Consider the following 60,948-nt stretch of genomic DNA (forward strand, 5'->3'; position numbering starts at 1 on the left):
TAGTGCTACACCACTGTTTGTTCACCTATTTATTTCTAATTGAAAAAAGAACTCAAAACTAGGTTTTAGAAAACCGTAAAATATAATTTTAAGATTTTTAAGAACAAAAGGTCAGGGCTTTTCCCATCTTGGTACAGGCCTGATGCACCATTTCATAGCCATGCACTATAAAGGAGTTGCAGTACCCACTAATATTTGTAAATCTTTGCTTCTGCAAGATGCTCTCTCACTTGACATTGTTTCAGCATGAAAGGTCATGAGGACAGCAGGAAGCAGTTTGCTCACAGTCCTGAGCCCTAATTTTACCAGTGCTTGACCTTCCTCTGTTTCCAGCAACAGATGACAGCCAGGAAGCAGGTGATGAAGCGCAGGCAAAGCCTGACAGATCAACACCAGGAACTGAGCCCTTGACTTCAAGTCAACAGCACCACTCCCACTGATGGCAGTGGGGCAGGATTTCATTCCAGGACTTCAAAGTAGATCTGGGCTTGGATGAAGGCTGGCTTTGCTAATAGGACACTGATGTGATGAGCTCCTGGCTCTACCTTTTTGATGGCTGCACTTTCATAACAGTGAACAAAGTAACATCCCCTTACGCCCACACACACACGCGTGTGTGCGCGCAAAAAAAGAAACCCTTGAAGATACAAAAAAATTACATAATTGACACAATGTTTATCTTTACAGAGTAGTATTATGTTACCAGCACCCTTGCTAGTCTTGCAGTTGCCCTTCCTGCTTGATAGCTATCCAGCGGGGTAACGATAAACAATTCACAAACACCAAATTAGCTGTCTTGCTCCCACTGTCAATTCTGCCATCCCGCAAAACAACTGGATTAAGGCTTGAAAACCTGTTTACTTTGGAATGAAGTTGGGTCAGACTTGGTTCCTCAACAAGTCTTGTACCATAAAACTTCTGGACAAGAAGATTCTTCTAAACTTTTATTTTGAACAGGTGTATCACCTTGTCCACAGTGACTCATAGGAGACATTACTATTTCTTCTACAACTTCTATGCTACTACACGACATAGATGTAGAACAGATTGATGTCTGGAAACTGACTTTTTTTTTTGGTTTTTTTTTTTTTAAATTATGTGGTACATGCCACCACTGGACATGTGCCAAATAGCATTGGCTCATCTAGATCTGACTGAAAACACAAGAAGCAGCCACAGCTTCCCAAGGAGAACCCATGCTGAGGACCCAGAGGGGAAGCAGGAGGCAGCATCAGGAGCGCAGGTACACAACAGCTCTCTGCCCAAATAACAGCAGAGCCAGAACCGCCTTTCAGCAGCAAACAGTGCTCACCTGGCATCGTCACCTCGGGATGATTTCTTGTGTGCGGTTCCAGTACGACTTGGCACATCCTCAGCTTCTGCAATCCTAAAGGCATCGGATATCCCAAAGGTTACATATTTACTGGTGCACATTCCCCTCTCCTCCAATTCCAGTTGAGGACTAGTTTTCTGCTGCATGGGCCAAGATGACCTGTGCACACAGCATGCAATATACTATTTAATGCAGCAAATTACTCCTGCTGCTGCTCCCAGAGTGGGATCTTTCAGGATCCCAAGGGTAGTTTGCCCCCAAAACCCCTACATGACCCCGCTGGCGGCCATTCCCTGTCATGCTTCAGCTTAGCCCAGAGTTTCCCTCAGCTGGGGGGAAGAAAACAAACTCCACAGGGGCCGGCTTCGAAGGCTGCGGCGAAGACACGGGCCTGGACGAGCTTCAGATTCCGCCCCGCAGCCAGAGAGACGCGCCCCGAGAAAAGCCTCGGCGAGTGCGGCCTGCTCCCCGCCTGAGGGCCGGGCCCGCTCACCGCCCCGGCGGGGCTGGCCGCAGGCCGCAGCCCGCCATTTCGCGGCGCCGCCGGGGCGAGGCCGAGGGCGGGGCTCAGGGCCCGACCGGTGCGCCCCGGTTTAAAAAGCCAGAACCAAACCTGCATTTGTGTCCGTGCTAAACGCAGCAGTTCGAGAGTTGTAAGCGGGTCGTTCGGCTCGGAACACAGCAAAAGGTCGGTAATGCCCGCTGGCGGCACCACTCTGCCGTGAAGAAGAAACAACTTCACCAGAAAAACAACTCATTTCTTAGCATGAGCCATTTCTGACCCCACTCGGGACCCCTTAAACCCAGTCCAGCTCGCCACACATGCACAAGGGTGATGAACAACCTAAATTATTTGCTTGCTCATGAGGAAAGAGGAGTCTTCCTGAGCAGACAGGACACTTTGGAAGAAACAGCACTGTCCCAAAAAACAACAGAAAAATAGAAGCTACTGATCAGGCTCTAAACACTAAACCTAAAATAGGAGGAGAGAGCAGCCTCCAGGGCCAGGGCTAACTCCCACAAGCAAGCAAGGAAACCCACTCAAACTCCAGGTCAGACTCTGACAAAGATTTTTTTTTTTATTTTAATGTTTCTCACCCCTCATTTGAGGTTGTATAACTTCTCAGCAGTCATTTGCCAACAAACAAAGTCTTCCAAGAAGTTCATAAACATTTCACAGCTAAGTGCTGGTTTTTGTCAGCTTTGTTTTTAACCACACATATATTTCAGGGTTTTGTGTCCTAAACTTACCCATCCCTCTCTGTAATCACCATCTCAAAAAGCCATGAAAATCATTTATCCCCTGCCCCCCCCCCAAAAAAAATTACACCTGCTATCAATATTTTGTAGTTTTACGTACCTTTTTCTTTCTTTTCCAGAAAAAGTGGACACCTAACAGAGAAAAACAAAGCTGGCCTCACACACTGATGAAAACCACTGAAATTTGACCAGCAAAGGCACGGGTGAGTACTGCTTATAAAGACTTTAGTAACTACATTTGTACCTTACAGAAGCAGCGGTAAATAAAACTACCTGTTTTTGTATCCCTCAAAATTACATCTGCTTTCAAATGCCCAACACACCATCTCTTCAAAGCTCAATTTTGTCTAAGAGAAGAAAAATAAAAGGGGGGGGGGGGGGGGGGGGGGGAGGGAAGAGGGAAAGCAAAAAAAACAACAAAAAAAACAATCTGTACTGAAACACTGCTCTTAAAGCTCCCTCCAGAGTTTCTGTTGCTGCAGTCAACTTGGAAATCGTGCTGCAAATGCTAGCGGAGCTGTAACTCCCTCAACTTTTTACGGGGAAGCAGAAGGTTTTCCCGGCAATTCCCAGCTTTACTGATCCCTTACTCACTTTATTCACGCATTTAATTCTCAAAGCTTCTGGCTTCTTCCCCCACGTCACAAGAAGCAGAGCAAGGAGATGCATTTTGCAAAGGAACACCCACCTCAGCTTTCACCTGTGCACCATCCAAGCACCACAGAATTCCTCTGGTTGAATCCTAAAGAGGAATCCCCATGCTAAGGGCTTAAATAAAAACACCTTGCAAGCATTAATCACCCTGATGTTTCCAACTCTGTCCTGAAAGCCAACAGAAAACTGCATTTGTCACAAGATAAAAAGTAAATAGTGTGAACTAGAAAAGGAAATACTTTGCTTTACAGCTTTACTTTTGTGTTTTGCTGTTTCTCAGCAAAAACAAACACAGTAAAGACCTTGATGAGGCAGCTGGAATGTGAAGGGGAGATGGGCAGGATGTGGGAAGATCTCACCTTTGCCAGACAGCATACCTTTGTGCTAGGGCACTTTCTTATTTCAGCATTGCATTTCATGCATCATGGAGCTGCTGTCATGGTGAACGTGGACACTCCACTGTAACGTGTCCCCTACACAGACCTTGGCCAGAGAGGATGGCAGACCAGCAGCAGGGCATGTTCAGGCCCCCTGTAAACCAATGTAAGGGACCAAAGCAAAGAGAGGAACTTATTTCTCACTTTCCCACAGACTTCTGGCAACTTCTTCCCCATAGACTAATAAACCCCAAAGAGCCAACTGCAGTACCTGCCTAGTTGAGGGCTCTGGGGCTTTTAAAGGGTGGGGATTGTTGCTGGATGAGCCTTTTGCAGCTGGACCTGAAGCAGCTGTAGCCAATATTTCTGCCAAAATCAACTGAATCACCCTAATACAATTCGCTCAACCCAAAAGGAGCTGCCTCCCCCATCCCAGCTGGGAGAGCAGCTGGCACTGCATGCTCAGTGAAGGCAGCTCCTGCCTAACAGGTTATTCAGCTGCTCCCAGAATAGTCCCAGACATCAGTGCGTTGGTGTGCACAGAGCAGGAACAGGCTCTCCTGTCAGTGTGTCCTGGCACTGACACAAGGGTGCTCTGGAGAGTCTTTGTCCCTCCTCTGTTTAATAACAAGTAGGTGTGGTGGCTATTTCAGGAGCAGCCCGGAAAGAACGGTGGGAGGGAAAATAAGAGAAGATCAGGAAAGGAAAGGAAAGCAGAATGACTTTGAACAGTCTCATTTTTTCCACAAACAATTGTTCTACTTTGCACCCTTCTTAACGATCCTAAGTGCTGTGAAATGGCCAGAAGGCCTGCAGTTGCATTACTATTTTTCTTCCTTTTACAACCTTCTGGATTTCCTTAAAATACAAGCCTCTTTCCTTCCACAGTCAGGTGTTTGAGCAGCCTTGTGCCTGTGTAAGCAGACATGAGCTAGGGATGACCTGCCACAGAAACCTCCCAGGCACCTGCCTGGTGATGGGAGCAGGAAGTGCTGTATCCAGAGTCAGGACCCATCTCAAGAGATTAAAAAAAACCTCAAGCAGCATAATTTTAAACTCGGTGTACCTGTAGGTGAACTGGCTCAAAGCTCAGACTCTGCCCGGTCCAGAGGAGATGAGGATGGGCTTTACTGGCCACCTTACCTCTGCTGGTACAGCATCTTGTTGCTGTTACAAGCCACTCCTAAGTGCCTTGGGAGGAAAATGCCTTCTCCCCAAGTGGTAGTAGGGGTGGGAGGCTCCCTGTCAGCCCATCCATTGGGGGTGATGGAGACAAGGCCTCCAGTAAAGGGCAAAAAAGACAGAAATCCCCCCCAAAAAAACCTCACTCTGTCTTTCCAAACTTTGTCCTTTCTCAGGAGCTCTCTTGTAGCTAAAACTTGGTCTTTCCACACAAGCAAGAAGGCTTTGGTGGTACAAACCTCCAGCATATTGCATCCCCCATACAAGATGGCCAGGCAAGAGCTGCATGCTCTTGTACGCCCCTAACATCTGTGCTGCTACACAGCCATGCACCAGCATTAGGTCAGCATTGTCAGCTGAGAACATGCAAAGAGCTACAAGAGCAATTATTTTGTGAAATACGCTGTTCCTAACACAGTATGCAAACCATCTGGCAGAGAGTAAAGCCCAGAGCAACTCCCTAAATGAGCTGTCCTAGAACAAGAAGGAAAATGATTCCAAAGCTGCTTCCAAAAGTGGCCATGACCCAGACCGGGCTGCTATAAAGACAGAAAATAATCAATCCTGTTATTTCAACTTCCACTGACTCTTGCACTACTAAAGAGGGGGGGTTTGAAAAAACAGCATTCTCCTTCTTTTTCCATAAGTCAGCAGGTTAACATGATGCTGTCAGGCACTCGGGCAAGATTTCTGATTGAAGTCCCTCTGCATGGCCAGGCTGCTGTGCTTGCTGCTGGCAAAGATCACTTGCCACCATCCTCAGGGGCAAGAGAACACATCTCGGGGAGCAGCTGGTGCCCTGTTGCTCAGAACCCCCTCTCTCTTGACCCTAGCAGGGCTGCTGGTTACTAGCTCATCTCTAACCTACTTTTGAGGGCCCTTTTACTGAGAAAACTGTGATTAAGGAGTTTTAACTGTAGTGGTGAAAGGGTGAAGGCTTAACCATAGGCAAAATGTGGGATTTCTCCCACATCCTGGCTGCCAACCATGTCCCCCTCCCTCACCACTGTCCCCTCACTGCCTGACCCTTCATGATGCTGCACAGAGGATTTTGAGGTTTTATTCCCATCCTTTCCTTGGTCAAAGCCAGCAACCTTTCCTCCTGGAGGAACTGCCATTTCCCGTATACATACCTTTATCTTTCAGAGAGTCTCTTTTTTAGTTACGTTATTTTGCAAGGTAGCATAACCCTCACAGATTTTTTGTTTAAAAATACATATCTAATACAACCATGCAACTGAGGGAATCATAGACTGATGGCCTTAAAAACCACATTTTTAAGAAAACATCAATATTTGTCAGTAACACATTCCACTAAGTATATGCAACAGCTTCCCTTGGGAAGGTGCTCCTGCTTATTATTGGTAATTAATAATTAGTCCTAAGACTATTTACCACAACTCCACAGATACAAGAGCTCTGTTACTTCTCTGCATCTTGTGAAATAATCCCATTAATGTGTAGAATGGTTTCTCTAATACACATTTATAAAGCCAAGAGAAATGCAGTAGTAAACCTGTCTTGGTCAGGTTTAATGCACTTTATTGGGGCAGAGTAGCTCTCTTTATTGTTGGCAGTATCTCAGCTGCTACCGCCAGAGAAAATAGTTGCAGATCTCCAAACAGAGGAGAGAAATACAGGGAGGTTTTCAGCAGTCACACCCCCTCCACTCCCTGCACTGTGACTTGCCTCTGGCACAAGTCACAGAGCATCTCCAGCTCTGGTCCTCCACTAAATGCTCTCACTATTGACAGTCCAAAATTTTAGGCTTACTTAACTAACTCTCCACTTTAACCCAAATGCCGTGCACAGGCCTGACAATTGTTGCTCCCTCCCCAAGTAACTGGAACACTGACTCTGGGATATCTTACTTGGCTGCTGAAGAGATCACACAGCTCAAACACAAATACACAGTATTTTCCAGAGGCTCCTGAAGTTTGCAGAGCCCAGCTCACGCTGTCTGCATCTGAGTAAAAAAAGTAACAAAACCAACAGAGAATCCAGGCGTGAAACAAAAATCAAGTCTGATCAGCCTTTGATGATGAACAATGCCTTAAAGTTATTTTTAATTAATATAATTGCAGGTCAAAAGCTAAAAGCCCCATGGGGAGTAGCCATCTCTGCCATGATTTTCACAGGTCTTCATCCAGAACCATCCCAGGGTTTATCTCCCCATGCTGATGAGATATTGACACCCTTAGTGAGAACGGGGCCACATCAGTGCCAGAAATGTGGGGGGACCTGGGAGGCTCCAGGACCTCCCCACTGTGACCGGGGGATCTCTAGCCAGGGAAAATGCGAAAGATGCTATCTGCAAAAAACAAAAACAAAAACAAAAACAAAAACAAACAAAAACCCCAGTTGTTCTCCATGCATAAGAAAACTGTGTGGGATATTAGCAGAATTAGTTACATGCTTTAGAAAAAAGTGACAATGGTGGAGTTAAACAATGCCTGTCAGTGGTGGGTTCCACACTGGCTAAAGGAAAGTCAGGGAAAAAGTAAAAAAGGCTGAGGCAATGAAAGAGTCTCAGGAGGGTCAGTAGAAACTCTGGAACCAGATGAGTTGAGGGGCACAGTGCTGAAACAGGAATAGAATTTGGGACTCTCTCCACAAACAAACAGGAAACTCATGTTGAACTACAAAGACTTTAGCTGTGAGGAATAGGAAGGGTGTGTGCAAAGCGGAGCTGTAGCCTATGGAAAGCAACAGTGACACTATCACAGTCCCATGAACCAGCCTCCCCTGTTCACGCCCACCCTGCTCACAGGAGCCCCAAGGTCCCCACGGGGGAGGGGGGGAAACCCAAAGGCTCATTTCCCTTGGCCTGACCCCCTGCAAAGTCCTAACGGGAGGTAGGAGGCAGAGAGAGAATAACTCAGCAGTGTGGCCGAACGCCAGTGTCCCTGCCGGGTAGAAGGGGCACATCCCCACCTAGCTCCTAGCATCACCCAGAGAAGTAGCTGTTTTTGGAGAACGCTGCAGACTGTTGTATCAGCCTTCAAATTCTCAGGATGCTTGGCAGTACTCTGTCGTCAGGGGTGCAGTGTGCAGCTGGAAATGGCACTGAACTCGGCTGGAGGAACAAAAGGGTCCAATTTTCCACTTTATCAAGAGTCACGTGGAATATGCCTAGTGGCCCCTGTGGGGAGAATCCATATTAGCGTTTGAAGAGAACACAGATGAGATTAAGGGAGCCTTCTGCAATTCCCAGGCGCTGTTTGAGTGTCGATAAATCAATGATTTTTATTAGTAGTCCATTACGCTCATATGCTTCACAAGCAACAAACTCTGATTTTTGTTAAACTTCTTTCATTTCAATGCACTTTTCTTTAAGGGAAAACTCCCAGTTCCCTGCAAATGCGTTCCTCCTGTTCTGCCTGGTTCTTCCCCCACCCCCATCCTTTCTTTAATTGATTGTCCATTCTGTTTTGATTTCTATACCCTGGGAGCTACTTTCATTTAGACAAAGTTACCATAATTGAGGACTAAAAGTGGCACCTTCCTTTCCTGCTGACAAAAAAAAGTTTTGCATTATAAAGACCTTCTGATTGACTTCTCAGACTTCCCACACAGGCTGCCCTGCTGACTGCTCTGACACACAGTGCAGTTGCTTTTGTATTGGCAAGTTCCAGGTGAGATGAAAGCTTTGAAAATGAAAAAGGGTCAATGAAGAAGTATAAATCAAGGACGTACTCAGGACTTCAAGGTCTTTTCTATTTTCCTAGAGGCACACAGGCTTTTAAAAATCAAGTGATTTATCATTTTACTTCTCTGGACTGCTGCAGGTGTCAAAGATGAGCCGTGACAGAGCCTGACTGGTTATCAGCCCCTCAGGAGAGAGACCTGGAGCCTCCTTGCTCCAGCTGCTGTGGTACCAATGCTGAAAATGAACCCACAAAGCTACCAGGTGGGGAAGAAGAAGAAAATTCAAGGTAATGAAATGCCAACATATGGTTACATTTAGCGGGCTGAATTCTGTAAAAGCCCTCGCTGAGGAAGGATGCAGGGGGGAAGAACTAAAGACTCTCCTTTGTCTTCTACTGTTTTCCTTTTTTACAGTCATCTTTCCCTCTGTACAACTAATTTTAAAAAGGCCACTGAGCAAAATGTTGCCAGCCCTGGACAGGAGCATGTTTTACATTCTCCAAGGACACCTCTCCTCCCATGGCTGCACAAACGTCTAATAAAGGCTTCGCAGTTGTATTAGTCTCAGCCGTGAGTAAGCAAACGCTAATCTTAGGTCAAACTTAGGGACTGCCATTTATACTAAAATTACTTGTCAAATGCAAAATTTCAGAGAGCTCAATGTATGCTGCTGAAAACTTTCAACTGGTTTCAGAAGCACCTCCCACAAACCTGTGTGAGCTGCTGGGCTTCAGTTAGATAAAAAAATCCAGTTACTTGCATTTTGATTAGCTTTAAGAATAACTGTAATTTAATGAAAAGGATGTGTACGGGCCATGATTTTAGTTTAATTTGTTTGACAACACAAAGCAAAGAGAAGCACTTATGTGAACTGCCCAGCTCTCAAGTCTCTTTAGAATGCAGTACAGTTTTCTAATTTGCAATGACAATTACAAACTCATAAAAATGCATCTGTTGACCCAGACAGATTGTAACTGTTGCTTTGATGCCTGGATTGCTCCTTTTCCATTTTATTGCTTCCATTTTGCTCATACAGACCACAAAAAAAATGTTTAACTGATAAAAGCAATGATACGTCTCTTAGTTCATGTTACAATGATGGGTTTAATACTCAAGTTAAGCAAAAACCAGATTTAAAAGAGAAGTAAGCAGGCAGGTTAAGGCCATGCTGTCTATTAAAGAACATTTTTCTTTACAAAGAAGGTTGCACAACACAGCATTAATAATTATTACTAAAGCCTGTGGCAACAACTGTAGTTTAATGGGTTATTCTGGACTTTTGCAACGTGCTAAGGAGAGCAATGTACTGCTGGAAGAGGGCTCTGATAACCAACCCACCTGCCTATGATCCAGAGCTTCAAATGGCACTTTACAGATTAAAAATACTGGGGGTTTTGTGTTTGTTTGGTTTTGTTTTGTTTTTTTTTCCCCAGATGGATTTTAGCAGGAACATCAAAACAAACAAAACAGAACTAAAACCAGTAAAGAACCTGGAGTAGAACCTGGAAAGAGGATGGGCTGTCCCTGAGCTTGGTGTCTCAGGGCAGAGGCAGAAGGAGAAATGAGTAAGATGCTCTGACCACCGGAGCTGGAGGAGACATGCTCTGGGTGACCTGATCGGGGTCCCGGAGATGCATCGTCCCCAGCTGAGTGAGGCCACAGTGACTTTAAAAAGGTTAAGACCTAAGAACAGGGCGTGGTTCTGCAGGAGGGTCCATCCAGCTCTGCTTTCCATCAATAATCTGAAAACCAGAGTCAAGCTATAGCAGGACCATCACTTTTATGGACTTATATAGTAGCATAACCCTGTTTTCTGCTTGAATCAAGTAGAGATCCAATACAAATTCCCAATGGTTTCTGACTGCTACTGAACATGGTATTTTTCTGGAATTACCCCTCCTACCCACAAACTTACTGGAACAGGTAGTGGAGAAGCCTGAGGCCCTGGGGATGGCTTTTTGTGTGTGAAAAGGATGTCAACACATCCTAGAGAAGACACTACTCTAGTATTTGAGAACAAATGGTTTGTGTTGACTGAAGTCCAAGAAGTCTGTGGGCTTTTTGTAGCTGTTCCTGGTTTGTTTCTGGCTTTTCCTTTAAAAATTAATTTTGCAAAATTGGCACTTTGGCACGGTATCTGTTTGATAGCTTCCCATCTGTGTGCCCAATTTATATCCACTGAATTTGCTAACAAAATCAAGTTTTTATTGCTAGCCACATTGCAAAGCTTATATAGCTGTGAGAAAATGGGCTGCACACCATTTCTCCTTACGCTTCATCAACCAAACCGTGTGCTGATGCCGACGCCTCAGGGCCAGCAGTGGGGACACATACAGTGCAGCAGGCTAGAGGTTGCCCTTCAGATGCGCATAGGTAGATTGATTTGCTCTGCCGAGGGTCAAATACACATAGGGGTGACCAGAGGAAAACGTGCATTGACTGCAGGTATTTTACAGTTCATATTCTAGATTACTTTTATCCTCAGATCTTGTGGTGACCTCATCCACAAACTAAAATAAGTTACATTTAGTGGAAGTCTACATCTGGGGATGGCAAGAGGGACGAAAAGTAAAAGCAAAGAGAGCAGAGCAGCCACAGATGTAGAGAAATGTCCAATATTAAAGGTAAGCCTCGGTAATGGCTCTCTAGCAATCCCATTCCCTTCCCACAGCCACATTCTTCCACCGCTTCCACTGCACCTAGAAGAGGCACTTGTCTCTCCCCAAATGAACCAAATCAAGGAAGTCAGGACAGCAGGAAATTAGTAATTTGTGTGTCAGATGGGTTTCCAGTGAAACCCCCTGGCTGCAGAAAGCCTCAGCTGAGATGGAGAGGGCGTGGGAACAGATGGCCCAGGGTGAGGTGAGAGTGGGACTGTAACGTTCAGCATCCCTCAGCCCTTTGTCACACTTTGTGCAGCAGAGGTAGGGGAAAACGAACCCAGGGGCTGGGCTGGCAAAGACTCACGAGTAGGTCTTTAGGGCAGGAGTAGTAGGTTCAGTCCTCATACAGGGCTGTATCAAAACAGCCCAAACCACCGCCATCCTGGGTGGGATTTCCTTATGGGAGGCTCTGTGCAATTCCCCAGCTCACTGCTGCGCCTCCCCACCTGTTATTTTCTTTTTCTGAGTCAGTTTGGAGCCACATCAGCTCCTGGCATGTTCCACCATGCAGCCGATCAAACACTCCCGTCAGTGCAAGGAAGGAGACAGCAGAGAGATGGGGTGACCCCGGCTGGGCGATACCCCACTGACAAGTGATTGGGGCAGGCAACAAAGGAGCAGGGCTCCTCCTTCACTTTAAAACAAGGACATGGCATTTTCTTTAGAGGATTCTTCAGTGCATTCAGGTTTTTGAAATTTAAAACCCAGTGAAAACTAGATCCTCAAGAAACTATGCTTCTGTTCTTCTCACCCCATTTTTAATCATTTCCTCAATTCTGGAGCATGGGAAGGAAGGCTACACAGACCCACAGGACAATACTGACACTACTGAACACATTTAGAAAGCTTTTGGTACACAAACAAGGTAATGCACTTAAAACAAAACCAAACCCAAACATATTCACAATGAAGCTGGAGGGCTCCTCCTGCAGGCTTTCTGAAGTAGGGACCTGATCACGGATGCAAAAGGGCTTGTGATCAACAACACACACAGCCTCTCGATGACCTGTTAAGTGTTTTCCAGGATGAGTTCAAGGGATTATGGAACTTTTAGGTACAGATGTCCTGCATAAACAATTTAATTAATTTACTTGAAGGTATAGCGTAAAAGACGACTGCTATGCTCTACCTTCCAAAGTAACCACAGGCATTGTGCACAAGTGTCCCTTAGCTGGAATCTACTATTAATTGGCATCAGCTGTTCTAATATAATTACAACCACGATGCCCATCAGTTGATTAATTTAGGTTTTGCATATGCAAAGCAATAACTCATGTCTACATTAGTACAGCAGTAAATTCTTCCATATACAGGTCAGACTATGTCCTCTTTGAGGACAACCCACAGGATCCTGCTTTACCACCCAGAGCACAAGGGAAAAGCATAGCTTTTCCCCATTTTCATCTCAGCCCTCCTTTCACTGCCCAACTACTCACCCTCTTCTGAAAGGACATGGAGAAAAATCAAGTCAGCTTTAACACCCTTAAGCTGTGATTCTCACAACTTCCAATCAAACATTAAGGTAGTCTTGAGGTTCTATTTTTCTGGAGTAAAATAGCCATTTCCTATTGCTCATCAAGGCCTGAACTGTCTCAAATTTATGAAAAAAGGAAAAAAAAAACCCTTTTTTTTTCCCCATCTCTCACTTAAGGGGATGCCTTTGTCTTTTCCAACCCTCTGTCCATTCAGCACAGCACTTCCTAGCAGGGAAGAAGGCTTTAGGAAAAAGACTAGTGGGCAGGTGTGGAGATTGAATACAATGCTGACCAGCAATTCACATGCAACACAGCAATGCAGACATTTGTTCAAAAAACAAGTTCTGTTTGGATTTTTTTTTCATTTGAGAGAGATGACTCTTGTATACCAAGGCAAGTATTCCCAACAAACAACAGCAATGGATGCCATGCCAAAAATATGGTGGTAAAGCAGAACTGGTAAATCCAAAGTAAACACCCATCACGTTGTGCACAGAAAAGAGGAGAAAGAAGAAGAGATTAATCAGTGCAGGTATATTCAAGAAGCCTTTTTCTAAGCAATCTTCCTGTATTAAAAAGAAACCAATTATACTTGCAAGTCACTTGCAGAGAATTTTAATAATTTGCCAAATACACAGCTATTAGAATTACCCTAAATATCACTTATAATTATGTTACAAAAGTTGGTGGATAGCATAGTACAATGTTCTATAAAATAAACACATGTAATATTAACAATACCACCCTGCAGTCCAATAATGGCAAAAAAACAGCAAATAAAATTACAAACACATACAAATTAGAGGAGATTGAGTGACGGCTCTAGACACTTGAATCAAAGAAACTGAGACCAGACTAGACTAGATACATTCATCCATCAAGCATAACTGATGTAGAATTTTAGATTTTAAAAACAATTAACAACACAACATCAGGTGCAATTTCACATGCTCTCATTTACCTTCCAGTACAGTTCCCAGAGTATTAAAGTGCCTTTGTGCACTCTAGTTTCATTTATAGTCAGGTGCAACACATAATATTCGGAAGTTACTTCATAGGTCACTTTTTTTTTTTTTTTAATTTTTGAATAGCTATTAGAACCAATGTACACGATTCAGACTAGGGTGGTTTTAAAGGACCTGCGTTCTAGTTGCTGTTGAATGTCATATAACAAACTCCAACCACAGGAGCGGGGCCCACCTCCACCAAACAAGACCGCAGTAGAAGATCCCTCCTGAAGTGCATTTTCTGCTGTACAATCCTCAGCTTCTCCTCCTTTCTCCCCTTTCAAACACTGCTCAGACAGTTACATTTGCCCTCTGGATGACAACCTTCTCCTCAGCTTTCCTTTCCAGGTTGCCGTGAGCACGGAAAACAGCCAGTGCTTGGCCGCTGCCTCGGGGGTGGGACGCACTTCCCCGGCAGCACCCTACAAGGGCGCGTTGTAGCTCGAGGATTGGGCACGGCCCCTTCTCGCGGCGCGATGCTCGAGGGCTCGCAGCCTTTGGGTTGCACCCGTGGCCACGTCCCATGGCGCAGGGCTGCCCAGGTGTCCTACTTGGGGCTCCTTATTAACCCCCACCGCTTCCCGCTATGCCACTTTCTTAAACCCCAGCCTCAGTATTAACTGCAGGAAGAAAAGGAAAACTGCACGCAGTTTGGCTGTCACTCACCTCGCCCCCAAAATGTCCTCTTCAGACCACAGATAAGGACGTTCTGTAAAACCTACGATCCAGTCTCCCATCGCAGCATGCTCTGCGCTAACATTCCACTCCTCCTCTTTCATGGGAAAGAGCGCAAAAGAGAAATTGCGTTTCCCAGAGTGTTGGAGGCATTTTGATGGTGTTTTCCAATACCTGCACTTTAAGAGCAGTTACACAGCATAGGTTTTTTTGGAAATAAAAATGGAAATAATTCCACAAAGGTGGTACAGAAGATTACCAGTGGCAAGGGCCGAAGAAGGCACTCGGGAGGAAAGCTCACTTGGGGAAGAAAAAAAAAAAAAGTTAGGAGGGAGGATGAACTACTAATCGTAACTGTAAAGAGTAGATGTGTATGTGAGTGTCTGTCCTTCCACTGTCTTCCTATACGTGATAGTACTTCATGTCAAGAGCTAAAAGGCTTTGTAGGATCAGGCTGTAGCCGCCCTGCCTGATGGCCAGCGTGGGCAGTGCCCCCCCTTGGCCCCCCCTGCCCTTAGGTGGGAAAAGGCCCCTTTTAAACTCCGCGTAACCCAGACTCAGATCAGCAGAAGCTCTCTACGGGTGAGGGAGCTTTACTAGGGCTCTAGATGTATGACACACTAACATGACTTCAAAATACCATGTGCACTGAAGTATTTCAAGAACGGATGAATTCTATTAATTAAACTAAAAGGAATTAGTGATTTCCTGATCTACTGAGTACTTTAAAACTTCTCCATGAAACTGTAGGGTTATGCAAAAGAACGTTTTGACTATGTATTACAGCAGAAAACAACAGGAAATGGGACAGGTTTCATGTGAATCACAACTGTAAATGGAGTCTCCAGTTTAGTTCATAAAACAATTTGATTAAAATAGTTTAAACATTTCATAATGGTATAATAATTTCCAATGTAACTTATGCAACAAATTCTACCCATATCCAAAAATACCATGTATGTGAATGCTTTTTTATAAAACTTTATACAACTCAAGCTCTCGTTAGGTAAGCCTATACACAATTCTTACGATCACCTAGGTATAAAGTCTTTAGAAAAGTATATTCTGAGAGTACACAAATGACGTTTCCATCAATCTTCCCTTCTGACAATCAATTCCGCTACACCAAACTCTTATTGCTACCATCACACCAGGGAGATGTCACCCCCAGCAGCACCCCGACACCCCCCACCAGCCTGGGGAAGGGTCCTGCTTTCAGTCTGATGGGACAGAAGGACCCATCAGCCCTGTCCCTGCTGCCGGAAAGATTCCCACCCAACTGCCGCCTGCCCTGCACGCTTCGTGCGGGGCACACCGCGGGGCAGATGGGCAGCCATGCGTGCCTTCAGGGAGCAGTGTCTCCCTCTTCGTTGTCTCATTAGTTCTGCAATCTCTTTAATGGTTTCCATGAGTACATCTTCAACTACAGCTGGAAACAATCCGATCAGATACAAGACACGACAAAGACTGAATCTGAAATGTGCAAGAACAATGTGAATGGAACACCTTTGCGGGCTTAAATTCACAGTTGGTACTATGCCAAGACACCTCTACAGCAAGCTTTATTTACACAATTTCCAGTTAAAAATACTGTTATCTCTCAAGCTCCATTTTAAATTAACAGAAATATATCCATAGTAACTACTGGTAAAAAAAACATGATAAAATTATTTTATTTTTTTATTAAAAATATTCTGACAGATTAACAATATTCCAGGTGCATTACAAACACTGCCATCGTCAACACAAAAATCAATACTTAAGGAGCATTCAAACACTGAAGACACGTATCTTAAAGCAGAGACAGGAGAATGCGTTTCTATTAAGAGAATACAGATCATTTTCCAATAACTGATGTCTGAGGCAGATGTCCAATTTCTCCAGCACAAAATGGATTAAAGTCCAGAAGAGAGATGAATGACAGAGGACAAAAATTCAGCCATATAAATGTCTTCCCCCATATCTGCTATAAAACATTGTAAATTTATCATTCGAGGTCACTACCAGCCCAGACTACTCTAGCATTTACTATTTATAGGATAGAACCAAATCTTAACAGAGAAACCAGCGTGAGAGTAAACAAAACCACAAACTCTTCCTAGAATATGGCTTAAATTAGTTCACAGAGAGTTGCGAATATATTATCTCTATGGTGCAATGGAAACACCAGGGAGAAAAAAAATACTTTATCTTCCTGATAATTTTCCCTCAGCCTTCAGCATAATTTGCATAAAATTTTCAACAAAATGATACTGCCCCTCCTGCAAGCATTTTTTTTCCCATGCTTCAAAAATGCTGTTACTAACAGCCTGGTTTCATTCTTGATTGTATTGGCCAATATTAGCTCTAAAGTTTAAACAATGTCGTTCTAACACAGAATACCTCCTCTTCTTCCAATTAAGCCAGGTTCTCAAACAGAGCTAAAATTTCGGCTTCTTTTAAAACAGCATATTTGCTTGAAAAAGTATTTCTCTCTTTCTGATAGAGAAACCAGATGTCAAATTTAGGACTTGCAGAGAGATGTACACAAGTGAGTGCATAGTGCAGAACATCACACAGAGAGCTGCAAGGCCACAGCGTCACATTAAGTCCACACGTGAAAGATGTATGTGTCCAATGACCGAATCCATTCTGAAAAGTTTTACTTCTGGGGCTTGCTTAGATCATTAAAACCTTGCTCCACAGATGGCAAGACTCCTCCGTCCTGACTTTGTGTATAGCTGACTAGATATGCATGGTAGGACAGCCACGTACACAGCATACAGAAGAGACACACCAAACCACTTTGGATACATCATCCCAATCGCAAATATTCTGTGCGAAAGCTTGAATTTTCCCTGTGAAAAAGGAGGAAGTGGGACAACTTTTAAACTAAATTACACAGCTTGCCTGTGTGTCATCATCAACAACAACAAAAAAACCCCTAAACAGCAACAGAGCTAGCTTTAGCCCAGGGTAAGAGCGCCACAATTCCACTGCAACCGACGGAGGTACGTCCGGTGGCTCCGGGGCTGCGCGGGACGGATCCTCGCAGGAAGGGGTCCTGGTCCTTCACCTGTATGGCTCGTCGTTTCCAGTCGGTTCTCCCCAGCAGTGGAAATCTCTGTATGTTTACTCAAAATGCTTTGTTTCCCCATTCAAATTAGTTTGCTTTTAAAAGCCGTGTTTTTGGAGAAGGGCCATCAGATCAAAGGAGTGAGGCATTTGCCTTAGTCGCAACATCAGACACTCCATTAACAGGCTGACTGGATCTCCTACACCAAATTAGTTCCTGGAACATCTCGCGTTTGCATTCTTCCACTTTTTCTTAGGAACAAGCAGTTTCTCTAGCAGTTGTGCAGTTTAAGCTTATCAGGATATTTCACTCCAGCATTTTCTTAGCACCTCAACGCAAATCACGTTGCAGCTTGTCTGCGGTGAGCACTGGCCACGGACAGCCACCAAGCGGGGAAGCGCCCGCACCAGGGGTGAAACAACAGCACTACCGTCCCGTAACACTGACGAGCGCTTTTTGATACACTGGCTTCCAGGTTAGACTGCTGACTGGGAACGGGGCTTCTCTCCGGGTAGGGTTAACTCCAGTTATTGAGCTACAGTAAACACAAGAGGGCGGTACTGAGGACATCAGCCCCGCACCCGAAGAGTTTCCAGTCCATTTTCTAAACACCTGTCAATGGGGATACGGCTCAGTGTCGAGGCTAAGTGGGCAAATGTTATCTGTGCTAAAGTCGCTGTGGGAACTAACATAACCCCTGCTTATTGTACAACTGTACTCCTTGGATTTCAGCCAACCATATACATGTCATTCTACTGATTTACCTATCCTGCTTAATCTCAAGTATCTTCTTCCTTTCACACTCCCTAATTAGCTATCAATTATTTTCCTGAGTGAGATTATAAAAAGTTAAACCCTTCTACCAAAAGTACAAAGACAAATAAAATATAGAACAATACAAACCCAGTTATAGAGCATTACAAGTGCAGAAATTCTTCATGTTGTTGCTCTTCTTTATCATTGGCCCCCAGTAAAAAAACCATAGCAAAGAATTTAGTTGTCCAAAATATTTTGAAGTACTGTAATTAAATTCTTCAGACCATAAATGTAGCCCTCATCCCTTGTGTTGCTCGGAAACACATGAGCAAAATCTATCATTCGGACTTCTACGTTTGCGCTTTCCTTGATCTCTGCTGGCATGTGACAGAAAACTTTTTCCAGTTGGGGTATAACGTTCCCATTCAGATGCTCCTGGGTAATGCACGTGCTGCTTTTCCACACGCTGCCTTGCTCCAAGTTTTCAACTTTTAATGAGAGTTGGCTGTGGTGCCTCTTCGAGTATGCCTTTTTGTGAAGTGCATAAAATTTGGACAAGCCTTTACTTACAGAGGCCTCAATTTTTCCATTCTCTGTCGAATTTATTACACGAATATTATTATTATACTCCAGTATGTCTCCACTTGATAACAGTCCTTTGGGCACTCCTCTCTTCTCTGCCAAGGTGACATCACTCAACCGCACAGTAGTTGCCTGACATGAACCTTCATAAACAAACAGTAAAGAGCTCGCGTAAAAGTTGAGTTGCTTCTGGCCCTCAAACCACTCCAAAATTTTTTCAATCTTCTGAATGCTGGCAGCTATCGCGTCTTTTCTCAAGCAGTACCCATTGTGGAAAAACTCTGAGATGCCTGCAAGACAGAGACACATTTCAGGATTATTTTCACCTCGGAAAAAAAAATAAATGTTTTTAGTTTCTTTTGGGATGACAATAGTTCTTGATTTGAGGAAACATACAGCATTCACGTAGTATCCTTTGAGGCGATTATTAACCAAATCAAAAGTGAACCAAGGAACTCGGATGCCTTCAGTCACCTCAGCTGTGTCTGTGTAATACTACAGATTGGCTTTGGATTGTAAATAAAACGAACTAATCAACTTATCGATCAAACAGGAGGTAAACATGGTTCCTGGTCCCCAGGTCATTTTAGCAAGCACCTGGGAAGTTTTGGACAGGCACCCATTAAATTCTCCAGGATAAACAAGCATAAGCAGCTTTTTATAATGAGTGACAGAGCTGACAAGTTAATGCCAGCTCTGGCGAGGGGTGTATTCCTGCGTGTGTCCTCCTGCCCCTCGGTGGGGGACAGGTGAACAGATGTCAGCGAGTAACTAGTTTGAAACAGTTATCACCAAACAGCCATATGATGGTAACTTGGGTATTTCTTTTCAGGGTAGAAAACATATCGATTGACTGACTTCAAGAAGGCCTCTTAAATTGAAAGTGGCATTTACGGTAGCTTTTTAATATAAAAGACAGGATATATTCACAAAAGACCACTGGAGATAAATATACATAGACAGATATATATAAAATAAAATAAAAACATTTAATACCTCTAAAAGTTTTCCATTCTGTTTTCCATTCATTTTCTGTTTCCACTAGTCTCAAATCTGCAAAGTAATTGAATTCTACCACTATCACCCCCTTATTAGTAGTAAAAAACACATGATGAGGAAGTTTCTATAGACTACGCCGCCGGTAAAGCCAACTGCAAACTTAATTTAGGATTGACAGGTAGTTCAAATGCTACAAGAAACAGCTGAAGACCCATCCGGCAAGAGGAGAAAAAAGGACTTTTGAAATGGGAACACACGGACGAATTTATAGAACTGTATGGAAAAAGAAGTAAATAAATGAAAACTATCCAAGAGCACCAAATTCTGACACACAAATTCCCTTACCATCCTTCACTGTTTCCTTTGTCAAGCTCCTTCCATAGTGCTGGTTTTGCGTCTCATAGCTGTCAGAAGAGACATGGTAAACCTGCAAGAAACAAGGTGGGAACTCTGTACTAATTGTGAGCAACCAGTATTTCTGCAGAGCTAGGAGACAACTCATGGACAGGCCACAAAACCGGTACCATGTAGCCCTCGCCTACTTTGAAGTTATTTGCAGCGGTCGGCACTGCCCTCTGGTGCTCTGATCTGCAAAAATCCTCCCCCTTCACATCTTGGGGATCTAAGCTACAGCTTTCCTGCAGCAGAAAAGATATCATTATGTTGGCAAAAAGCAACATACCAGTTACGGAAGGACATTTTATACAGCACCTGCCTTGCAAATCAATACTAAGACTTGAAGCGGTCATACTTGCACCCGTATGACCATGCACATTAAATGTCAGATGTAACAAGCTCAAAATTTCAGTGCAATTATTTTGCAGTTCTTAAAACTATAAAAATATTAAGCACAGCAGCAAAACAGTAAGAAATACTGATATGCAACCAGGAAGGCCCAGCTTCATGAGACCCATCTGAAACTGTAACTGTAGGCACAAATGAGGTTATACTAAATAAATGACAGCAGCCGAGTGAAAGCTCCGTTCCAGCACTGACAGTGGTACATCAGCTCTTGCCTGAAAGGGAGGCAACTCATATGGGTACAGTTTTGTCCATATCAGGAATTGTACAAGCTTAACAACTTAATTCAAAAATGTTTTACATAGAGACACATTTTCTCTCTAACTGAAATAATTTCCATAGCAGAAACGTGCCAGCCGGCCAGGCCCAAGTATAATTTGTTTATGAGAGCGTAGACAATTCTTATTTGCAGCCATACTGGTGTTACCAAGCAGGCAGCTGTCTCTGGCAGGAGCTCTGTGCTTGGCACTTGCTCAGCCCACCCAGCCCTGCGGCACCCACCCCAGCTGCAGCGCTCTGCCCTCCCCTCACCCGCCGGGAAGAGAGAGGATCCCACGGAAAGCGCGTCCGGGCACCCCGATCCCGCCTTTGGGGTCTTTTTTCTTGCTGTGGCCCACAGAGAAAGTCCAGGACGGTGAAAGATCATCACATAAGAAGGAGTGGTACCGGAGCAATAATTAAAAAAGTAAGAAATCCCTGTTTCCATGGCAGCCCCCCCCCCCCAAGCCCACGAAACCTCTCTCCCTCGTCCAAACCCCGACGAGCACATTAGGAAAGCAGGTCCATCACTCCCGCTTCGCAAAGCAGCTGGGAAGAAAAGTCTCACAGAGCTTGTATTTTGACAAAAAGTAATTAAATTCAGCCTTCCCTAGAAATTTACATCAGTTTCCACACACTATGATTTAAGTCATCAACCGTGAATCGAAGGGGCAGTAAATAATTCTGGTTATTCTGAAGAAGTAACAGCTGTAAGCCTGATTGTTTCAACTCACTTGGTGGCAGAGACACTTCTCACTGCTGTGATTCCTATTTCCACTGGTACGATACTTACAGAAACCAAGGCCCTGGTACCTACAAATTGCAGAAAGGCGTAGCAGAGGTGAGCTATTCTAAAACAGCATCTGGCAAGTGTGATTATGGTTTCCTAAAACCAGTAATTTTTCACACCCCCCCTTTTTTTTTTTTCTCCCCCAAAGCCCATAAAAGAGGTACAGCACACCATGTATGAACCCAGAGATTGCTTATGGAAATAAGCAGGTACCAGAGTTCCTTTCAAAAGCATACAAAAAGTTTCAAAAACTTTTTAAAGACCCACAAAGCAAAGATAATTACATTAAGCAAGAATTAAAAAAATAGATTGCTTAGGAAGAGGATCAAGAGTCTGACAACCACATCTAAGTTTTCACTAGCTGGGTCTTGATTTTAAGAACATTAAATGTTCTCCTTTAGTCGGTCTAGGGGCAGCTTCCTCCGTACACCAGCACTGCAGCATACTCCTTGATGAATTATCTTTTTTACCAGAACCTTATCTCTTCCCTGTAGGAGCTAAGAGTTTTTGTGACATGGGCACTTGCTCAAAAATGCTGATTAAGATCTGCAAGCTCATTTTGTTTTCCAAAGAAATGCTGGAGCAGCACATAAGCTCCCTGCACTTCTGAGCTGGGTTTCCCAGGAAGCCACCCTACCTCTTCTCATCATTTGCACAAAACCATTCCCCCTCAAATGGCTTTCTATATAGTTTAAAAATACCCAGGAAGATGTGTTTGTTTTGCATTAACAATGCATTTTGAACCATGTAAAACGGTCGATGATAAACTACCAAGTCCCACACACATATCAACAGTGTAATGTATATATTTATCTTGTGGACAAGCAAAGACTCAGAACACTGTTTGCTGCAGACAACAGCATTAAAGGGCAACATATATAGGTAATCACAAAAGTATTCCCTGTGTCAGCCAAAGAGCTGTCTCTCAATGCTGCTTCAAGCCTTCTCCTCAACTGCAAGGAGGTGACTATGTGAAACATTCCCAGAAAACCTCAACCAAATCCAAACACGTTAAGCCCCATACTGAAAGCAGAGGAACAGAGAACCAAGCTCAAACAGAAACAATCTTTCACCAGTTCCTGCTTCACCCTCAGCTACCCCCCTAATACACAGGGATGGCTGTGCTGTAGTAGCAGAAAACTAAAATCAACTTCCTAGTCTACGGAGCTCTTGCTTCACCGTGCTTTTGTCCTTGCTGTCACCACTGCTAATCTGCCACTAACCCTTCCCAAAAGGATATTTGCCTTTGAACCAACCTTTTTCTGTATCTCTGTTGTTGCAGCTGTCTGTACTAGCCCTTTTCTGTCAAAACGATGACAAGTCAACTAAGTCAAATCTGTGACCTTAACTACAGCCAAGAAATTATTAGAGAAGAAAATCTCATTTCTTGTCCACCTGCCACAGCTCATTATGTATTTGCTCTGTATTCACAAAGAGTTTCACTGTATAGTGCAAGACAAAGACAACTCCTTCTATGATCTACAAAACATTGCCTTTGAGAAAACGCCTGCTTCATCAGTGAGTTTTACAGATTCTTACTACACAAGATCCTAGCTGTTTTGGCTGACAGTGCAGAGGCTCCTCTCTGTGCCTACAAGCAGCTCCTGTTCAGTGAGGTTTCTGCACAAACAGAACAGGAATCCAGCACCCTAACAGGTTCAGTTTTTTAATTAGTAGTAGTAGTAGTGACTACGTACAGGCAGCACATCGAAAAAAGCAGATGATTAACTGTCGAGGGAAATGATCTTTGGATTTTCTCAACATGCACTTGGCTTTTGCTTCCCCACGAGGTGTTAAATTACTGCTGCTTGCATACACACACGTATTTTTGTACCCTTTTTTTCAATTATGGTTAGTGCATGTGACCTTCCTGAACTTAGGGAAACCTTGAGCTAAAATAAAAAGTTGGTCCAGTGTGGTCTTTAAAAAAGCACAATCCTTGCAAGACCTTAACAGCAAGGTACAGAGTTTGGAAATCTGCAGCTTTAGGACATTAAGCAGAAGAATGTATTGAGGAAAACAAATATCAAATGTTATGTAATATTATTTACGGTAATTCAGTACTGATTTCCATGGTGAGGCAGAAAAACACACACGCTGTTCAAATACTTATCTGTGGCAACTCCCTAGCTTCCAGAAAGTATAATCTAAATAGATATTAATTAAGAGTAGCCTGTTTGGTGGAGATACTGCTAGCACAAATAAAATTCTCTATTAAATAACTTGCAGAGCTCTTTCCCATCTGCAAAAAAACATTAACTAACCCACATCGCTGAAACTGGAAAAAAAAAAAAAAATATATATTTTGAGCAGGCTTGTACGGTACTCCAGAGGGGTACCGGCAGAGCGAAGGCTAGCTGGACTGTATGTGTGACAGGGGCGCTGATGCTGAGCCGTCCTGATGTCAGAGGGCTGAGCTGCCCACCCCTCGTGCTTTTTCCATCAATACACTTAACCGCCACCCCTCGCTTCCACTCACACAGGCAAGAGCGCTCAGCATGACGCGGGGTTTTCTGTTCACAGCGAGGCACCACTGCGCTCCCACCTGGCACCTGAAGGGCTGCCAAAAGCGGGGGCTAAGCAGGCGGCACCCCAGCTAAGCCCGGGACATCCAGCCTCAGCATCAGCCCCCCAACTTCCCCGGGGGCAAGGCCGGCACCGGGCCGAGACCCACCCCCACACCCGGGTACCTTCTGGTGGGACCTCACCGCTCTCTCGCTGTAAATACCCAGGTTCCCTTCCCGCCTGAAGGACCCAGGTTTCTCCGCAGTCCTGGGATCTCTCAGGGACTGATCCTGCTGCAGTGGAGGACTTAAACACTGTATTTTAACAAGCCTTACTTACTTTTTCCTTTTCCAAAAGAAACTAAACCAAGGATTGGAAGAAAAAAATAATTGAGGCATTTTTAAAAATACATTCTCTTATTTGATACTACTGCTTTATAGTAATGCCATAACACTATCACTGCTCTTGAGTGTTACCTTGCCCATTTATCTAAACATACACACCCTTTTTAAAAAAAAACAAAACAAAACAAAAACACAAAAAAAACCCCAAAACACCAAAAAACCCCCCCAAAATCCTACCTTATGTTGTTGTTGTTGCTAGACCACACGTGATGAAAGAACACACATCCCTGCTTGCTGCTGGCTTGAAAGTTCAGCACAGGAAGGATGCATCCCTGCTCCCCTGCTTCTAAGACTATACTTACATTTTATTCTATCTGCTTTGTTTCTTGGTTCTTCTGGTATTTGAGAATGTTTTATATAAGGAAATATACCACCAAATGCTCTGACAGTCAATATAAAGTTCTGGTAAGGTCCTTACATAAATAAATTGTAAAATGAAATTATGTTGAAATTAATTCAGTGAAAAAGCAGACTAATAATCTCCTAAATAAAAGAAACAATAACACAGCAGTTAAACCATGAACCATTTTAAAAACAGCTTAATACATAATTTTGGACTCCCAGAACTTCCATATATAAATAGAAAAGTATAAATTTCTTTCAGGTCTCCTTTTTATATAATAGAGGGAAGGAAAAAAAAAAAAAAAAAAAAGAGGCCATCTCATCTCACCCCTCAGCAGCTTTTTCCTAACATGCAGGAAGCCGCCTCAGCCACGAGGACACCAGTGGACCAGCTGTCATACACACGACGGGCCCTTTGTGTAAGGAGAAATAGATGGAAAAAACCCAGCCCGAGCACCCACCTGCCAGAACTTGCTCAAGAGGCTGACGGCTGAGTGTCCTGACCTCTACCAGCACACCACTTCGGAAGCAGACCCCTCCCCTGGGTCCGGCAGGGGACCCCAGGGAACTGCTGCAGAGGCGTGGGTGAGCCCAACCCAGCCGCCACCATCAGCGAGCCAAAGCGCCGAGAGGAAAAAGCAGAGGCGGCAGCGACGCCAGCACGGAGAATCCAACCAGAGCCTTGGCCTGCTGCTCATGTCAACCACGGCACGCACCTGCTTCCAGACTTCGGGGGGAAATACGGCTGGTGTGGAGTTTTGGTTTGTGTTCCACCCCCCCCCAGGCTTTTGGTTTCTTTCCTTGGTTTGCTGTGGGTTTGGTTTTTTTTTTTGTTTAAGTTTCATGGAGGTTTTTCCAGTTTTTGTTTTGTCTTCCTGTTTTCTTAAACATCAAAGCTTGACTTACACTCACAAATGTAAAAACCCCCAGTTCTGGTCATTTTTTACTGTGGAAGAACATGAACACTAGACACAGCATTTAATGGCTTTATAATTCCTCTCTTCCTAAATCTTATTATTAACACATCAGAGCTTTTGAAAATTACCACGATACTAGTAAGGGTTCAAAAAGAACTCATAAAACGGACTCAGCTACAATCAGTTTTTAAATATCTTCCCGGAACATGGGCTGTAGATTAGGAAATTCACTTGTAAAACCAGCTTTGATGAGGTATTCTGCATCACTGCATTGCAATAGTTCACAGGCACAAACAATAAAAGTAAATGATAAGATTATACTGGCAAAGTTATGTAACCGTCAGTTTGTGCTTTAAAAACACGTTTCAGAAATATTATGGACTACACGATATTGCAATCAAGATGTTCTGGAAGAAAAAAAAAATCAGGAATTGTGAATTCTGAACATATTGTGAATCCGAAAGGAGATCACAACCCACACATTCTTGCTTGCATTCTGCAGCATACAGAACACTCTATTTTTAATACTGCATGCACAGCAAAGATATTTCCTATATATTTATATGTCTACTACTGAAACCATACTGCAACTTGTATTTTTGCTATTGGAGCCATACCTTAGTTTTTCAACTTACATTTCAACTCTCACTTCTTTCAGAACAAACTGACGTGCTCGTCTGTTAAAGAAAGGAATCTCTCCACTGAACATGAAATTGCAGTTTGAACCAACATTATTAAAATGTCTGCATTTTCTAAATGTGTTTCCACGCATTTATTCGGTCTATTCGGTGCATTAAGATGAATATAGTTTAGCACATACCATATGCCAGACCTATGTACATAAATCAAAGCTCTGCCAGGTAGGAGACTCACTTCTTTTAAGGACAAACCATACATATTTTATATGTAAAACAGATGACTGCTTATTTATCATCGTGTAAAAAAAAAAAAAAAAAAAAAAAAGCTGTGTCAATGGCTTCTGGGGTAAAAACCCACTACAAATAAATTCTGGGGTAAAACCCCCTACCTATAACACATTTTTGCTTGTTATCTCCTTGTAACAGCTTAGATGATGTGTACTTTAAAACACAGGTAATTCCATTTTGTTTTTCCTGGTCCTCTCTTTCTTGCTCTTCTAAAATAGAAACTTACTAGGCAAGCCTACCTCCATGTCAAAAAGAACACTGAACGGAGAAATTAAAACCAAACCCCTCTACTTTCTGAAGCGTGTTATACCACGTTTTGTCCAGCAACCGCTAGCAACCTTTATCCAGAACATTAGCTGTTACAGGCAGCAAATGCCCAAACAGGGGAGTGTTTTATACTACGGGCAGAATCGTACAAAAATGAAAGCAAGCAGACAGGCAGACAGCACCTCATGATCAAGAGGCGGCAAGCTGAGCAGGGAAAATGCCGTGTGAATTTAGACTTTGCTAAGCATTGCGTGAGGGGAGGAGGAACCTTTTGATTTTTTTTTTTTTTTTTTGAAAATAACTTCCAACATGCAATTTGGTACAAAAGGCAGAAAACAAATCTCAAGAGTTAAACACTGGATGGGAAACTGCAAGGGCTTGGGGGAACCATCACTGTGCCTACAGTCTGAATTAGAGAATTGAAAGAATTTCTGCAACAGGATAAAGTTACCGATAAATGACAATGTTAGAAACAACAGTCACAAGCAAAACCACCATGGAAGCAGGCATTTGTTCCTTTTGCACTGTCATGAAACAAAGGATGTGAAGTACACCACGAGATAAGAAAGGTTATATAATGGCATAAGCCAAATCCAAAACTATAATCTCCAGCCTTCCTTCTCAATCTAAACTGTTTGACTGGTTTTTGACTCATCTCCTACATTCTCTCCCACAGGCTTACATAATTACTACTCATGACCACTATAATTTATAGCTGTAGAAGCTTATCTCAAGACAGAGTTAAGGCTGCGAGCCTAGGCAATTAAGTACAAAACATTACAGAGATATTAGAATTATTTCAAACAATGGTGCAATCTGTGTGCTGTTGCTATCTAACAGCAAAGGGGAAGCTTATCAAAGTCTTCAGCCATTTATGCTTGTTGATGTGGAGCTTGAGAAGCCCTGGCTCTGTGCATGTGAGAAGGAAAAGAAAAATCTCATAGCAAAAAGAAAACTTTTCCTGAGCCAATCATAGCAGAAAAAAGTACTTTAAATGCATCGCATCAGGAATCCCTTACTGACATTACACATTTATGTTACTGATCTACAACTATTCTGTACAGCTTTTCTGTACATTGACATTTTAGAGTAGCCAATACACAAATATTGAATCCTCAGCTTTCTCCTCATCCAAGATAAGGAAATATAATATAGTTAGCACAGACATTTGCAGGGCCTTATAAATCTCAAACTAACCTTCAACTGACAGTTGTTCCTCGAGCGTGTAAGTATCAAAGAGGTTTTCTACTAGTGGAAAGCTTATTTAAATGCAGAACACAATCAGCTATTTCTAGCTACATGCATCACCTCTTACTCTTCTCTAAATAGAAAAATTACACAAAACTTCCCAGAAGGGATATGGCCAAGTCAAACACTTCTTGTGAACAAGAGCAGTGTTTTGGAACTTATTTCACCCAACAGCTGATACCAGTACTACCAACACACTCAGGTAACACTTTATTTACGTCAAGCCAAGAGGATTGCCATTTGCTAGAAAAACTAGCTGCTGTATCTGGTGTGGGACAACCGGCCAGAGCATAAGCTGAATATGAAAACAAAACAAGTTCTTACCCTCATGCCCAGTACCAAAAAGCCAATCTCTTCCATCAGCGGGTATTTGCTGACCTGCTGCTGTATCTTCTCAGCTGAAGCATACGGATCATAACTTTTCTGACCTATTTTTACATCCATTATGCAAGGCTTATTAAACTTACGGGTCACATCTTCCAGTTTTAGATACGTATCTGTTAAAGAGATAAAACTTTCATAAACAGTGGGTCAAAGCAAAATAATTATATAGTTTCTGATGAGCTTCTGTGGAGGAAGGAGAATAGTTTAAGGCTTAACATCACGTGAGTTCTTTACGAGTCAAATTTGTCTCAACTCAGACTAAATCCTGGTCATCGACACCCACAAATTCTGTTGGCATTACATTCTAAATGCCTTATTGTTTAGAAAATTGTATACAATTAAGTGTGCTAACCTAGCATTCAAATTCAAATTATTGCCCAGATGAAATTAATTAGTAGCTTTTATTAAGCCATTAACTTACTTCAAATAACATTAATAATGCAGGTTACTACATGGCTGGTTTTACAATGGAGACGGTGTTTTCTTTCTCTGTGTGAAAGGGCTAGAGTCAAAACAACAATTTTTCTTTGTGTCATTTTAAAAATTAAATTAACATTTCAGAGTCCTACCCTACAGTGGCCAAAATACATCTATTTTTTCTTCTTTTTATCCCACTCCCATCCATACTCATTTCTCATGGCACACCTTTTGGGGAAAACATTCCTCAAATCCTAGGCTGCCTTTCATCCATCTCCAAAAGTCGCTTTGGGAGGGTGGGTGGAGCAAAAAACCCCCAAGCCCTTGTTGTGCCTGAAGACTTAAAGGAATATCTAAAACCTGGTCGAACTGGTTTATGCTTTTCTCCAGTGCAGGTAAGAGACTATAACCAACACGAACTACAGCACGGATTGCCAGAACACATGAAGAAAACAAGCTTCAGTAACCACCTGACTGGTGGAAGCTTGCACAGCTCTCCAGCCCTTGCCAGGGCACAAAATGAACCCAGGCACCAGCTTCTGCAAATCCACTTGCTATCAGTCACAAACTTCACATTAAAGCCTGTTTTTTCTTTCCAGTACAGCCTATTCCAAGAGTGTATTTCTTTGGATTTAATGCAATCTGAATATACAAAAACATTGTATTATTCCCCATTCTTGCAGCATGATCTAAAATGGGATTGCCAAAGAAAGCAAAACCAGTTCAAGTTTAAAGAGAGAAAAGGGACAAAGTGCCTTGTTTTGGTAGCTGTACAGACAGGTTAAAAAAAAAAAAAAAATCAAGATGAACGGAATAAGCAATGTTCCATTTCTACTTAATAAGTAGAAGCACTTTCTTATGAATAAGAAATACAAGGGACTTACTTTAATAAGTCCTATTTAGAGCTTCAATTTTTACACCATCATGATTCAATGTTTCAGATCTCCAAATCATGTATGTATCAATCTGAAATAGGTTTGATTTAATCCTTACACGCCTGCTTTATGTATAAATGAGACTAAGCATATTGCTAATGTAAAGTCATTCTCAGGAAAGCATGTCAAACCAATACACTATTAAAAAAAAAAAAAAAAAATCCAGTCTTCTACTAACTCACTGTATCAGCTTACAGTACTTTTCCATGTCCTTTGGACTACAGAATCAATCTAGCTACAGCAAAAAGAATTCCATTATAGACTAGCTCACCAATAAACCGGGTTTTTTAACTGCACCTGTAGGGATATCCAAGCTAAAATAACTCATACTTTGCTTTGAGAAGCCACAGGCAGCAAACCTACTCTGTATGTGCACACTAGATATCCTATAACGAGAAGCAGGACAAATCCTTTCCCTACCAGGAAGAGTACTCTGTATCACCTGAACTGCAGGTGCTACCTTTTCTATTTAAAGTTTTTATACACGGGTCTAATTCAGTCAGATAAGAGCACAGCTTTTGTGGGGCTTTGGGGAACCACTACTGAACCCAGGGAAGTCCATATAATCTGTTAGCTATCTGTTATTAAAACAGAAACTGTAAAAATCAAAGCATCATCCTTCACACCTATCCTTTTTGCCTATTACAAAAGTCACTGTAATCAATAGATTCATGTCATCTCTCTAAAACAACCCAGAAAACAACAACTAAGTGAAATTCAAGGTTTTCAGTACTTAGCTCTTGAAAGCACTGAGCCAGAGGTATGCCATGGGAGGTGGGGAAAGAAAATAAATACAAAAACATCTCAGAAAATGGCTCCAGTCCTTCACCACTAACTCCAAAATGCTTTGGATTATGTTGTGAGCACCTCCAGACTCAAACTGTTACAAATACAAAATCATACAAATTAGAAGTTACCACAAATTATACAAACTGTTTAGATACAATGTTTCTATCAACCCTAAAATAAGACTGTATATAAGTTAGTTTAAAACATCTATTTCCATAATGCAACAAAAAGTGAACCCATAAAAATAACAGGCTTAAAAAGCAGAACTTAAATCTCTCAAAACCTAGCATGCTCCCCTTCAGACAACACGCAGGCAAGATAGTTGTGCTCTTTCCATCTAAGGCATTTGTCAAGCACCCATGGTTACCCGCTGTCCTCTCCTCCACTGGTCCAAATCCCCCTTCTTAAGCACACAGCACCAACATCCAGCAGCTCCTAAATATTTAAAAGTTCTAAGTATCTGTCATTTTTTAGTTGCCCATGCATTTCAGATCCGTTAAGCCAGAAATACCTCCCTTATTGACCTCCTAAAAAATGTAACAATTACTTTTTTTTTTTTTAAAAAAAAGGCATTAAAATAATTAAGAGCTAACACTAAACCTGAGAAATACTAATTACTAGGCAAAGCCTGTGAATTATCCAGAAATGACTCATCTCTCTCTCACTTCTTGGGATTAATATTTAAGTCTTCATCATCAGCTAACTGCTAGCTCAGAATTAAGACTGTTACATCTGTTCAATGCACACCCCCACTCTCAAAAAGATTTTTGTCCTTGTGGGGAGAGCAATGCCACCACAGATAAAGCGTTATACCAAGTTATTTTTTTTCTCATTACAGATTCAGAAAAATGCATCAAGTGTTCACACTTCGTTTTCTTCCTGGCACTGTTTGGTTCTTATTTGCGTTGTGCTCAAGATCTACAGTCTACTAAAACAGACCCCAGACCCACAGTGTCAGAAGATAGCACAGCTTTCAACAGGTACCCCTACAGCATCTCAAAGCATTCAGACCAAGGCAAATGCAGCTGGCATTCAGAATGGCATTCTGACATCGGTAGGTATTGCTGCTCCACCTTTTCAAGACAGGTGCTCTCATAGGCTTTTTGAGGATCTGACCCCAACTGCCCTTCTCAAGGTCACCAACGCAGCTGAGCCTACATAACAGGAGCACTCTCCTTCCTCTCCTTGCTTTGTTAAACAAAAAATTGCAGATTTTTCAAGCATTTTGGATTTTCTAAATTATTGTGCAGTACATTGCTAGCACAGTGTGCTTCTGAAAATCATGCATTTGCCGTCTAAAACCAGGCTAAATTAAAATCCCCTGCAGAGAAAAGAACTCATACGGATTTTTGTATCTTAGCTTTGGTAGATAATCCTGACTATGTATTTCAGGGTTTGATACAAATCAGTCCTCAGAGGCTTGCCCTCCCCCTTTCTATTTTCCAGTGGCAGGGAAGGAGGCAGGAAGATGTGGCTTGACATATTATTTACATATTTTATTACAGTCCTAAAGGAGACAAACCAAAAGATGACCAAAATGCAGCAAGTATGCATGGCACGAGCCGCTGCAGACTTCAACACGCACATACTGATGCATTCAGTCCTCACTGGAATCAGAAGTGACAAAATAACTTGAGGCATCTGACTTCTCACAACTTACAAGACATCTCTCAAAACATGAACAAGCAGGGAAAAGCCTCAGTTGCTCCCAGCAACAAGCGAAGAAAAGAAAGGTTTGAAGCTGGCTTATATTTATCTACTCTGTTCTCAGTTTAGGCAACAAAAATCAGCGCACAGTATGAAATGAGCAGCAGTAGAGTTACTTAAAAAAAAGTATGTAGGGGCAACAAGTAGGCAGTAAAAATCAGAACTCTCAGTAGGAGATATAAAAAGCTTAACATGGCTCTTACATCTTCATAACAACTTTTCCATTTCTTTATTAATAAACTCCAAATGCCCACAATGCCAGTCAACTCAAAGTTCAAATCAAATCGCCTCACTCCGATTTGATATTAGCTTGGGGAGATGGAATGTAACCCACCTCTAACTGCATCTTCTGTTCAGTAGTACTAGGTATGCAATTTCACTGTAACAGGGCAGTTATTTTACAAATTTTACTGATACTGTATCAGTCCATCTGACACGCTTCCTATGTTCTTTTACACTTAATATATTTCCCCACTTTTAGCTAGCAGTTTAATCCACTAATCTACATTTTCAGCACAGAAGACTGATGCTTCTCCCCAAATATTTCTCTAAGAAAATAAACACCTTGTGTTCTCCACCTTACCCACGGCACTTCCTGCTTACCTGTCACATGGAAACTCAAGAGATAGTCACTGAACAAGTTCAAAGGGGTCCTAAACTAAGTTACTCTGTTTTTTTTTTTCCTACCACAAGCCTACAATTCTCTTCATGTCTGCATGAACCTACTCAAACTCTCAACCCTCTACCCAAGATAACTATGACATTACACACACAAGACACCATTCACCAAAGAGTCCTCATTATCTCATAAATATAAAAACTTTATATTAAACAAGGTCACCAATGGCCATCCTCTCTCTGCCCTGGCAAGCTAGGCAAGTGTCCTGGGTTTGAGCGAGTGGTGGGGTTTTTGGTAGCAGGGGAGGGGGCTGTAGGGGCGACCCCCTGTGAGAAGCTTCTCGAAGCTCCCCCAGCTCCAAGTCAGCTCCACCTCTGCACCAAAACTGAGCCCATCAGCTGCGCCTCTGCGAGAACGTATTTAAGAAGGGACGTGGTGAGGAGCAGTGGGACTGGTGAGGAGGAGTTGGGGCAGCTGCGTGAACACCAAGGTCAGTGGGGAAACGGAGGAAGAAAGGAGGGGGGAGGTGTGCCAGAGCAGAGACCCCCCTGTATCCTGTGGGGAGACGGCAGGGCAGCCCCCCCTGCCACCCATGGAGATCTACGGTGGAGCAGACATGGATTTATGGCCTGTGGCTTCTGCTTTGTTGATCAAGGTGCTGTGCCCAAAGAAGGCCGGGGTCTCGTGGGAAAAGGCAGCCCCGCTGCTGTAATTCAGCACTGGGAGGATTGCAGCATGCGGGGGAGTCCCACGCCGGAGCAGCTCGGGAAGGGCTGCAGCCGTGGGAGAAAATCCAGTCGGAGGAAGTTAGTGACCCATGACAGAGCAGTGTGGGGAACGCTGCGGCCCATGGGAGTGACTCAAGTTGGAGAAAGTTTGTGGAGGACTGTCTGCTGTGAGAGGTGGACCACGCTGGAGCAGGGGGAAGAAGTTCCAGAAACTCCCCTCACCGAAGATAAAGGAAGTGGCAGCACTGACTGCACCCCCCATTCCCTGCCCCTGCGCCACTGGGGGAGGAGGTAGAGATATCGGGAGCAGAACTGAGCCTGGGAAGAAGGGAGGGGTGGGGGGAAGGTGTTCTCAAGATGTGGTGATGCTTCTCACTGTCCTACTCTGTTAAGTGTTGTTCTTAGTGTCTGTAATAAATGTATGTTCTTTTTTTTCTTCCCCTAACGAGTCTGCCTTTTGCTCGTGACCATAAATGGTGATTTTTCCCCATCCCAGTCCTGTCTTGAACCCCAAGCCTGGCTCTCTGTCCCTTCTTATTGCCGGAAGAGAAGGGAGAGAGAGTGGCTGCGTGGTGGTTGTTGGCTGCCAACCAGGCTCAAACCACAACAGCAAGCCATTGTTTCCCCACATGAACAATCTTAAAAAAAATATATATTCAGAACACGCAGAAAGCAGTTTGGTAACTGATAGATTAATTTAATTTTTGGTTTTATTAGAAGTCACCTATGCCCAATTTAGCAACAATAAGGAATTATTGGGTTCACTGCTCCTAAACTGATTCAGCCATGTCCCCAGAGTCTGTAGAGCAGTGACTGCCAAATGAAAGGTCAGGTTTCCCATGTCAAGATGGCAAAATCCTACAAATACGTCCTCAATCTATATTTAAGAACTAGACACCTTTCTAGCAGCTAGATTCCCTCATCTAATGTCACTGGGACACACCACAGCAACTAAACATATTGTTCAATCTTTTGGACCAGAGCTTAATCCACAGCTCATTTGGGGGGACAGGTAACAAACTCATCCCCAATTTCCCCAAAATAGTGTCTCCATGTCCCTCATCTGTGTGGTTACTTCTCCTCTTCCTATTTTTCTAAACTTGTTTTCCTACTTTTTAATGCAGTCAAAACACAATACTGCTGATTCTTTTCACCGCTGGTGCCAAGCACCGATGCACACACACAAACACTTCACATCTAACATTAGCGAAATTGCATTTGCAAATACCTGCTAAACAACAGATAACTTCCAACATGAATGGTTACCTCCCTGGCTTTGGATGTATCCAGCATGCGCGCGTTCTGTTAAGCTCCCTGAGCTCCAGTGTATTTGGTTTCTATCAAGACTACACAAAACATATTAATACTACAGATAACAGAGTTGGCAGTGGAGCGTTTTGTTTGAACCCCCACCACAGCTTTCTATGAAGAGGGCTCCTGATAGTGCACAGTCTTTTCAAGAAGCAAAACAAAACCAAAAGTTACTCTTCCCTTCAGCAACTATTCCTAGAGGCTATGTCTGGACTACTGGTGTAGACCTGCCAAAATTCAGCCCCATGGTACGCAGTGCTAGTGAATTCCCAAAGTAAACTAGGGATGTGTTTAATTATTGTATTTTGACTAGACCACATATTTTTACATCTTAAGATCCTACTGTGAAAAGAAAAAATTGATTTGCAATTTGGAGGGGACATTAAGTGAACTCCATGACACACATAAAATTATAAGGGAAGGAAGAAGATAGCTCCGGTAACGCTATTTGAGTTAGTGCCAAAAATGAAAGCATGAAGGCAAATTTGAGCCAAAAAAGTGCTGGGTACAACCACAATCCTCCTTGCATTTCCTTTTCACAGAGTTTAGACGGTGTCTTTGGACAGTTTGGATTAACAAATGTCTTTGGACACCGTCTTACTGCTCTCTTTGGAAAACAAGTCTACCAAGTGACAGCATAAGCAAAAGAAGGAGTTATATTAAAGAAGCATAGTGTCTAGTTTTGGTATTTAAATAGACTTCACAGCATCCTTTTGTTTCCATATGTTCCAGAAGCTCCATTTCCCCAGTGTGAATAAGAGCCCCCAGAATAAAAACTAGTTTCTGTTTTAAAAACATCATCCATTTTCTCTAGAACAGACAATCTTCCAATTGTCCTCCCAAAATAACTTTTTCTTCCTGACTCCTAACATGTTATACAAACACAACATTAAGGTACCAGTAACTAGTAACAGAGGATGACAAGAAGGGCTCCACAGGAAGGTACCTGCTGAAATAACTGCTTTGCAGGACACAGCATGGCAACAGGATCCAACTTCTGGGGATCCAGCAGCAGATTCCAGTTTGAACGTCTCCCCCTCGGACCCAGCCTATCCATTTTTATCTCTTCACACACCCATACAGCATCCATCTCTTTCTCTGATGGCCTGACCAGACAAATGTGCAACCAGCCCACTCCTCCAACGTGATCCAGACCAGAGCAGCAGCTCCGGGGCAGTAGGCACCAGGTCCAGCTGCTCAGAAAACGTTTGCCATACAAATGGCCATGCCCCATCTCCCCTGGGAGGAAGAGCCCAAAGGCCTGATCGAGCCAGAGGACTGCAAACTGGAACCAGTTGTTAGAGGGAACATTAGTGGGTTACAGTACAAAATGGGGAAAAAAACCAAACACCCTAGGGAGCTCACAACTGCCAAAAATCAGTCTCCAGAAGATTTTTCAAGGAGGTTTGGATTAGCAGATAAAATTAGAACAGTACCATTTGGTGCAGTAGGTGGTGACCAGACACCAAAGTATTTTGGCAGATATTCCCGCAGCTCCAGAAGAATGCTGTCGCAACAGTCGGAGTCATAAACCTGAAATAAATTAGGGAGGGGTAGAGAAATCATCAGTTTAAAACATTCATTTTAGACTTCCAATTGTCCCATAATTATAATTTCTTGCAGTCTTTGTTTTCATTTGTTTGAGATATCTATTTTACATTTAAAAACATACAAGATGAAGATGGTAATTATCACAGTCCAACCTAAATTAATAGCATCCTTTCTTTCAAATTTCGAAGTGGAAAAGATGCATCAACTCTGACTAAGAATAATTTATGGCCTAACTTGAACAAAAATCTAAACTGTAATTGTTAGCATCAAAGCTTATTTAGTGAAAAGGGTGTTCTCCCATCCTGTATCTGAGACTGTATATGATTACTACACTGTATCATTTATCCAGGGCTTTTTAAGTTATATCAGGTGAAGTATACAAGCTCAGACTAGACAGTATTTTCGCATTTCCTCCAAAACAACTCATCCTGTAACTACATCACACAAACAATGCACAAATCAAATATATGTCTTCTCATTTGCTTTAACACTTATGGCATTTTTTTTCAACTTCTGCAAGAACAAGAACAGCTTGAGAACAGCAGCTGCCTTATATTCCTGAAGAAGTAATTCTTTGCTGAGTTAAAATGAAGCCTTCAATACTATGTGCTGCAGAATCGCGTGATGACCACCAGTTTGCAGTGCTGCTGTTAAAAGGGTTTTGAAACCACTCGACCAGATTCCCCCCAGCCTGCCCAAAGATCTAGTTACAGACGTGGGGGATAGCCTACAGCACAGTTCAACACGCTTTGCAGGCTAAAAGATCTACATCCACGCAAGTACAGGTTACAGTGATTATTACAGCATTTTGGAACCATCACATCTTAATCCCCCTTGCAGCTATCCTAGGTCTGATGAGATCAAACACACGTCCCGTCCCTCAAGCCCACGGCAGCTGCACAGCAACACGACTGGGGCAAGCCAACCCATTCTGCTTGTGCTTCGCTACTCGAGGCTCAGGAGTGCAGTCAGAGCCTGCTGCAAGTTGGAAACAATGCAAAAAAAAAAAAACCAAAAAACAAAACCAAAACAAAACAACAAAAACCAAAACATATTTAAGGTGTTAACAGAGCTCTCTGCAGAGTTGGCTCAGCTCATTGCTTCGAGGTCCACATTTAACCATGGTGGGAAAATATCTTGCAGTGGAAACTACAAAGGGTAGGTATCGCAAAATGCACGCCTTCAGTGTTGCAATATTAATACATCTAGAGAAGAAAAAACCCAGACCTGAAGCCCAGCTACTATTTTAAGAGCATCAAGGCAAACCTCGGCTATGATCACCGATGCCGTGGAACTCTAGACAGAGCCTCACACAGCAGCAGAATGTTAAAATTAGTCAATGCGGGTTTGTGCTAAATTTAGGTTTTATCACAGAAACCTCAAACTGGGCAAACTCAGATCACCAGTGTGCTTCCAATGCGCAGCACTGCTCCGCAGCTCTTTAGGCACAGGGCTCTCCTGGGCTGGTAACCAGCCACAGTTCTGACACCTTTATGCCAGCACTGTTCCTGGGCAGTGACCAAGGAGGTGACACAACCAAATCCACACCAACTTCACGCTAGAGCATTTAACTCGACCCATTCCTTTACCTAGCGCACAGATCCTAAGGAGGGGGCGGAACCCTCAAAGCTCAAACCACATATGTGCAGAGCATGATGCAAAACACTGATGCACACTGGCCGCCGTACCCTGTGCCACCACGGTGGCTATCTAGGCGTACAGAGGCTGCTGGGTGTGGATCTTACAGGCACGGTGTCACATCACAGGGCAGCGATCGCTTCTCACACATCCTGGTTTGACAAGCCGGCCTCACCTCTGACGACTACAGGTAATTGCACATCTAGGCCTATTTCTCCTCCGTGTTAACGCAAGCTGGTATGCTGATACGCTTGTGCTCTAAGACAAAAAACTTTGCTTGTCCCTGGGATCAGGGACTGCTGTGTATTTGTATGCAACATTTCTTTGCTGAGCCTCAGATGTTGCCAGCAGAAGACAGTGCTTTCCCCAGAAGACTACAGTGTAGCTTGATCTTACTAGCTTAAGGAAGAAAAAAAAATTAAGAGTGGGAGAGAAGAGAGAGAAAGATTAGCACCACACAGATTCTGAGGCACAGACGCAACTGCTGCTACCTTTTATAAGAGAGTTCACTGTTCCCCTCTGGACAGAGGGCTGTTTCTGAGCCAGGACTCCAAGCACAGACTGGCAGAATTTCTTCATGCTGTGGATATTTTCAAACAAGTAGCACAAACCTAATTTTTGATTACTGTATCATAGCACCTCATAGCCAAGACAGGGAATTGCACTGCACCCAGCACAAATACTCTTTTCTCAGGTGAATTTAAGCAGATTTGAGAGGCAGCAACCACCATACAGTATCGCAGCCTTACATGGCAAGCATATATGTTTAGGATCTGACAAACAGGAAAAAGTGCAGCAGACAAGGAGGAAAAACATGCAAACTGAATGCAACTGAAAAGACAGGCAAACATAACTCATTTGCTTAATGTATTCGCAAAAAGATTCTGAGAAAGTGACATGTCAGGAGACTGCTTCCTTTTTTTTTTTTTTGAAAGAGAGACAGTATGCTTGCTTTGACTTACTTTTTAATTGCCAACATTAGATGATTAAACTTAGCAACTCAGCAAGTAACTACAAGTATGGTCTTGTGTACTTCAAACAGTAGGATACAATAAAGATATTCAGATAATTTATAATGGGGTGTAATAGCCCCAAGTCAAGGCCAAATGGGCAAAAGAGCTCCAGGAGCAGTATCTTCCAAGCGCTCTATCCTTTAATACACCAATAGAAGACATTCTAAATGGAGACAAAACTTACAGTAATGCACTGTTCAGTATCATTACTTTGGCATAAGAGAACTAAGTGCACTACTTCTGTCTCTCAAGAAGTTACCTTGCTCCCAGAACCAGTAATAAACTCTCCTCTTAAGCTTGATGTAACATATACAAAGCACTTATTTGGCCTTAATATGGACCTCGATCTCAGCCTGTAATGTATTTGCATGTCAAACAAGAATAAGCACTCAGTAAATAAAGATCAGAGGAAGTCATTTGGTTTGGGCAAAGCAACAAACCCAGACACTTTAGGAATTATGCTTATTCCTATGCAGGAGAGAAACACTTCTGCTCATTAAAGGGGTGTCTCGTAAACAGCACCCATGCCATGGGCATTTCTTCTCGTTTCAATCAACCTGATAGCAAGCTACACATTTCCATGTCATTCAGAATGCCAAAGAGAAGTGTATACATGACAAAACCATCCCTAAAATTATACAGGAGATAAACCGTGCACCTCATGCCTCAAAAGGTATCACTACTGATACTGCCGGAAAACACATGGAAGAGACAGGTTATCACTCACCCTAGAACAACCTTTAAAAAGAAACCATTATATTTTTACTTTTATCAGCAATATTCCAATTGCTTTTCAAGCAGCTGCACTTTTTTTTTTTTTTTTTTAATGTAACAAGTCCATTTCTCCAGCACACACTGACAAATACAAGTTATTTCTGCTTTACCAGTAACTGTACACGATGTCTTCATCCAACAAACCAAGAACTGGAAAACAATTCAGTGTCAGCTTAGCCAGGGGAGGTATCCATGCTACACATCACAGGCTACATTCTTCTAATAGCACAAACTGGAGACATAAAATGTAGTAACTCTTGGGCTTAAAAGCAAGTAAACAGGATGCTGACATTTGGAGGGCTCACAACATGACCATTACAAATTGCAGCAACTAACTCATAGGAAGAATATGCCCCAGATATGCCCTGTGGCAGCTCAGATAGTCTTGCAGACACCATGAAGTCATAATTTCCAGTTCCTCAGGACTTCTTAATTCTGAGACAAGTTTACCATCCCTTAGTTTTTAATCCAAAGTACACTCTGTTTGTTTTGGTAAATCTGATCCAAACAGATTCATCTGTTTTTTTAATGCAAACAGGGACTGCTTGTGAGAATGGGAATGTTTTCTTCCTTATTTAAAGCAGCAGGACATTCGGGTTTTGTCTTCTAAAGACCAGCTAATCACATAAACGACAGAGGGAGGGTAAAACAAATGTTTAAATTTCAACAGGAAACTAGATCTGGCAGTACAGGCCCGTCTTCAATTGTTCCGATGAAAAAATACCACTCTGACAGAAATGTAGTCTACAGAAACTCTTCTAAATTACATAAAAGAGTTGATTTAGAAGAATATATATTTAAAATTTGCATTTATTTTACAGTTATTTGAGTAGGCAACTTTAAATGTCAGAGTAGGCACGTCAGTCTGAAGTATCACCTTTTATGTTGCCAGCTATCAGAAATTGTCCCTGAAGACAGTAGCACTATAGCTTGCAGAGTCTCAAGATACACAGCCAGCTGCCAACATCAGGCAAAGAGTTCAGTTTCCAGTGTGGTTGTTGGGGGATTCTCAAGAGGTGGGGAGCAGTGAAGAAGTTATGCACTCAAATTAGCAAATGCAAGATTTACAGATGATAGTGCAACCTTAATTCTGCCTCCCAATGTGGTCGCATTATATTACAGACTTTAATTACCTGAGAGTACACTGTACTTCCCTGCGGACTCCTACATCACCCAGTTACACCAGGAAAGTACAAGGGCCAAAAAATTGAGGCTGAAACAGCAGCTGTGATTTTAGCAATTCATGACTGCTTGGCTTTACAACTCTGATAGCCCTTGCTTCTTCCCCCCCACCCCCCCCCCACCCCGCGTAGTACTCTCATGTTTTGACTTGTGAGCTTCCACAGTATTTGTTGCCACAGATGTGACGAATTAAGCCAGCTCTGCTTATATACAAAATATCTGATAACAGAATAATTCCAAAGTTAAGTATTTGTGAATGCTGTTATATTAAATGCTATGATAGTGAATTGCTTATTTTACTATCCAACATACAGCTGTACTATACATGAGATTGCAATCATTATTCTCAGTGAAGATGCCTACAGAAAGGCCAAAAAACCCCTTACAACAAATCAGGACACAATCTGATTGCATAAATGGATTTTCAAATAAGAATGGCACACACTTGTGACTTGAAAAAATTATAGCGAGTAGTTAGCCATCTTACCTTCCAGAAAATGAAGACTGTGAAAATAAGTTTCAGAAATCTCCCAAAGAGATACTTATTTGGTCATCCTCATCAACCAGGCATTCGCTAACAATTCCAAAAAAACAGGAGATCTTATTTTATCTGCTTCCACGTTTCATACAATCAAATTTAGGCTGACCCTAGCAAGAACTGCAGCCTTAGGCACGGAAATCATCTTTACAAAAGGCAAAGCGAACCCTGACCCATTTCTGAGGATGTGGCAGAGCTTCAAAACTTCCGTGGACAGAAGAGACCAAAAGGCAGCAACCAAGCACGGCCACCAGCAGCAGCGCTGAACAAATACCACGGTGGAGCACTGAGTAAAGAGCCACAGACACCACACACAACGAGTTGCTCTGAAACAGCCAGAGAGAAACTAGGTAGAGACAGATCGTCCAGTCTCTCTTTCTTTCCAACAACCCTTTACTACAGAGGCAAGGTAGTGAAGTATTTTGCAAGATATAAGCAGGCACCAGACCCTACCCCATCCCAAGCAGAACAAGGTTGTTTCCCTCTTCACAAGACAGCAAACTCCCATCTCATCTTTCAACCCACAGGATTCCTGGGCAGCTAAAGATTAACAATGAAGCAAGTTTAAATTACTTTACCCGCACACCCCCTCAATTGCTGCAAGCCACCCAGCTGAGCATGGAGCAGGGTAGTGGGCATCAGGGCCTTCTTGGTCAAAGTTGCAAAATTAGAGATCATGTTTCGTCACAAAAGCTGAGCTTCCTCTTGCCTTTCAGTCTCCCTTACGTTCACAACTCGCTAGCACAGTTAGCTGTTACTGTCAGCTTCAGTTGCACAGGAGCTGAAGTCTTCAATGAACTTGAGAGCTCTTTGACATCAAAAACAATTCTCTCAGAATGTGCAACAAAACCTGATCCCTCAGGCACCACAAACTGATTCATCTTTTTCTTAAAAAAAAAAAAAAAAAAAAAAAAGCAGCAGCTCTTAAAGAAGATACCCAGGGAAGTGTAGGTGATTGTGTCTGCATCACCAGCACAAACACCTGTTTAACAGCCTCCTAAGTAGGCTACATTCCTTACAACAGACTGGAGCAGACTTGACATTAGGTACTCTCCACTAGAGGCCAGAATAAAGAGAACATAGCCTAAAAAAATGGTTAAGTCATACTACTGTCAGTTATCTGATAAGGAAGTTTCAAATTTAACACAATAAATACTTCTCCCATTCTTACTTACTCTTACTCTTCCTTCTTAGACACCACTTACCATTCACCCAGAGCTGTAGTGACAGTGTCCTCAGTCACCTTCTGCAAAAACTAAAAATGCCAGCAGCCAGAGAGATCCAGAAAATTCCATGGCAAAAAGTCATGTCACTTTGCCAGTTCATACCTACTTTGAAGTATGGTACAACCAGTCTTCTCATCTATCTTTACAACTATTGAGCCAAAAGACAGTGCTGTTACTGCATATGCAACATGAACACTGCTTAGCACTTTAAGGGAACACACGGACCTGGTCAGAAACCACCACCTTGACATATCCAAGTCCTCACAGATGCAAAGCAAGTTGAACAAAGACAACACCCAGTGTTGTCATTTAAAAAAAAAAAAATCTTCTTGGAGCAGAGAGTTTATAAGCAACTCCAACTATTCTAGAGTTCAAGCTTAAATTCTCACTGAAATTACTGACATAGAAGTGAAATGGTAGAACAGCAGGAGAAAAGGGAAAATAAGACAGTATGGCTGTTCCACTTTCTGAGAACATTAACAAGCACTACCCTTTGTTTCTGGAAAGCTATCTGATCACAGCTGGAGATTCAAGCTAGGGAGTGAGAGAGAAAAAGGGGTGGGAGGAGCCCTGAAGCAGTTACATTTGAATAGGTAAAATGTAATTTTACATTTCAGAGAGATAGAAAGGGGAACCAAGTCCTGACAGACATATGTTGAAGTTTTTTTCCTAATACTGCAAGAGGCAGCCCTTACAAAGAATTTACTGCAGCACTACCCCAAAGGTGCAGCTTCAGGGTAGTTTAAATCAATTCAAGCCAGGGCTACCACAGTCCCACACCCATTTTCATCCAGCTGGTCCTGCAACCTGCTGAGCACCTTGAGCTGGCTCACTGTAAGTGCCAGGCCAAGGCACTCTATTTAAACTGCCATTTAAGTACATCTACCATCAATACCCGCTTAAAACCCCTGTCTTTACCATCCTCTAAAGAGCACCTGTTTGTGTTCCCCTTAAATTTTGACAAATAACTTCGATTAATAAAATTGTATTTCACCAGCAACCATGTATTTTATCATCTCCTGGTATACCCTATCCCTTATTCCAGAATACTAAACTCCCACCTGCAGTCAAGTGTCCAACACGATCATTTCAAGGGCCACTCTGCAAACATTATGTCAGATTTATAGTCTCTGTTACTACATCAAAAGCTCCTCTGACATCAACAGGTTCTACTTTGTGATGAGAACATTTGCCAAGGCAGAGGCAGACAGTAATGATCTTTTTATTTTACTATATTTATGAATTTTATTAATGGACTAAGAAGAATGACACCTACTAACAGGAATTTTAGCTGATGGCTTATGATTCTGGGAAAGTATGCAACGGCTCCTTCCACAGGACTGAAAATAACAGCCCAAAAGCTATTTTGAAGTTTTCTACCCAAGTAGAGGCGTTTCCAGTTGTCTGAGAGGAGACACTGACATCAAAATAGCTGGTTTGTAATAGCTAGAGGTATTTTTCGGTTTGCTTTGAATAATTAACGCTTTGGAGTCCCACCTACATGTTTGCCTGTGCAAAACTGGAAGTTACAGAATCTGCTATGAGCCAGCATCTTCCCGTCAACTCACCAGTCTGCTGGACAAGCACAGTGGCTGTTGCTTCCCAAACCTGCAAACAACCTCCTTGCTCACCACTTGCCAGAAAGGAAAAAAGCAGTGCTGACTTGTGCTAGGACATGGGGACGGGGGAGAAACTAAAAAAGAAGAGTAATAACACCTCCAAGAAACCTTACAGAACCTTTGTTCAGTTTGCTCCGGCAAGGCAGAGGAAAAAAACTTGGGTAAGTGGATTCTGTTACACTCAGGCATGGTGAGCCAAGTCATTTGTTTTGTTTTGTCAAGATTTTTATAGATATATAAATGTATATAATACACTCGCACACACAGAAAAATACTCAAAGACTGAAAAATAATTGCTATAAAATTGCTCCCTAAGTATTGGATATTACAGGAATTTTAACAGGCATGTTGTATACACAGTGGGACATTCAACATAATATTTAATGGAGTTTTTCATTTACTTATGGTTAATCTGGTACCTGGATGACCAAGAACCCACCAAAACATTACATTATTTTCCACCATAGGCACTCATGATTCACATCTCTTTCCACACATACACAGTTCTGACTTTATGCATTATTCTGATATTACAAGCCCTTTTTTTTTTAATTTGGAAACTGAAATTCATGTTCTCAGAGACTGATTTCATTTTCCTTTCCTTTCAAGGAGGCAACCTACACTTTCCTCAATCCCCTACTGGCAGTTTACCAATCAAATCTTACTTTTAAATAAACTTATAATGCACAAAGTACTGTATTTCCTGTATAACACCAACATACCTTTAGTAGGTTTATCCATATTCTGAAACATTCATAGCTGAATTGGAGTTTAAAGAATTTTTGATCCAGTCTGAAAAAATTAGCATTTGCATGACCCTCTAACACAGCAGGAGCACTGTACTGTAACTTAATCCAATTTAACACACTGTGGATATGCACATTAAAACTATGCATTTTTTCTTTATTTTCAGCCAGATCTACTCTCACGATGTAAACTTCCTCAAAATCAGGCTGGTAGAAGATTTGGATTTTGTTTTCCTGCTTCCTCACCTAGCATGGACTATAGACCACTCAATCTGTTACCAACTCCCCTGATAGCATCAAACTGCAATAATGGCCTTTTACTGTCTCCTTTTATGAGGTTTTCTTAGGATTTATTAAAGCGGGTTGTAGTTTATTCTGTGGCACACACTATACAAGGAGCACGGAGAACAAATGCTCACCAGACCCTTCTAGGTTAACCTTCTACTGCACAGCACATCCCTTCCAAACCTGTTTTTGCTAGCATGTAAGAAGCACAGACATCTGCCATGATTTTTAAGTCTTACTGTCCTAGTACAGTAGGCTTTCAGTCATTTAATAGTGATCTGAAGTACAAGAAATGTGTTTATAGGACAGTAGGAGGAACTCAGTAGATTTAGACTGATGCTTCATCCTTCATCTCTCTTAGATGACTCCTAATGAGAAAAATATCTGAATACAAGCTGCCAGTATTTCACAATTTTGTCAAAAAGCTGTTTTCTTCTCATTAGCTGAAGAGTACTGAGTGTCCTCCCTTTTATTACAATAATTCTGTCCAGGCTTGTGGTTTAAAGTACAGTGTGAGGCAATTTCACAGACTAGTTTCGGAACTTAAATTTGCATATTTCCCCAGCAAAACAGAATCCCTCCCAGACAGTTTCTCAGCAGGAAGAACAATGCCAAGGGCAGAAATGGACTGTATCAGAATGCGCTTGCTTTGTTTGCAAACAGGTAACTTGTACACCTCAGTATTGCTACCTCTTCAGGAGGTGCAGCAGATCCGGACGTACCAAAATGAGACATGGCCAAAGATAAGCTTTCAGGATATCAAGCTACAGCTCTGAATGAGGTAGTAATGAAGGCTTTGGGCAAGGCATTGCATCCCAAAAATAAGATGTTAAGGGAACCGCACATCCTATTTCTCCAAGCTTTGTCCATACGAGACTGAAAATTAGAACCTTAGCTGGAGACTTGATCACAGGATAAGGATATTTTAGTACACAATAGCAGTGCAATGGCCATCATCCACTCCTTTTTCAGTCAAGGATAATCATCTAAATCAAGATCATAAAACCAGTTAACTGAGTTTACAAAATAGGGTAATTCATCCTGAAGCAAGACATACTTTGCCTTCCCGATCCTCTTCCTTTTCCGTCACTAGCAGAGAACAGTTTACAGAACACAGGCTGCCTTATCGTGATTTGTACTATATAGGCTGAAAGGGGGCTGTGCCTTATGAGTCAGTTCTTGCAACTCCATGCAAAAGCTTCCAGGCCAAAACATATCCTTCAGGCTGCTGGCTTGATTTTATGCCATGGAGGGGGAGGGAAGTCACCAGAAGTCTTCTACACTGCCTGAAGCTGCCTGAATACTAATTAAAATTAGACAGTGCAAAAAGGAAGAAAGCATCGAGCAGTAATGAAAAGCCACAGCATATGAATAGTGGCAGGTTATTGAAAGTGACATAAATAAAACAGTAAGGAGAAGATTATTGATAATGGTCCAAATGGGCGTACTTCCTGCACATTTCTCCTCTGTAACCACAGAAGCACAAGGAACTATGGCTTCAGGAATATTAACATAATTGGGTCTTCACTAACACGTTATCCTCTCGTCAGAAACTCATTGACTGTTACAAAACAGAAAAAGTTTCACAAACAATATTAATTCTGCCTTCTGTCAGGTTGTAAAATGAGTAGGCTCTTTAGGGGAAACAAAACAGAAAGACAGGTCATTGCCCTATTGAAAGCTGCATTATAATGCATCCAACAAAAGTTTAGAACAATTGTGCACACAACCATGAAACCATTAATTCCTAGCTTTCAAGTGCCTGACTCTCACCTAACGTAAATCTCTTTTACATGCTGGAGCTATTTGTGTCTCTTACATCCTGGCTTTGTTTTCAGGACATGTAACAAGAGTGAAAAACAATTTCTGTTATCTACAGTGGTAACAGCTTCCTTGCATTCATATACCATGTCAGCAGGGCTTGAACCCTGAACTTTCAGACTACTGCTACAGCAGTTAACAGAGCCATCATTAATTGGCAATGAGTGGAAGATCTGTTATCCAAGAGGGCCAGATGACTAGCCCGCTTATCTTTTCCCAATGCTACGTGGGGTGAATCAGCTGCCTTGGTTCCCAAGCATTGCAACAGAGATAGGAGGTTGCCAGAGCTGAGCTGAGGCTGGGACAACCCCGTCCACCTTTTTGTTCCAACCTCCCAAAACTACCCTTGCACTCTGAGACAAGGGCGTCTATGAATTTGGGTAAGACTTGCGTTACAACGGCCTTGGAAACCGTATAGTATTGCAGGTATGTTATGTGGAGCCATGACTTGGCAACAACACAAGGACCAGCTATGACAATTCTGACATGCAGCCACTAGCAAAGAGGGAAAAAATGGTAAGTGCTGGAAGTTGTCCATGCTACAAGAGCTTTCTCAGGCCAGTTTTCGGCAGGCAGGGTGAGGGGGGAAAGCGTACTACTTACACCTCAAGCATCATGCAGTCACCGTAGGAGAACAGAAGGGCAATTCAAATAAAAGTTTACAGGCACATTTATTGATCTGTTAAGCATAAAATCTCAGTTTATTAGCTATTGCATTAGCAACCTTTAAAACTTCAGTATGCCACGCTTAGAACACGTACACACAGTAACAGAGGTTTACAGCCCCACTGAGCGAATGCCAGAAATCAGAAGAGCTGCCCTTTCAAAAGAGTTCAGTGACCTTCTCTTCTCTGCTGAACCTAAGAAACACTCCACCTCTTGGTGCTAAACACATGGCTTGTAGGATACTGTAGTCACAAAGGTAACCTCAACAACTGTAGATTCTCTCTTCCTCAGTTTTAAATACTTGCAGCTCAAGCTCCATCCTTTTGTGCCCACAAAAGCAGCTGCCCTATTTAAAGCCTGACATTCCAGCTTCCTCCCCCTCTTCAGGGCACCAACAGGACAGTAGTTTTTGCAATGCTACATTCTTGACGTGACAAATTAAAAAAAAACCCTTGTGCTGAAGGGGATAGCTCTTAAATAGGGAGAGAGAGTCATGCTAGCACACAGTGCTCTTGGGTACCGCCTGGCATGTTTGAGACAAGAGCTCTGTACCCAGCTACGCAGGGAGGTTTTACCTCATACACTGACTGCACTGACCTTTTCAAAGGATGCTTTTCTCACAGTTCCGAACTCATCTGCCAGAGGAGAGCACCGTAGGAGGGCTGGTAGGCTTCTTTCCTTCCCTCTCCCAACACTGCTGAGTTAAATCAGATGGTTTCAGCCTGTATAAATGTGCCCTGGCATAAAGCAGACTGAAGCCAAATACTAAAACACACTGAGTAGTAGCTCGCTTTTGTGCATCTCTTAGCATGCATGTAGGCAGCCTACCATAAACACACACTGTCTTTTACCAATTTATTTTTTTTAATGGAAATGGGTCACTACTACATAATATATTATACTACATATTCAAACAACAACATTTTCCAATTCCCATATCTCCGTATACTGCTCCCTCCTGAAACTCCTTTAAAAGCAGTCCTTTAGAGTGCCTCCGCCTACACGTTCTCACTGAGTATTTCCGTTAGATGGAAACAACTGATCATCAGTGTAGATAGTCCTTAAAAAAACCCACAACCCTTCTACTTCAATTTCTTTTTTTCATTCTCTTGTTGCTCATATCTATTGAAAACAAAGGATTCTGTAGCTATTCAAGGTTAATAAACTCCAATTTTTTTACCCAGATAAGGGTAGCAGAAGACCTGGTAAAACATTCCATGGTTATGCAGCCTATGTTTGTATGAAGTTCATACCCTCGGGTACAGGAAGGGAGTTTGCAGGAACAAAATTAAAATGTTATTATTTCAATTTGATAATTACTCATATTTACAGAACTCAACAGAAAGTGGACATTACCACTGGAAAGTCACACTCCAATGATAAGTTAAGCAACACATAGTAAGTTATTAACAATGAATACAAACAGCTCATTGTTGTACTACGTTTATTCATAGAAGGTATTCACGATAATCTTGTCACACTCAATATTTTCCCTCCCTCATAACACAGAATCATGGCAAGCCACTTCCCCATCACTAGAGAATGACACATATTGCTATAGTAGAAATAAAAGTTTGATTTACTTGGTGAAATAATCTCTTAAGAAAGATCTGTATTAGAGGGTGGGTTGTTTCTTTTTTTTTTTTTTAAAAAAAACTGAAAAACTGAAAATATACTATCATGAAAACAGAAAGGTAACCTAATGACAGTCTTAGTAGGAATTACTTGAGAGATTTTCCAGTTTTCCACTTTCAGAGACACCTGTGAAATTCTTCAAAGCTTCCAGTTTCCACCCACTTCTGAGAAGGTTTCAGATCACTACTAGTATTTTGTTCAAGTTTCCATTCCAAAATGGAAGCCCATTTCTTTTGAGCTCTACCAGTCAGCACTCAGCTTCGTGCCCCATAGAAAATATCCCATCAGTAACCAGGGGAAAAAAGTTCCAGTCATTCGCTGACACAGACTATGGCCCTCTGTCATGTTTACACATCCAGCTAAAGGCAAATTCAGCAGTTTTGGAAGAGAAGACTGTCTTGTTCAGTCTGAAGATATCTACCTGGTATCAGGTTAAATATATCAGTTATAGCCAAACTTGTCTCTTAATGCCTCATTATCTTCTATCATGACTCATTCCCAGCAAACTTCAGCTCACAAGCTCTCAGGCCGCATGCTGAAATACCGCTTCCTGGTCACTGCTGGTTATTGGAAGACACTTCTGCCTCAGACCCACGATAGCTACTCTCCAGCTGACTTGTGCAGCTGAAACCAAGACGTGGTCATCTTCTTGCTACCATAAAGTACAGAGGTTTTCAATTAATTCAGCCAAGGAGGTTTGTTTTACCCATAAGTAAAAAACCCCACTTGTTTCTGGGCCAGGTACTGGGGTACTAATCTTAATTCAGGCAAGTAAGGTAGCATGTAAAGGAAGCAATAACTGATCTATCACTACAGACAAAAAGGTTATAAGCGCCTATGAAAAAATAGGTGCAGCAATGAAATAAAAGCCATGATTAATCCACTTATACTAATGGGTAACCTTCTGGTTTAATCTTATCGACAGATTTGCTGTCTAGTCATGACAAAGCAACAGCCTGGCATTCATGAGCCTTGTTTCACTTGTTTGATTTCTGCACTGTTTCTCACCATCTCCTGTACCTGACTGCCTTGTAAACAACTCCTTGTCTCAAGGAGTGGTAAAATTCTCCTTCCCCCATTCTCTGGAGGCTCATTAGACTACTTCCAGGTGATATTGTCTCTGATTAAAGACCACAAGATGAACTGAGCTCAGTCACCAAAACAGGGCCTTCCTTCTGTTGCTCCCACCACTTGTCAGTTTAATCACTAAAACTGACAGAAGACTATCAACACAAGGAAATTTTGCCATCTTTTAAGTAAGTCAGATCAGTTCATCGATATCCAAAAAGCACCAGCACGGCAGAAGGTAAATGGCAAGAATGAGAAGAAAGGCCTTTCCCTCTTGGCAGCAATGAGCTATTTTATCAGCTCATGCTGCACATGAAACTGTACCTTACACTGACCCTCACAATCCGCAGTAATCCTCATCTTGTAAAAAACATATGTAGTGCTAGGGTGTCTATATCCCGCATCACGTGGTTCTTGCCTGAGAGCAAACATGACAGTAGTTAATCATTGAGAAGCAACAAATCCAAGACCTGTCTCCTGTACTTTCACCTACATAACATACGTGAATTTATTCTCCTTCCCATCTCTCACAAAAAGGCATTCTACTCCATGCACAACTAATTGTGTAGACATCCTTTCTTTTCTCCATTGCTTTTCAGGAACCGCCCAACCTCTTTCTCAAATGGCTTATAAACAAAAAAATTCAGTGTCGGAAGCGACCCAGCAAGGCCGTGGAAGACATCACAGAAGCTAACTTTGCAAGTTATTAGCATCAAGACCTGATGTCTCCCACTATGACATGGCATAGTAACAAGGGCACTAAGACGGACAGGCCTCTTGCTCAAAGATTTTTCCCAGGGTCTTGCTCAGGGCTTGTCACGCGAGTCTAAGCAGCAGGCAAAATGATAACGCCTGTGCTGTGAACAGTGAACATCTAAGCAATGCTCAGGCTTACCCCTCTTACCCACTGGCTTTCGACAGTGATAACACCTTACTGTCCATGCCGCAGGATTTCGCAGAAAAGGAGGCTGAACACACCCGAGTCTGTTCAAGCTTTCTCCTTCTACTGAAGAGTTACTGCTCAGGCTAGATTGCATCTTTCTTAATCTCATCCAAACAACAGTCACTGAGAAACTTCAGAAAAATATTTACATTTAGATTTAACTGGCTCCTGCCGAGCTCCTGTTAACTCAAAAGCTGCAGTTTTGTCTAGCAGTCCCATCATGAGAAGTATCAAGTAATGTTAGTATGCAAACACACTGTTTGCTTAGACCATGTTGCTTAGAATGTTTTAATGCAAGACATTTCCACAAAATACATGACTTTCCGTAATTTGAATTAATACCCTTCTAGGGGAGAGGAAATTAAAAAAAAAAAAAAAAAACAAACCCAAAACCAAACAAACAAAAAAACAAACAATACAACAAAAAGCGTCAAGATGCCTCTCTCAGCCTGCACAAAGATTTCTAAGTTCTTCATACCTAATAAGCCATGGAAAGGGAAGACATATCAAGCTGACATAAAAAAACCCACATGATGAACTATCACAGGTAGGTAGGTAGGTAAAGGAAAGAGGCTTTAAAACCAGTTTACCCTCCTAAGACAACATGCAACAGCTTTCCAGGTTTGTGTTATTAAAATTACTGATAGAGCAAACAGAAGATGAGCAATAGGAAAAATACAAGAAACAGAAGTTAACTGGGGAGTTTTACTTTTTACTGACTTTTAAAAGGAGCTGAGTTTTAATATACTGAACAGAGCAATACTTCCAGCAATAAACCAGACTAGACAGAAGTGTAAGACATGCTGAATTTAGATGCAACCAATTCTGAGACACTCAGCAATATGAGAAAGATGGGATCAAACATACCACCCTTTAATCATAGATGGAGATAATACAAGGCTTTTCAATAATGTCTTAGATGCTGTGAAAGCCCTGCTGTCCCATGAGCAAATAAGCAAGTTTAAATCCTGCGAGTGAAGTAGATCTGGCATGGGGACAGACATTTAAGGAGGAGAAAGCTCTAGACAGCACCCAGATAACATGACAGGGCTGTTGGTGACCTACCATTCAGATATTTAGGTTGCACTTTCCCAGCCAGAACATTAAGGAGGTACTTCTACAGGAAGCACGTCCATTATTTCACCCGCAGTGAGTCACCTCCCTCCATGCTGCAGGACCCTCACCTTGTTATAGAACTCCTGCTCCCTGGGACCACGAGGTGGTGGCTGCAACTGCTTCAGGACAGTCCCATCCGGATGCTGCAGTATACCTAGAAGAGAGACATTTCCTTCAGGGCTTAGTTTTAGGAGATACAGCTTTTTTTTTTTTTTTTTTTTTTTTTTTGGGGGGGAGGGGGGGAAGGGACACGACGACAGTGGGGTGGGAGTGGTCAGAAATAGTAAATATACCACCAGGGACAGCCTATTTGCAAAGTTGTACTGATTTCAGTATTGCACAGTAGAGTAGAAATTGGCAACTCCTACACTGAACCCTTCACAGAACTTTGCTTGCATTCCTCTTTTTCCAGCCATCAGATGATTTGTTGGGTCTAATTCTGCTCTAGGCCAACACAGTGCTGGGATTTGACATTAAAAGTTCCACCCAAAAAAAACCTTCATTCAACTATGGAAGATTACATAGACACTCCCTTTTTAAATAACTGATAAGTTGTTTTTCCAACAGTGCCAAGAAGTTCAAGGAGTCAGTACCAAGTTCAATGCCTTTCTCACTAGCTAACATATAAATATATGTCCTGTGAATGTATTTCTGTACTAGTGGCATAGAAAGAGCACTTCTGCATTACTAGACCCCTACAGCATTAATCAGATGGTACTATTTGTGTCACCCATAATTACAACACAGTTTTATCCCAGCCAGGCAACCACCTTCATCATGCCTGCACCAAAAACCCCCAAAATATCCTCACAAAACTGCATTAATGACTCTCCAGTCAGCAGTATTGCCAAGTAGCCACGTAAGAAATGCAACTGAATATCTGAGGGTACTCGAGAGATGGATACAGTCAAGAACTGCATCCCTATGAAATGCGCTCTTAATTTCAAGATCATCAGTTGCAAGGGAAAAAAGGAAAAACCCACTTCTGGAAAATAAATTTTCTGCTAGGATTTATTCATAGCTTTTCATATAGTAATTTATTTTCCTTAGAAAGGAAGCAAAAACATCAACTGTATCCAAAATAGGTTCACATCTTCAGTTTACCACTCGAGGAAACACGGTAAAACAAGCCAGGAGCTTTGTGTCCCGAAAAGAACTTGCAGTTGTAACAGCAATTGTGTTTTCATCTTTTAGAAAGCATTACCTCTGAATAGGCTCCGTTGTGCTGTCTCTGAAACTAAACAAAATCTTTAGACACTAAGACATTTACTTGAAAACAACCACCAGACTTCGAAAAGTTGTTTTATTACTTGGCTGTGCCAATGAACAAAGAGCAGTTTTAAAAATTTGCATAAGACAGCTCTCAAGTCATGTTGCTTGCTGAAAGTTGAATTTTGCGTACTTTCCAGAAAAATACTGCCACACAAGGATGCGCAGAGTCCCACAACATCTTCAAGAGGCAATAGCTTCATGCCCCTCCACTCCACCCTCTACCCTTTCGCATGTGCTGGAAACCACTTAGCAAAGCGTGCAAAGTATTTGAATGGCACATGTTTGGAATGTGAATTGCTAATAATCATGCCATTAAAAAAGGTTTTATAACACATACTCCTCAAAATCTGCGTGTTGGCTTTGCCACTAAGACAAGCAGACCATCGACAAGGTAGAAAAACCAGGCAAGTATTCCTGGAAGTAGAACCCATACACTATTGGATTGATACATATTACTTGAAGAGTTTAATATAACTTGACACTGTCTAAAGTTCCCTCATCTTCTTGACAGACTAGAGCACTGACTCTAACTGTGACTGAGGCAGGCCTGGAAACCAAAGACTCATGTTTCAATATTAAGCACAAAGGTGAAAACTCTGTAACCTTCCCTCTGATCTACAACCACCACCAGATACCATCACCTGCAGATCATACTAACATATGGACATTGGTCATGGTTTTGTTCCAAGGTTCCTGGTGTTTTTCAGCACAGACAGGGAGTAGTATTGTTTTGATATACGAATATGCTATTTAGCATTTCTGAAGAAGCAGCAGAATTATATCAAAATTAAAATTATGAAATATCTCACAAACATTTCTCCGTGGTTCTGCATGCAAAGCTTGCTAGCTATCTTGAAACTCGAATCTACTGCAAAAAACAACCAGTAGAGATGTACGTGCTCCTCTAAACAACAACAACAACAAAAATCATATTCAATCCACATGCCTCACTGAACTACAGACAAAACCTGTTCTGCACAAACACGCCTGCCATCTACATTAGAAAAGACCCTCTGTCATCTGAGGGATCTAATAAGGACTGACCAGCACATATGTGCCACCTTAACCTTTGCACCAGCAAAACAGCAGCCAGAGTTAGAAATTTTGTGATTTGTGTAACTGAGCAAGTCACATGGAAAAAAAACAGCTCCTTTAGCTGCAGAATCCCACTGATGGTTTGGGGACCTCCAGCACTTGGCAGATACAGGCACCAAACTACAGCCAGGCATGGGGGAGGCTCTCTAAGGTGACATATCCCATTGGCTCCTGTCTCCCTCTACGTGCCTATGGAATAAAGCCATGAGCCAAGGTGGTTACCTTACTTACTACACACAACTTACTCTGTTCCAGGGGAAGCACTACTGAACACAGCATCCAACAAAAGGTCAGCTGCAATGCACTGAAGCTGAGGGTCTGCGTGTGCATGCAGGGAGACTGCTAGAGCCCTTTCTCTGCAAAGCGGTAGCAGTCACAGGGAGCAGAGGGAAAATGGAAAGATTATTCAGGAGGGACGGAACCCTGTGGCAAAGAAATTTTCTGGCATACTTTAACCAAAAAAGTTAAATAGTTAAAAAATACTTTGTATACCTTCAATTCCTCTGTGTGTTTTTATGCAGGGACAGAAGGGAAGTTGTGCGCAGGGGACAGCAGTGACACACAGGAGGAAGCTGGGCAGAACAAGGAAGGCTCTGAGCTTGAATTGGTAAACAACTCAAATACTAACACCAGCTGGGTACAACCTTCAAGGTACATTTGCCATGCTGTATGCATAGCAACAGAGGTATCCTGACAAATAGGCATACTGATTTTGTAGCTTTGGGCTTTTAAAATGTTAAAGGTTCAATGGGGTAGAAAAGGGCAGAAGGGAAAAGAAAAGGAAGGGCGACTACTGTAGGAAGAGGCAGAAAAGGCCATGAAGAAGGTAGAAGACACAGTGGTCTCCTCACACATGCTTGAAGTTCTCACAGATGCTGGCATACAGGTTGCCTGTGATATTCCTTACCAGTGCTATCAGCAACTACACATATCCAAACATATGACCATTAGCTTCACAACAAAGACACCGTGGGGAGCAGCACTGCAGAACCATACATGACCCTGTATCTTTAGCATCTCGACTGCCTGCACTCCTACATACAACATCTGTAAAGAAATAAAATGAGAAGTTTCAGTTACAAAAATGAGAGAGCTGTGAGTGCCAGAGCAACTTTAGTCTTCACTTCAATGTAAAACTCAGTTTCTAAGATGAGATCCTCAACTGTGGGGGTACCTCTGCAAGAAAATCCTCATCTTGCTCATTAGATGTAGTGGAGATAGCGTTACCTAATCTATTTGAGCTGCACCCACAATATAGACAATATATCACCTGTGTTGCCTTGATCCAGCTGCAATAAAACTGACATGCTAAAGCTGAGGCTCTCCCTGAAGCAAGCCTTTTTTGCCTGATCCCACCCCACATTATGATATATGAACAATGAGGAAGACACACAGCTCCAACGATTCAACACACCTCCCTTGACATTTTATTGCACCGGTTGCAGCAGGGGCAAGGGACAAGAGTTACTTTGCTGTGGAGATTATCAGCAGCAAGACATACCGTGGACGCAGGCTGCAGATAAGACAAACTCACAGTGCCATTAGCGCTGTAATTCCACTCACTGACAGCTGAAAGCGTTCCCAAGTTCAGCCCTCGGCCTCTTGGGCAGGAGCAGCACCTACCAACAGGATTCAAAGTGACAGCGGGTACTCATTACAGCCCCTCTCAAAGGGCACCCCAAGAGCTGAATGGATGTACACCTTACATCTGGCTCTGAGGCAGGAGCTGTACCAAACGTGAGGTCCTGGAAGGGTAAAAAATGCCATTTGGCAACATTAACTTGGCTGCTTGCTCTGGCACTGACCACTGCCCGTGTTAAAAAGCACCTTCACCAGAAGGGCCAACACCTCACTCCTCAACCTGGAATTAAAATGCTATTTTAAAGCTAGCGGAGGCATGCTTCAAAAATGCTCGTGACAGTTGTACTGTTAGACTGCTTACTAGCCAGCGGTTTGAACTTACTCTTATTATCAAATAAACGAGCAACTAGGAAATGACCCCAGGTTGGTGAATCACTAATATTCTGCTGAAGCTTCTGGTGGCCAGTTTGGGCGTTCCCTTTAGATAAAGCGTAGTTTCAACATACGTTCTGAGGGTACCAGCACGCCGTTACCTAAATTCCCACGTTTTTCAAAGGTGCCCGTTAAAACGAAGCTGAACTACAGAGGCCTTCGGGCGTAAAGGTGCCCGTTAAGCACCCCGTCCTGACGGGCCGCTCCCCGTTTATAAAAACCCTCTGGAGGAGGGCGTTCGGCCGCGGCGATGCCGCTCCATCTGCAGCCTGCGCAGGCCGGGGGAGCCCCGCCAGCCCCCCCCCCCCCCCCGGCGACGCTGAGACCCCTCGGCGCTGAGGCGACCCCCGGAGCCCAGCCGAACGGGGGCCGGCGGGGGCTCAGCCCGGGGGGGCCGCCTGCGTCCCCCTCCCGCCGCCAGTGAGCGGCTCACGGCTGTCACCGACCGCTCCCCCGACAGCGGGGCTGCCGGCCGCCGCCAGCGGGACGTGAGGAGAATTCAAGCGAGACCCCGCCCCGCCACAACCGGGTTTGGCAGAATTAAGGTAAACCGGGGTGTGCGTGTGAGAAAAGGGGGGGGGGGGGGGGGGAACCCTCTCAGGGCCGGCCCGGCGCTCCCCGCCGCCCACCGCTCCGCCGCCGCTCACCGCCTTTATCCTTGCCGTACATGTGCCCGGCCACCTGGTGCGACAGCGGCACGCAGCCGTTCAGCCCCCGCCGCCGGATCCCCGCCGCCACCGCCGCCGCGGGGCCCGGGGAAGCGCCGGGCGCCGCCTGGGCCGCGGCCTCCTCCTCCTCCTCCTCCTCCTCCGCCTCGCCGCGCCCGCCGCCCGCGCAGCGCCCGCAGCCGCGCTCCCTGCGCCCCGCCGCGGGCAGCGCTGGCCGCGGGGGCTCGGTGGCCATTTCCCGGGGGTGGCGGTGGGAGGCGAGGGGCGGCCGCGCCGCGACGGCGGCGGGCGGGCCTCAGCGGGTGCTGCGTGCCGGGGCGCGGGCGGCCAGAACCGGCGGCTCCATCACCCCGCGCCGCGCCGCTGAGGCAGCGCCTGGCCGCCGCGCCGTCCCGCCCCGCCCCGCCCCGGACGCGGCTCCGCCTCCGCCGCCCGGCACGGCCCGGCCCGGCCCGGCCCGCGGGGCGGCCGGGGTCGGCGCTGTCGCCGAGCGGCTCCGGGGGTAGGCCGCGCCCGGGCTCGGTGAGGCCCGGGCGGGCAGCGCCGGCGCTCCCGACGCCCCAGGGAGGCTGCGGGGCCTGGCGCAGCCGCCGAGCGCACGCCAAACCGGCCCCCGCCCCCCGTGGGCATCCCCCCACCAGCTCCCCCGGGGCCGGCGCCGCGCCCTCGGCCCTCCCAGGAGAGCGGCCGCCGAGCGCGGCGGGAGCCGCGTGTTGGCAGGCAGAGACTGTTCCCCGCCTCCCCTGGGCCTCGGCAACCAGAAATAGACCCCAAATCCTCTTCAGTTTTACATCGATTCACCGTCCTCCCGAAGTGGGTTTGGTTTTGCTCCAGCGGATCAGAGGGACTACAAGCGAGAGCAAACGGCAGCCTGTAAATAGTGGTTTGGCTGCTTCTGGAGGCAGGTGAACTCCCAGGAAGCAGCCCCAGACTCATTGAAGGCAGCAACGCAAAGAGCATTGTGCATGTTGGGGGAAGGTCTGTGCTCAGTAGCTCCACTGGAATTCTCCCAGCCACGTCCAGGATTGTCTTGGCCTCCTCTGGAGAAAGCTGAAGCTGCCCCAGACTCCTTCAAGGTCGCCACCCGAAGTGTTTTGTTCATGCTGGAGGCAGGTGCAAGCCCAGTAGCTCCCAGGGACTCCTCCCAGGCAGCTTCAGAATGTTTTGGCCTCCTCTGGTGACTGCTGAATTTCACAGGTAGCAGCCCCTGGCTCCTCAGAGGAATCCACCCAAGGAGTTTGGGCAGTGCTGGGGGATGGTCCATGCCCTGCAGCTTTCTGGGACTGCTCCCAGGCACCTTTGGAGCCTTTTGGCCTTGCCTGGATATAGCCGAAGTCTCAGGTAGCAACCTGAGTCCTCCTGCTTAGTTACTTGAAGAACTTTCATCATATATATTAAGATAAATTAACAGTTGGACTGGATCATCGTAAAGGTCTTTTCTAACCTGAATGATTCTATGATTCTGAGTGGGTAAGGACCTTTCAAGCAGCCTAAAACAGCCTTATCAAGCTCTGTAGGTGCTGGTCTTGCATTGGAGCTGGGTGCACCTGTCCTGACACTAGACACTAGAACTAAACTGGATAAGGGATTAATCTCTAATCTGAATTTAAACTCCCCATGGGTAGAGGAAGGTATGCACAAGCCCTGCATTCACTCACAGGACCCCAAAGCCTGCTGCCTGGCTAGGAGACTTTGTTAACATTTCTTTTGGCTAGAGCATGTATCAGGTCTATTTGTCAGCCTGTAATGCCTGCCTTTTCTTTTCGCTGTTTCTTTCCTTTATAAAATTAGCTGAGTCCTGTGAATATTAGATCTGTACTTTTGCCACAGTATCCACCAGTGTCGAGTCATATTTAGCATTAGTAAGACGCAGGAACGGGAAAACAAGGCCAGAGATAGGAAAATTAATTTTAGCGGATATATGACATTCCCCCCAGGTTTTATAACAATGGGCCGATGTATCTCAGGAGTCGGTGCTGACATGAGAGGAATGATGATGCGGTGAGCTCAGCTGTTACTTGCTGCCTCTTCCCCATCCCATAGTTGGGAGGTGTGTCGGGTGGTTGGGAGAACTGGGTGGCAGCTGCAGGGATTTACTGGGGAAACTGAAGTGTCAAAGGAACAGGAAAATCACAGGGAAATTAGAGTATTCAAGAGTGAGAGAAAGAAGCAGAGCATATACATCTATCAAAACTGAGTTTCATTAGTTCATTGTTCATGGAACAATTTGTTTCACTCTCTTAATTGGGTAAGATGGGGAAGACAGTGGTAACAACTCAGCAAGATCCTTTCTGAAGTAAAAAGGCTGGTTAGAAAACTTCGGTTTCTCCACCCTGAATATCCTCTTCTCATCAGTTGTTACTGTCCAGCCGTAAAAATGAGGAGTCAGATGGCTGTGAGTGTAAGCTCCTATCTTCAGTTCCCCAATGCTGAATTTTCCCAAGGGAGTACTGATACAAGAGATAAATGCCACAGATTGGTTAACCCTTGCACAAAAAAAATTACTGAGGAGTACAGTGAAAAAACAGCACAAGTGGTACGTGTCTGGCAGAGAGAAGGCTCCCAATCTCGGCAGCAGCAGCTGCTGCAAGGTTCGGATGCCAACCTGAGCCCTGCAGAAAGATCTTTCCCTACACAAAGATGTGAGACACTTTGGCTGCTCTGGGTCTAAATGCAGAGAGAAAAACAGACTTGCATGAGTGCCCATCTCACACTGTGATCTACCTGAACTTGAAATCTTAATGGAAAAAATAATGGAATTAAAAGGCAAAAAATTGGAATTTAAAGGCTATTCAAGTAGCTGGTCCTGAAAAATAGCTTCTAGATATCCTTAGAGATAACAGGAGTGGCCTGGAGGAGATGAAAAGAAATACGAAAGCATGAGTAATTGGAATAAGTAAACACTGACTATTTCCTTTTCCCTGATACTTACTTTAGTCTGAGTTATGCATATAGAAATCTAGTGACGCAAGGCTCAATCTTCCGCTCACTCATTCCACCCTCACGCTTCAGCACATGGAGTTCAGTAATCTTAACTGGGAACTTCTCCTAAAATAAAACAAGCG

At 43.4% G+C, this 60,948-nt stretch overlaps 1 protein-coding gene and 1 long non-coding RNA gene across 3 annotated transcripts; both read right to left on the reverse strand.

Moving 5' to 3' along the window:
- Nucleotides 1–1,990: 1,990 nt before the first annotated feature.
- Nucleotides 1,991–3,351, reverse strand: LOC116966008. The gene is made up of 3 exons (XR_004409871.1): nucleotides 3,282–3,351; nucleotides 2,694–2,725; nucleotides 1,991–2,049 (listed from the first exon to the last, which is right to left on the reverse strand). It is a non-coding gene; the product is annotated as an uncharacterized LOC116966008 (long non-coding RNA).
- Nucleotides 3,352–15,941: 12,590 nt separating this feature from the next.
- Nucleotides 15,942–58,286, reverse strand: IPMK (inositol polyphosphate multikinase). Of its 2 annotated transcripts, XM_033012101.2 has the most exons (6): nucleotides 57,863–58,285; nucleotides 52,904–52,989; nucleotides 36,451–36,547; nucleotides 28,449–28,621; nucleotides 20,012–20,093; nucleotides 15,942–18,957 (listed from the first exon to the last, which is right to left on the reverse strand). In XM_033012101.2, exons 1-6 carry the CDS (start codon nucleotides 58,116–58,118, stop codon nucleotides 18,323–18,325), a joined length of 1,329 nt encoding a protein of 442 aa, XP_032867992.2. In that variant the 5' UTR covers nucleotides 58,119–58,285; the 3' UTR covers nucleotides 15,942–18,322. The 2 variants fall into 2 exon arrangements, with proteins under 2 accessions (XP_032867992.2, XP_042643536.1); XM_042787602.1 differs by lacking the exons at nucleotides 20,012–20,093; nucleotides 28,449–28,621 and having other exon boundaries at nucleotides 57,863–58,286.
- Nucleotides 58,287–60,948: the final 2,662 nt, after the last annotated feature.

Source organism: Tyto alba, unplaced genomic scaffold (genome assembly GCF_018691265.1).
Source record: "Tyto alba isolate M040663 unplaced genomic scaffold, T.alba_DEE_v4.0 Super-Scaffold_1, whole genome shotgun sequence".
Taxonomy (NCBI): Eukaryota; Metazoa; Chordata; class Aves; order Strigiformes; family Tytonidae; genus Tyto; species Tyto alba.

Excerpts from the sequence above, each read along its gene's own strand:
- IPMK (XM_033012101.2), bottom strand. The coding sequence starts at position 58,118 with ATGGCCACCGAGCCCCCGCGGCCAGCGCTGCCCGCGGCGGGGCGCAGG. Across the intron at positions 28,622-36,450 it reads ACCACCTACTGCACCAAATG|ATACGTATCTAAAACTGGAA; the intron begins GTACTGTTCTAA and ends TCTCTTTAACAG. Across the intron at positions 20,094-28,448 it reads TTTTGGTACTGGGCATGAGG|GTTTACCATGTCTCTTCTGA; the intron begins GTAAGAACTTGT and ends TGTTTCTTGCAG.